Source organism: Protomyctophum bolini (genome assembly GCF_963924005.1).
Source record: "Protomyctophum bolini genome assembly, chromosome: 9".
NCBI classification, from domain to species: domain Eukaryota; kingdom Metazoa; phylum Chordata; class Actinopteri; order Myctophiformes; family Myctophidae; genus Protomyctophum; species Protomyctophum bolini.
The window spans coordinates 39,491,422-39,563,353 of NC_137870.1; the positions used below are offsets into that span (position 1 = coordinate 39,491,422).

Consider the following 71,932-nt stretch of genomic DNA (forward strand, 5'->3'; position numbering starts at 1 on the left):
TTAAGTTGTCCTGGAAGCAAGGCAAAATGAGATGGCAGTCAAATCTAATGATCTACACATTATATGTGGCCTATCCAGTTCAAATAAAAATCCACTACTCCCTAAAGTTAAATAAAAATTTTAGTTTTAATTCTTAAAGATAGAGTGCCATGATTTCCACTCTAAAACATGATCATGGGGTATTATTATATAAGGAGGAGCAAAATGTTAATTAAAAAAAAGATAAAAGTTTACAGTATTTGTTAAAAAATTACGTTTTTATGTTGACACCCCCACCATTAAGTTTGCCTGGTGGGTGCAGTGATTGGTGATCCACCTGAACTGAAGGGGATAGGGGAGGGGGTGATAATGTGATGTCACTATCACTGTTTTTTTCATTGGCACGTTTGACTGTCAGGGTTTCACAACAACCACACCAAGGGGTCTACTCTAACGAAGTACTGTCACCTCATAAACACATTGCTGTGTTCAACACAACACCTGCAACGCTCACCAAATCCCTAAATGGTGGTTTCACTACTACTAGTGCTTGTGCACTAGCCAAATGAACTCAAGTCATTTAGCCTACGAAAGTGCTTCGACCTGCAAAAAAACGGAGCACATTTCTCTCAGGTGGGTCATGCTGACCTTCTGAGACACAAAAGACAAGCATGTGTGTCCTGAAATGATGAGAGACAGACGCTTTGAGAATTGATGAGTCAGGCAATTCTGCACTTTATCCAGTGTTATTTACAACAGTAGCTACACCAGGCATCCTTTAATGCTGTATACAACAGCTCCTCTCTCTGTCTCAAGAGTGTAATTAGATGATAACAGCAGCTGTGCACTGTACGCCCACACACAATCATCACAAGATTAAACATTTTTAACTTGATGTCCCTACTTAGGGTACAATTTAAAAAATACTCCCCCAACCAAAGAATAGTGAAAATAACATCTATACAAGCTTGTACAAAAGCTATTTTAATATAATGTTGTAATATGGAAAAGTAAAGGGCAAGCCTAAAATAGGGACACCAGAGCTAAAGCTGCAATCCATAATGTTGATGTTTTGTTGATGCAGTACATCTTGTCAAACATTCTGCATCTTACCTCCAAAATTCAACAAAAAAATAAAATAAAATATGGATTGCAGTTTTAAAGAATGAACATCTGTCAGACAGATACCAGATTTTTGTGTCCAATGCTGGAGCATCCTGGACCATAGATTAGATGCTTTGACCCATATTTAAAGATGGAGTGCCACAATTTTTTTCCACCCTAAAACATGACCATCAGGTATTATTATAATATGAGGAAGAACTTTTTCCAAAAAGTGTACAGTATTTGTTAAAATCATGCTTTTATGTGGACACGCCCACCAGTTCATTAAGTATGCCTGGTTTGTCTGGCGGGTGGTGATGGGTGGTGATCCACCTGAACTGAAGCCGCACCCACAGCTTTAGTTGTATGATAAAGGGGGAGGGGCTGATAGTGTGATGTCACTATATTACTGTTTATTTCATTGGCCCGTTTGACTGTCAAGGGTTCAGCCTCCAGGAAGAAACCCTAAATACAAAATTGCACATAAAAACGACTCCAGGGTGTCTAATGAAGTACTGTCACCTCATAGTCACATGAAAAACTGGAAAAATACAAAAATTGTGGCACTCGACCTTCAAGTTTCTGAAACCCTTTTACCAAACCAAGACTCCTTTCCATATTTAACTTGTTTTTTATAGATTAGCGCCCTACTTGATCATACATACTACCTACAGCGTCACACGAAAGCATTAAAAGCAGCAGATCCACAAGCTCGTTCTGAGATTATAGTTCTGCTACTTTTGCCGCTTTTGAATTTGAACAGTTTTGGACTCGACCCGACAGAGACAATATACAGTACTAATGAGTATAATGATCATCATAGATCATGCTGTAAATCCCATCACAAACACAGGAAGAGAGGAGCTGCCATTTGAAGCATTAATAAATGTAACATTAAAAAAAAAGAATTAAAAATATATCATACACAACATACTATTAATAAACAGCAGCAGGATTTTTGAACATAAACAAAAACATAAACGACACCGCGATGACATCCTCCATTACATCGTCATCTTCAACCAATCAGGAGTGTCTATGTGGCACTTGTTAGATGCAGTAGTGTGTGTAATGGTGCGTTCACACCAAGCCCCCAGGGAGGTTCGCCAATGTTGAAGCACTCGGCTCTACTGGTTAGAGTGTGAACTGCAGGCGGACCCCGTGGATTTATGACGAGGAAACCCCGTGCAGCTGGGGTTTAACAACGAGCGCTCGTTTGCACTTCCGCATTTGCCAACCAAAATTTGGTTGGCAAACGCGGAAGTAGAGCGTGTTTCAAAACGATTTGCTTCGTAGCATCACGCTGCTGGCTTCCATTGACAATGAATGATAGACTCCGTCTTTGCGTCTGCCCGTGTGAACGGACTGAACGCAACATTAGGGTGTTGTGGGCTGGGCATGTTGGGTGGTTCTTCTGTCCGAAAAGTATGTTAACATGTTTTTTAATGAGAGATGTTTATTATCAGCAGTATTATTTGTATTATTACATGCCTCCTGTTTCAAAGACCGCGCCTGCCTTGATGAAACACAGGTAGATCTATGAGCATATCTGCATAGTGTGTGGGTGTGTGTGTGTTCACTAATTGCACTTGTGGACGAGGGTGTGGTGAATATCAGACGGTTCTCTGAAAGTATTTTGGCATTAGCTTTTTTTTTCTTTTTTACTTCTTCCAGGAACCGTTCTGGGATGAGTTAACTAACACAGGGGGGGTTCAATGTCAGCGAAACAACACAATACGTACAATGGAATCGCATTCATTCTGTTCCAGAGACTGCAACATTGAGACCGTCTTAAAACCAGAACAAACAATAAATAAGGTAACACCTGATTAAACCCAATGTTAACATCGCATAACGGCACACCTCCCAGATTACAGGTCTGCATTATGTACTTTGCCCTATTTGGGTTATTGTATTTATTGGTTGAATTATCCCTATATAGCCTTGTATGAATGAATTCATATAATTCCGTTCAAAACATCTTAAGACTTTGTAGACCTCTACAGACAAGTCATTGGCAAGCGGATGGTGGTCACATGACCACTGTACTAGCACCATGTGAACACTACTAGCCACCATTTTAAGCCTAATTTATATGCAATAGTGCAAGCGTGTTGCCTACAAGCCAACATAGCACGTCGACCTTGTTGGCTTGTAAATCTGTTGGGGAGAATAACTACTTATACTTGATTGTGCATCGTATAAATCAAGGACAGTGTTCATCCACATGCGTTATGCCCTCCCAGTGAAATAATCACTGTCAAGTGAGAAGAGGTTGACAACTTTACGAGTATTAGAGCAGAAATGTGTTCGTCTACACCCTTCCACACGGTCAGAATTGACAGAAACGACACAAGAGTGGGTGAACTGGCATAATGACTAAATTGGGGAAAAAAACATTACTTACCCAAGATTCATCAAGTTACAGTACACTGAAAAGCATAACTCTGCTAAAACATAAAATACAAACCAATGTAGCTCACTATAGAGAAACGTGGAAAGAGAAAAGGACAATGTAATTATCTTTGTGTGGGTCTAAAAGAAACATCTCCCTCTCACAGACATGACACATCTATAATTATGAATCATAGTTGCACGATTCTCCTCGGAAAACGGAGTGACCAGTATCGGAGAAAGAGAGGGATTGTTTTTTTGTGTACATCTTTTTTTTCTTTTTAACATTCTGTGCAAAATCAGACCTGAGTCGTCAGCCCCGATTCCTAATTCCATCATACGACGGTGTCACGTACTGAAAATAAGCCAATCTATAAGCTCACAGCGTGTCACATGACCCGTGGCGCGTTGTGAGCTTATAGATGGTCATTTCCGGCACGGGACACCGCCATACGTCAAAGTATGAACTGGGCTTAGCAGGTCTCTATCTACGTGTTCAAAGCACCATCTCTTCACTTCATTCTATGTATATATTTACAGTTCCATCTAGTGTTAGTACCAACCCTCCTCTAAACGGGTTTCAAAACATTCCCCAAACTGCTACAATTCAAACCCCCAAAACACAATCCACTTTCTTCTGGTGCTCCACAGAGTTCAATCTCAGAGTCCCTACTAATTCTACATCATTCAATGGCTGTGGGGATGTAATTAAAGCCTATTCTACAATTGCACTTGTTTCATTTCTCTAGATAAAAGTGTCAGTGGTTTAACGTATGAACATGAATCCGATCTGTGTGATATTTTTTTGTTATATGCAATGTCATTCTAACGATTTACATATTGTTTCGTTCTCTTCTGAAACAGCTAACACTATGTGAACAGCAGAGTTGAATGTTGCAGGTTTTTCTCCTGCAACTTGGGCTTTGTTCAGACTGTGGACAAATCAGTTTCGTTTCTCATCTTTAGGACTGACTGTCCGCACTGGACTGGAACACACCCCAGTGTCCAACTGTTAAAAGTATTCAATCAATCAATCAATCAATTAAGATTTGATTGTGTTTGGGTTTTTGCTTGTTCAGGCTGGATTAAAAAACAATCTGATTTGGACTGCCAGTGTGAACATAACCTTACAGATACCAGTCATGACCCCCTGTATGTTTGAAATATCTGAGTCCCTGAATTTCAGGTGAAAATAAATAATGAAATGCATTTTGGAACGTCATCATCTCGACTGAGCTGCGGATAAGGTGGAATGACGTGTGAACTGTATTTTAAGGTGGATTTTCTCCCTCCAACCTACAGTGTAAAAATGCACCTTGTTCATCACAGAAGGCCTTCAGCAGGTGAGGACACAGGGCACGCAGTGAGGAGGGGAGGAAGTCAGGAAAGAAGGCAAGAAGGGAGGATATAAAAAAGATAGAAAAATTAAGAAAAGTGGCAGACATAACTAGACGATTACCTCACTTGACTTCACTCAAATTAAACAAGGAGGAAGAGAGAGAGGACATCAAAAGAGGAGGGGACAATTTCAGTCCAGGAGAAACTCCTTTGAAGGACACCTCAAACAGGAATGGAGGAAGAGGACGTGTCCTTCCTCTCGACCGCAAATTCCTCTAAGAGGAAAACGGAGGGAAGGAGTAAGGACTTAATAAAACAAGAGAAGAGGAGCACAACCAAGAAGGAGAACCTCCTCCCTCTCTCCGTCTCTCGTCATGTCTTCAGGAGGAGAAGGAGGAAACAAGGGATCAAAAGAACTTGTCATCGATGCGGAAGTGAGGCCGCGTGACGTCGTCGGGGTTGATGAACACCGAGATGGACTTCCCGGGGTTCTCGGTGACCAGCTGCTGCAGCTTCTTGGCCAGCCGGTCGTCGGGCTGGCTGTCTCCGCCGGCGTCCGACTGGGGCGAGGGCAGCCCGTTGGCCCCGCCCCCTCCCCCCACGCCGCTCCCCCCGCCGCGCCACTGGGCGTCCGACGTCAGCCGGTTGGCCGCCTGGAAGCAGAATCAGCTTTGTCACATCGGTTTCATAGTTGAGAATAATTCATTCATTTATTAGCTTTTTATCACAAACTGTAAAGGTTTTTCCCCTGTGTGGGTGTGTATATTCCTGCACTATACCTGCATCGAGTGATCTTGGTACATAGAAGTTGATCTATTGAAGATTCTGACCTTCAAAGTACATCATTTTTGTTTTGATTGTATTGCTGTATTGTTCTTTCTGCTTTGGCAATGTAAACGTATGTTTTCTCATGCCAATAAAGCCCTTTGAATTGAATTGGGTCCTCGCGTGCTTTCTCACATGGGATATTGACAAGGCTTTGCTACAAGACAACTATAGGACTGAAAAACAAACCCCAACATATTTACACCTAAGCATATACAGTACCTTGGCGTGCTCGATGGTGGTGCGCAGGTGCTCGGTGGGGTCCGAGCGCACCGACGACAGCTTGCGGGCGTGGAGCAGCGCCGCCTCGTCCTCCAGGTGCTCCAGCATGTTGCACTGCGGGATGAAGTAGTTGGGACACATCCGGTTGACCAGGCAGTGCTGCAGGTCGTCGATGAGGCCCAGCAGGAAGTGCGCCGAGAAGTCCTCCTGGGACAGGTAGTTGGCCGGGAGGCGGTCGCACGCCCACAGCATCATGGAGCGCAGGTGGTACGGGCTGATGGCCTTGGGCCTCGAGAGCAGCTTGATGATGATGGCTTTACACGCCTGTCAGAGAGAGAGAGAGAGAGAGATGAGTTACTGTCCGCTCACTCTCTGCAAGGTCTGCGAGCGTCAATCATACAGACACCATGGAGGGCTGAGTGGATACCCAGCACCACCAACATCACTGATCAGATGACGTTATTGATTCGTTTTAGGGCTGCAGCTATCAATTATTTTCTTCATCATCATTTTTGTTTTCTTTTACATATCAACGAATCATAGAAAAAAAACGGGCCCGGGCCGCGAAACACTGTTTCCTCCGGAAGTGTTTTAAAATAGTAAAATAGAGCAACAAATGTGTGTTTTGGAAATAATGAGGACATGAACTGGATACAAGACATAATGGATTATACTGTTACAGTTGTGTTGGAGTTGTGGTGGTGTTTATGAACAGAGTTTTGATATCGTTTTGATGTTGTTCATCAAGTATTCCTATTTTTTTTCCAAAAACATGAATTCAAGACTAGAACAAAAAGTGCTTCCATGGAGGATAATGACAGTGAAGCCAGAGATTCAAATAAAGACAGATTTTAGTTTCATTGATATCGTTAATGTCATTTAGAGTTGGTCATTTCCAGGAAAATGGAAAATACACAAAGATGACACTGTAAACATCCGCATGGACATTTTTGATGGCTAAAAACAGCTGAACGTAATAACATTAATTGTGGGTGTGGTTTAGTTCAACTCAACTATGAGCAGAACAAGCTTGGGGCTATTATATGTTCAGCCCAAATTAGATTTATGACCAGATTGGTTTTGATCAAGTCTTATAGGACGACTTCACCGATCACTGATGCTCATGATAATAATATGGTACCATTATAGAGCGTCGCAGTCCCTCCCCCTTTCAGAACGGCGAGTGGCCCAGGAAATGAAAAGCAATGCATTTTTCCCATAGCCGTTTCTGAAAGTATTTATTTAAAGACGGTTACGCCGCGGACAAAGCCAACTCGGATCGTGACAAATCATGACAATGAACACAATATTTTGGGCCGATCAAATAATTTATAAGAAGAAAAACAAAACAAATAGTCTTGTCTCCTGCCTTTATTTTCTTCTTTCTAATGATTTGATCGGCCCAAAATATTGTGTTCATTGTCATGATTTGTCACGATCCGAGTTTGCTTTGTCCGCGGCGTAACAGTCTTTAAATAAATACTTTCAGAAACGGCTATGGGGAAAATGCATTGCTTTTCATTTCCTGGGCCACTCGCCGTTCTGATCAAAGTTTTTTTATTAATTTTTCACACATGAAAATATTATACAACATTTTTCAAACATAATTTTTTCCCCCTTTTTTTCCCCCCCATCCCCTCCTCCCAGAGTTCACGCTCTGAAAGAGCCACAACCCCGGTATCTTGCACCATATGAAATAAAAGGCACATACAAATATACATAGACATAATAGAATAATAGAACTATAGAAGTATGCAAAGAAATAATTAAAAAAAAAAATATATATATATAAAATAATAATAATAAAATAAAACGATTACAGTAGGGTCAGTGTAACAAGTTAAGGATTGTTTATGTCAGCCGCGTTCATCCTCTCAATGCATGTCAAAAAAGGTTGCCAAATGGTGTAGAATTTTAAGGCACCGGCGTACCCTCTTGTGTAGTAGCGAATCTTTTCCAATGTCAGATGATGTAAAACATCATTAACCCAAGATTTAAAGGTTGGTGGTATTTTCTCCTTCCATTTAAATAGTATTTTCCGCCTAGCCAAAAGAGATGCGAAGGCTATCATATTCTTGTTTTGCCGGCTAAGATGTAATCTTGGGAAATAACTCCAAACACTGCAATAGTGGCAGAGGGTTCTATGGGCACTTCTAATACATCTAAAAATGTTTTAAATATCGATTGCCAAAATGTATTTAGCTTTGGACAAAACCAAAAAGCATGTGCAAGGGTAGCTTGATCTTGATTGCAACGATCACATATAGGATCCATGGTAGGAACGAACTTAGATAGTTTTACTTTGGACCAGTGGAGGCGATGTGTAACCTTAAACTGAATAATAGTATGCCTTGGCTTAGACAGATTGAAGAGGAGTGTATCCTATCCAGCGCTTCCTTCCAAACATCATCAGACATTTCTGTCCCCAGGTCTCCCTCCCATTTATTATTTAGTGAGGTAAGTGGTTCCAGGTCAAATGAGTTTAATAAGGAGTAAACTAGCCCAATTACCCCTTTAGAATGTGGATTGAGCTTTAGAATTGAGTCTAAGAGGGAGTCTGGTCCACTCGCCGTTCTGAAAGGGGGAGGGACTGCGACGCTCTATTGTCACCTCGGTCAGTGTCTCAGAGGAGGGCTGTGGACAGTTCAGAATCCTGCCTACCAGTGACAAGCCAGTCTTTCTATTCCTGGAACGTTACAATGCTATATTATTATTCTGGCGTAATACAACAAAAAATAAATGTGAAAAATAAATCCTACCTAATGATCATGTCGCTGGTAGGCGGGACACAGACCAAGTAGCACAAATATGAATGAATAAATTAAGATAGGTTGAAAGTGGGTGAGGTTGTCCTTGTGTGTGATTCAAATCTACTGGAATTTCTAAAGACGTGTTTAAGTCTGGACACGCAAGACACTGCAGCCTGTTTGAAACCTGGTTGTATGACTGCATGTTATTACCACAGCACCCAATGCAAATATAGGAGAGCGATATTGGAATACACAAATCCAATCTGATCATATGCAAATAACAGTGTGGACAGTCATTCCTAAACCTGATTTGAGAAACAAATCAGGTTTTGCTGCAACCTGAACACTTTATTTATTTAGATGTTACTGTGTGCCAAGCATGGACAACTATACATTTCATTTTCTGCTGCCAGTGCCACACAGTAAAGCACCTAAAAGAAACCACATCCCACATTTAACTTTATCACCTTCAGCTGTTCACCTGTCAAGTTGTCAACATGCCTGAAAAGGTTCCATTCCATCCAATAAAACCATTTTTTATAGCAGTAGTAGGGGCAGGAAGGTGGATTGCCATTGTCAAGTGTATTTCCAGTTGTCAGTGCACATAAACATTTTTTTTTAAAGTGTCTTGGTTCAGGTCCAGTTGGCTGGCATTGACACATTCAGAAGAGACATGGGCCAATTCCAAACATTGTGGAAATCATTTTGCAGACACTATGGTTATGTAATTTGACCAACAGTGTTGGTTCTTGTAAACATACACGAGAAGGTAAGACATACGGCCATTTACTTTTAAAATGTTTATATTCTTTATCCCACGATTTTGTAACCCATTTTTCACCCCTGTGTCAATCGTCTAATGTGATCCTGGGCTCTACACACCCTCCACCAACCTAGTCCCCATATATGGGGGACAAGGGGAGAGCAACGGACTTGAACTCATGCTTCCTTCATGCCCGAGTGTCCAAGTTGCTCCTTTACACCTGACAGGGGGGAGTTTCCTTGGTTGGACGTTGCGTGTGGAAGGAACACGTTATTCCAACCAGTTCCTTTCCCCTCCATCAGGCGCCCCGGCTGGCCAGGGGGAGGCAGTTTAGTGACCAGGATTACTGCATGTTTTTTGTGAGGGTACCTACCCTCACAAACATACGGCCATTTACCTTGTCTTTAAATACATGGTATTTGGCGAGTATAACATTTTTGTATTTGTGACGCATTTTTAAAACATCAAACAAGGCAGTGCTGAACAATGTTTGTCACTGCATTGGACATAGTGTAGTGTTTTTAGAGTACCGTTTATCTTTAAATTAGATCACCCTCCATCCATCTTGGATAAGGCTACTTGTATACAGCACCCGGCACTGCCCTCTAGTGTTTGTAGAATGATGATGGATCACAGCTCTGTGTGGAAGCTTGTTTGACAGGCGTCAATATTATTGGTTGAAATGGGTTGGTTGGTACCTGCTGATGCTCTGTCGGGTGGAAACCTCATGTTCAAAACTGTTACTTTTCAGGATTCAAATTGAAAAACGGCTAAAAAAAAGCAGATCTACAAGCTCAAAAGGCATCGCTTTGTGCCACGTTTCGAGCTTGTAGATCTGCTACTTTTGACACGCTGTAGTATGATCAAGTAAGTCGTTACATTTACGGGGGAAAAAAAACAAAATGTGGAGATAGGATGGTTTCTGCCCAAGCCACTGTGCCTCTGTCCGTGGTGCTGAAATGGCCAAATCCTGTTTCTCTCCGTCTCTCATGCTGCCTTTCCGTTGGCATTTGCAGAAGCAGGCGGTACTTAAAACTTCGCTGCAGAGGGGAGCGGCCGGTTGAAAATAACCTGCGGGTGGGTACGGGATGAAATCATTGCTGGAATGGCCGGTAATGGTCCAGGAGGACTGAGTGGGCGGGGTGCCTAAACCCATCACAGACCAAACAATATGGGTTGGCAGAGACGGGGACTATAATACACACATGGGGGAATTGGCTCAATGGACACACGCCATTTTGGAAAGAACTTGGGCCGCTTCCCTACTTACCGATGATACTAATGAAGGAAGGCTCAAACAGAGCCAGGGTGCTGCTATTGTGGGTGGAAACTGGAAACACTCTGCTAAACCAGTGGGTCTCAAGTGTTCTTTAGTGGGTTCCAAATGGCCACGTATGTGCACTCAAAGTTAAGAACCACAGCACACTAAATGGAACAGAGCCTTAATTAGTATCATCAGTAAAACCTGTGAAGGAAGTAGGGAAGTGGCCCGGAAGTAGGAAGTGTTATTCTGTATGCATATAGCCCCTTTGGTGTAGAAATCCAACAAAAACTATTGATCCCCCCAAAAAACTAAACTTTGATCTGAACAGAGCTTAAATGAAGGGTTGGATTTTATTTCAAGAAATAAATCTAGCTTTACTTCCAATGCCAAGAAAAGGCTTGTGGAAGCTACTTTCCTGTCTGTGATTGATTGTGGTGACATATTGTGTACGTCTCTGATTGCTTATGTTGGTGACAGACAGTAAATTGCACATGCAGCCTCATCCATTTTACAAGGCCTTCATTCAGTGCACCATGCATCTCTTACGTTGTATTGCAAATCAAATGCAATGTCCCTCGCTCACCAGAGTAATTACAGTTCTTTCTTTTTTTTTTATCCCACGAGTTTTTTTCACCCCCGTGTCAATTATCTAATGTGATCCTGGGCTCTATACACCCTCCGCCAACCTGGGGAGAGCAACGGACTTGAACTTCCTTCTTGCATGAGTGTCCAAGTTGCTCCTTTACACCCGACAGAGGGGAGTTTCCCTGGTTGGACGTATAGCGCGTGGAAGGAACACGCTATTCCAACCAGTTCCTTTCCCCTCCATCAGCCGCCCCGGCTGGCCAGGGGGAGGCAATTTAGAGACCAGGATTACTGGTTTTTTACAGTTTTTAAATATTCATTCGTTTGATGCTGACATTAACTAGAATGTTAAATATGATGTTAAAAATATATAAATTTATTTTTGATTTTAGCATGATTTTAGCATGACTCAGTGTGGGCGATCAGAGCCTCCCATTCCATTAGAAAATCGGCACTGCGGTTCGCAGACACACACCCTCTTAGACGGCCGGACTCCTGCAGAGCAACACAAACTCACGGTCGAATTTCATGTGTTGAGGTGAGCATGAGCATCAGATTCTGGAAAACTTTTCCCCTACACATTCGTTCAGCTTGCTCTTTAATTTTTTGCTCAAAACAGGTTTTCTCCCTGGCTTTCAACACGGTTTGATCGTAATAGCCCTGACCCTTATTTTATTGCATATCTTAAAAAATGCTGTTTTTATTCCCATTTCTTATTTCCGTTTGCCTTTATTGATAGATACAAGTGAAGAATGACAGGAAAGAGGGAGAGAAAGACGGGGAGAGACATGCAGCAAAGGTAGTCATGAACGGGACTCGAACACGCAACGCGCTGTCAAGCCAGAGTTGGTTTTGTGTCGTTACGTTAAGTTGTTGTGCTAGAGCTAAGTTGACAGACAGATAGATACCCGCCAGAAGTGCTTGCCAGTTTACACCACTAGAGGGGGGAGTGGTCTATACCCAGCAGTATAAATAACCCATTAAGAGCTGAGACCAGATTCTACAAAACGTCTTCTAAATCATGATCATGACCTTCTATATCAGTGCTCAAACTATTTCATGTCAAGGACCCCGAATAATATATGTATCTGGCTGCCGACCCCCATCGGAAAATATGTTGTTCCAGGGACCACCCAGAAGCAAATATTTGAGTTAAAGACGTTCGCCGTGAAGGAATATACATTCAAAGATTTGCACACATTCACCTGGTAGGCTTGCATCAGACTGGACGAGATGCACTTCTTGAGCTGCACCTCGCTGCGGGCGAACGACAGGCGCCACTCGTTCTCCTTGCAGCCCTTGAAGGAGCAGGCGGGCACCAGGTAGAAGCCGGAGATCACCTCCTCCTCGGTGATCTTGCCGTCCCAGAAGTGGTTCTCCATCAGCCAGCTCTGGGCCACGGCGGGCCAGCCCTTGAAGGAGACCACGGGCACGATGTCGTACAGCATGCGGCTGCTGCCCACGCCCAGGATGACCGAGATCACCGTCCCGTTGCGCTCCACCTTCTCCACCCGCGGCATGCCTCTCTGCGGCTTCTTCTGGATCTATGCAACACACAGCACGAGAGCACAGTTCAATGTGTCTGTCTGTCTACTTATATAGGAAATATCTTCTGGATCTAAACACACAACACCACAAAACGTGTCTACCACTTCATGTCTGTCTGTAATAGGAAATTACTTCTGGATCTACAACACATTGCAATGTGTCTGTTTGAGTCCGTCTGTCTACATAGGAAATACTTCTGGATCTATAACACACAACACATTAAACTACAGATTTTGCAATTTGGGGAAATTGCAAGGGCGGTTGCACCGACTACAATGAAGAAACAGTGTGGCTTGAGTAGCTCACCATGTACAGTATGATGATGATGATGATGTCTGATGATGATGTATTGACCCACATGACGTCACAGGGGGCGGAATAATAAATACAAAACGTTTTTACACTATAAATAAAGTCGGACAATTACTTTAGTCTGGAACATATCTCTCTCTCTCTCTCTCTATCACAGGTAAACCAAGAACCTCGCATCAGTCTCAACAACAATGTATTATCAAAACATTATCTGTACAATGAAACTATAGGGATACCAGGTAAATATTGAACGTGGTATCTCTCTAAATAACTTGTTCTCTATGCGTTACCCGGCTATGAGCACTCATCCTGATTCCTGGCATGTGTTGTACCTCACTTCAAGACTTGGCATCGGAACTTACTATATGGACCAGACTAGAATTTGTTATGATATGATGGACAATTCAAGCATGTTCTGTTATCTGGCAGGCACTTTTCATAATTACACTCTTTAGCAGTGTAACTTATTGTAATGACGAGTTGTTTTTAAATTATTCCCCGTTTTTATTTTTATTTTTCTTTTAAATTCCTTTATGTCTGTCTTCTTTGGAAAGAAATATTAAAATATTAAACACGTAAAATAACATGGTATCAAGTTTGTTTTTTTAACATTTTGGTCAAGAAAAACAAGCATACATATTAACTAAAAACATGAGAACAAATGACTGCATGGTCATACATAATAGGTTAAGTGCTACAGGCTGAGGTGGAGTCTGAAAAGGGGAGTCGTCAGATTACGGCAGGACATTGGGAGTGAGTCTTGCTTTGTACCGTAGGTCAACATCAGTGTTTTGTACTGTTGTGCAGGCAGCAACACATTACAATTAGTGTCTGTCTGTGTCTATAGGAAATATGTCTATATTGCGTTTGCCTTCGATAATGGACATTAATTGCGAACGCAGTGAGCACTAACTATGAGACCTAGAAGATCATGTCTGTCTGTCTGTCTGTCTGTCTGTCCCGCTGTTACGTCACCATGACTCAGCCATAACCATATAAGGAGTCCCCAAAGCAGCTATACGTCCAAAACCCAAATATGTACGAGCTGCATTCGCTTCCCGCGTTTGCGCGTCTTACTTGTTATTATTATCCATTTGATTAACAGTTCCAGTGGAACATGAATAGACATTTCAGTGCTAGAACTATCACAGATCAGATGAAGCCATGAAATGTTGGGACCTTTATGCATACTACAGTACAGTCACTTCCGTTATCAGCCGCACACTGTAACCCAAAACTCATTCTGAATCCCATGTGTGTCCTTGTCAGCCGCAGCAAACAGGAGCCAGTCGCGTTCATTCCTAACTTATTTTAATCTCATTGACGATTAATTTACACGAGCACTGAATGAAATGACCAGATAGGATGTCCTTGATAAGACTGTATATGACATGCAAAAACAAAGCTAGACGTTTATCAGAAAATAAATACCCCTGCAGTTATGTAATCAATATGAGAGTCCAGGATGAACTTCACCTCCGTGGGGAGGTGGAGCTTGCCATTCAAATATATGCCGTTAAGAAATTATTCAATTAAAGGACAACTTTATTCATGGTTCATGTTTTAGGATGTTATTAGAGAAAGTAAAAGATGAGTGTTTTGCTGCTTTCTTTCATTTTAGGAATTTTAGCTGTTTTTGATAGGGGTGGCGGGGGCATTCGAGCATGGGGCTAAATATGTATTTTCTTTTTACAAAATATTATGGCGATTCATTTTTTTAATATTTACTATAGTCCTAATAATCCCCAGGAAATTACATCTGCCCACAAAAGAATCACAGGATCTACTGAATGTGAAGGTAGCCTACTGGGGGGAAGCCACACTGTGTGTCAATATGTCAGTTTGACACATTCAGTAGAACTCGTGATCTTTTGTGGCCAGATGAAATTTCCTGGGGTTTAGGACTATAGTAAATAATAAGGAAATAAATCGCTATAAAATGTTGTAAAAATGATTTAGCCCCATGCTCGAATGCCCCCGACCGCCTGTCAAAAACAGCTAAAATCCCTAAAATGAAAGAAAGCAGCAAATGAAAAAACAATAACAGTCATCTTTTACTTTCTCTAATAACATCCTAAAACATGAACGTTGGTTGAAAAAACCTAAAGTTGTCCTTTAAATTGAACAATTAATCAAAGATTCTGCGCTTCCATCATTGGCCGGTTTCCTGTGAATTTAATGCTGTCTGCACGCGTGGCTGAGGAACGCAACATGTGGGCCGGTTAAAAAGAAGTCGTAGGCACAGAAACGTCTCTGCTTTTGCATGTGATGTGACAGACAATACAGTGCACTTTTCATTTCATTTTATTCCACATACAAAGATGCCATTGCCTGGCCCTCAGTATCTCAAATGGTCCAAATATGCCTTTTGCATTATTTCTGTAGATCAGCAAATGTCATTTTTATGGTAGACATTGAGGGAAATTAAGATTCTCAGATAGATAAATAAATAAAACGCTGCTTATCTTACTAACCGGTTAATTGATCGATTATGTTATCAAAACGTATCAATTATCAATTAACAAATTGATCGATAATTCTCATCCATAATGCAAATTAATTATATCATAACCATTTCAGACCATGATAGAAGCTTCTTTGAAAATTGTAAATACGAGCTAGGATTATGGATATTATGATAGCACTGATCTGGCTCTAATAACGTGATGAGCTGATAATATACCTCCAATATTACCACAGATATGGACTGATAGAGAGATTGTGCCATCCATGTGTTTTTTATCAATTCTTTCTATGACCGCTAGGTGGTAGCATAAGCACAGCTAAGCCTTGCCACCATTCACTTCCCATTGTTAACGACCCGCCGTTTCATCTCTGGGTCATCAGTGAGGTGGGGGTACAAACATGTTCATAGATGGCTGATGCCGTACCCTAGCCTAGGGGGTACGATTATAATCATAGATAGCACAGAAAGAAGTAATGGAATAATCAAGAAGTGGCCCTGGCTACTACCTACTTTTAAATAGATCGACAAATTGATGACAAAATATTACAATATTCCTTCGTTAAAATAAGCAACCATTGCATTGCCTAGATCACTGTTGTTTCCCAAACAGTGAGTTGGGACCCATTTGTGGGTCGCGGACACATTTCTATGGGTCCCTTAATTTTTTTGTTTTCCCAACGTGGTGCGAAGCGACACATTGTAAGCTTGTAGATCTGCTATTTCAACTACGGTAGTTTGGGTCCCGGGGAGTCATAAAATGTCTCTTTTGGGTCACAGGCTAAAAGGTTTGGGAACCAGTGCGCTAGAGGCTCCCCGTAACGTAACTCTTGCAGGACCAGCGCTATGGACTGGTGGAAGCAGTGCCCTAGAGGCTCCCCATAACGTACCTCTTGCAGGACCAGTGATATGGACTGGTGGAAGCAGTGCCCTAGAGGCTCCCCATAACGTACCTCTTGCAGGACCAGCGCTATATGGACTGGTGGAACCAGTGCCCTAGAGGCTCCCCATAACGTACCTCTTGCAGGACCAGCGCTATGGACTGGTGGAACCAGTGCCCTAGAGGCTCCCCATAACGTACCTCTTGCAGGACCAGTGCTATGGACTGGTGGAAGCAGTGCCCTAGAGGCTCCCCGTAACCGTAACGTACCTCTTGCAGGACCAGCGCTATGGACTGGTGGAACCAGTCGGCCACCAGCGTGGGGGAGAAGAAGTAGTTGGTGGCTCCGTTGATGTGGTCCACCACGGTGCAGCAGTCCTTCCAGCGGGCGATGGTGGCCTCGTCGAACAGCCGCAGGCTCAGCCACGAGTGGCAGAGCGCCGAGTGGCGCATGTCCAGCGTCACCGGCTGGTTGCGGTCGTGCAGCTTGAGCGCCGGCACCAGCAGCGTGAAGTCCATGTCGTAGTCGGCGCCGCGCGCGTACGCCGTCAGCTCGTCCAGGTCCATGTCCACCACGCCCTCGCGCACGCCGCCCGACAGCAGCAGGTACTCGTTGGCCACCGGTAGCTTCTGGTCCAACTTCTGCACCATGCCTGAGAGAGAGAGAGAGAGAGAGAGAGAGCAGAGTTGATTTTGACAGCAATTTTTTTATTTGAACTTTTAGTCTTTTGAGTAAAATTGTATTTTTTGTTGTGTCCGTAGAGCTCTTGCCTTTGGACCACAAGGTCCAAAGGCTCGACTGAAATGTATTTGGCCGAGCATTGATGGCGACGTAACTCGTAATGGCTTATTTTACACTTACTGACCGGCGTATTGGTCCAAGCACTCTAGGCTGCTAACCCGACAGCATGTTGCTGGTTCGAATCCCGATAACCATTTCCTGTAATGTAATGTACTGTCCTATCAATAAAGGCATAAAAATTGTTCTTAAAGACTAGTGCCGTGATTTTTTAAATTTCATGTGTTCATGAGGCGACAGTACTTCATTAGACCCGTTGGTATTTAGGGTTTCTTCCTGGAGGCTGAAACCTTGACAGTCAAATGTGCCAATGAAAAAAACAGTGATATATTGACATCACAATATCATCCTAACCCCTCCCCCTTTATTATACAACAACAGCTGTGGGTGCGGCTTCACCACCCACCAGGCAACCCAGGCATACTACTTACTGAACTGGTAGGTGTACAGTATGTAAACATAAAATCGACATTTTAACAAATACTGTACACTTTTTTGAAAACATTATTCCTCCTTATATAGTAATAAATAATACCTGATGATTTTAGAGTGGAAACAAATTTGCAGGTGGTCTAAAAGATCTTTTTGAAAAAAAATTGAATGATAAAAAAATAACAATACCAATAATAGACGAGACTGTGTGACCAGAACACAGCAGATGCATGAAGCAAGATGTACCGTGATGTATGTTGTTGTTACTGGCCTCCATTTGGGTTTATTCTGTTCTGTTCTTATTATGTCAGGATGACATGATGAGAGAGGATGTTCTCTCTCTGCATATCGCACGTTACTTCCTCTCCACTGACTCCAGACTGTCTGTTCTCCCTCGCTCGCACACACACGCACGCACACGCACGCACACACAGCATGGTGACAAACAGGAGACTGGCAGCAACCCACAGCATTCCTGAGCTGAAACAGAGAGGCACTGATTGACTAACATACCGTATACTGAGGAGAGGAGAGGAGAGGAGAGGAGAGGAGAGGAGAGGAGAGGAGAGGAGAGGAGAGGAGAGGAGAGGAGAGATCGTCCATTTTAATGTTACATGATAGCGGAAAAAGATGATGACCATAATTACCGCTACATATTCTTGATCTTAGCTATCAATAACGATGACCTGTTTTATTAGATTTAGATATCATGCAGACAGGTGTATTCTGGGGAAATCTGTTTTACTGGGACCGTTACACATTCCGTTACTATATTAATACTAAATATATCTGATGACACTTTTACATCTTTCTTCCTAGCAGCTGCAATGAATAATAAACGTTTTTTCTGCACGGAATGAGTAGATTTATCTGCCGAATTAAGTAATAATAACTAAGGTGCCTCTGTGTGTGTGTGTGTGTGTGTGTGTGTGTGTGTGTGTGTGTGCGTGTGTGTGTGTGTGTGTGTGTGTTGCATTTAGGGGATTTGCTGACAGGGCCTAGTGGATTTATAATCCGGTTCTGGAGGAGATCCAATATGATAATGAAGGTTGTCCTCCACAAACAAAGGGCTGGGTGATATTGGCAACGGCAACCTCAACATAGAAAATGTAGAAAAATGTGACAGCATTTTGAGGCCGACTACTGGTTCTTTCAGACCAAATTCACACAGAAAAAGAACACTGGTTATTGCAGATATGATGTATACAGCCTTTAACCCATTTAGGCCTGACGTCAAATTTTAAAAAAAAAGAAGATATATTCAAACATTTGTGCTGCAATGTCACGATTTAAAAAAAATAGCAGACCTACAAGCTCGTAGCGCGCCACTCGGTGGCGTGCTATGAGCTTGTAGGTCTGCTATTTTTCAATAGTTAAAGTAGAACAAAATGCTTAGTTAAAACACCAATAGGTGTTCCTGCCTTTTAAGCTACATTGACAATATAATATTATAATGTATTGCCGTGTGTATGACAGTACTTTCTTTCCTTGCTCTTTACCTGTAACTCTGTAACTCTTCCAACATGATCTAGTCTGGGCTACTTTTGAACCAATTATTTCATCAATGGGGCGTGGCATGGAGGTGATCAGCCTCTGTCACTGTTGAGGTTTGCTTTGATAACAGCCGTAAATGCTTGTATGTATTGTTGAGTCTCATGTCTCACACCTTCCTCTTGACAATACAACCTAGATTCTCTGTGGGGTTCAGGTCATAAAGAAATTACGTCTTGGCACAGGGATTCCTGGCTTGGATTTGTGTTGTGTTTTTTTTTACATGTATATTACATATCATCTACAATCTGATACATGTCTTAGATTATATACTGTAGTATTTAGATCATACAGTATGTACAGTCAGTATTACAATGTAGGCATTTGGCAGACGCTCTTAATCTAGAGCAACATACAGTAAGCAAGATAAACACACAGGTAATGCATCATCAAATGCATATAAATAGTCATCTAGGATCATGGGTAAACCAAGAACAGATCAGTCTAAACAAATATCAAAAAATGTATAAAAAAATAATGTAAATTAATTTGAAAATAATATACAAAGTATAGGATGCCAGGTCAACAAGCTGGCATCTGTCTGCATAACATGCCATCTAAATTACATTTGCATAAACCTGCAAGGTCGTCAAGTGCTACTTATTATTATCCATCATCTGAGAGACACACAGTAGGTCTAGTAGTTGATCAAGTGGGCACACAGTGGGTTCATCTCCAGGCCAGCGGTGTCAGAGTGTATTGGAGATAAATGTGATTATGAAACACTTTTACCCCGACGTGTCTGAGGACAAACGACTGAGCTGAACTCGTGTGAACGCTTACTGTCTTTGCTCTAGAGTGAGTAGAGCTCACTGTGGTTCTCAAACGATTTGTGAGTGAGTGTACAAATGGAGCCTTACGCTTACGGGTCCATTTGGTTCCGACGGGTAACAGCAAGATTGAAAGGGAAGATGTATATAAGATGGTAGTGGGACCAGCCACACTGTATGGCTTGGAAATGGTGGCACTGACGAAAAGACAGACGGACACTGGGATTTGTGTTAGCAGTGACAAGGCAGGACACGATCAGAAGTGACCACATTACAGGATCAGCCCAGGTTAGCAGGTTTGGCGAAAAAAACAGATGGTTCGGACATGTGCAGAGGAGGGATGAGGGGCTACATTGGGAGAAGGATGCTGAAGATCATGGAACTGCCAGCCAAGACTCAAGAGGAGAAGAGGAAGGAAGGAAGGAGGTGGTTTCTGGATGCAGTGAGAGACAACATGCAGGTGGCTCTGTCTGTCTAGTGACCGAGGAAAACAGAACCAGATTTAAAGAGATGATCCGATGTGGAATTAGCCGAAAGAAGAAAACACAGCCCTCTGCAGAAAAGTCATTGTATATGAGACTCATCCACTGTTTATGCTGCGTGTTGAGAAGAAGAAGAAGCGCATCCAACAACACATTCTCACTCCCAACCTTGTCAGGCTTCAGACGTAAAACAGACTCATTGATCTTCTCTCTCCTTTAATGAAAGGGGAGAGGTTCAAAGAGCCCGAGCCCAACCTGAGGCCTGATCTATATATAGTGTCACACTGTAATGGAGGTGCTTTGCTGAGGGCCGATCCATGTCTGTATTTGATAGGAAACCATTTGTCTGGTTAAGCAGAACCTGAGCTAATTATTAGCCTGACAATTAAATAATATTCAGCTGAAAGCTATTTAGCCTATTTACGCTGTAATCATCCGTGCCACCAATCAAGATGCAACGACTATAGTCGGCTATGAATACATGTTTGTTGTTTTCTCTCCTCAACTGTCACCTAGACTACAGTTACTATGACGACTGTTTCAACTACTTCCACTGCAGCTTAAGGGCCACGGGCCCCTACTACTGTAGGCTGATTTTTGTCGTTTGTTTTCCAGTTCAGATTCAAAACTACAGCCATTAAAAACAACTAGAGCGGTGCCCGTGGGGCCTCTACAATGGTACCCGTTGGGCACTAGCCTACTTGGAATGATGCACATTGGAAATGCACGCCCCACCCAGAGAGTATGTGTTGGAGCCTCTACAGCGCTGCCTGTTGGGCACTGGCCTACATGGAACGATGCAAGTTGGAAATGAATGCCCCACCTAGATATTATGTCTGTGTCCCTTTTATGGAGTTCTTTGTCAGGCATGCCCAAATATGGAGTACATGCAGACGTCAGAATGATGGACAGGCCAGCTCCATATGGACCCTGGGCAGGGGCCCTGTCCAGACTCAGAGCCCAGGCAGAAAGAAGCCTTTTTGGGTAGGTACAGCACAACGGGTACTGCACCCCCTGCGGTGGTGTGGCACGCGTGTGTCAAATTTGAATAGATAGATGGCAGACTTAGTAAGCAACTCAGCTGCAGCTAATCAAATCAATACTCACAGTGACAGTAGTCAACACAGTATTGTCAACGCACATTGAAACAACTACATCTAGACTCCCATTATTAACTTGGGAGTAGAGTACTACAAGCCAAGGTCAGTCCTATGTGGTGGCTGGCCTGCCATATTTAGTCGTTTTTAACCTGAACCAGAAAACAAACTGCAAGATCGGCCTATAGGGTTTCAACCCTCTTTAACTCTGTTGTCGACTCCTATGCGTGTAGTTAGCAATGTGTCTATCTGCTCCTGCAACCTTCTCTCAAAACATTCACTTTCTGTCAACAACTTACTATGAAATAGGCCAATTTCACTCAAAGTAGATTAAAATCACCCTGCAGCTGAGTGCTGACATCAGTAAGGGGATCGTTTCAAGGTAAAGAAGACAACATGCGTATCATATCATGTATGACGGTTGGGGAAGCGTACTGTATGTGAAATTATTTGCAGATAATAACGAATGTGGCGGTTTAGAGACGTGTCCAGAACACTGGCCTACAGTACGTGCAGTGCATGGTGAGAAGCAGGCTCTACAGTTACCATGTACAACAGTGTTTAAACCATGGTGATTAAAAAGCACATTAACAACAGTTGACGTTACCCACAGGCTGCACGCACGCGCGCACACACACACACACACACACACACACACACACACACACACACACACACACACACACACACACACACACACACACACACACACACACACACACACACACACACACACACACACTAATCAATATATATTGACTCGAAAGCGCTGTGCAAGACATTTGAGTTCTCCTCCCTGCATTCTATCCATCTATCGATCTATCACACAGCGTTTCAGATCATAAATATATATTTTTTTAATAAAACATATACCGGTATGATATCCTCCACCAGTATAAGAAAATTATAGAGTGGAGTTGGTAATTGACCAGCATCATGGTCATATCACATCATAGTACACTCACCCAGGCTTGTATTGAGAAGATGATCATGATGTAAATCATATTAAATATATTCACCCAGCATTGAGAAGATGATCATACATTATATCATAATCAAATAAATAGATTGATGTACTAGTATTCACCCATCATTGAGAATATTAGTCACATGAATAATACGATGTACAGTACCTACAGTACCCATCTAATAACACCATAATAAACATATACCAGTACGCTCATAAAATAAAGTAAATTAATCTGACCCAGCATAGAATGTTCATAAATAAATTAATATAACATTACATCTATTCACCCAGCATTGGAGAATATGACTTAATAAAGCACAATACATATGTATTTATTATTTACCCATTACTGAGAATCACTCTCTCTCTCTCTCACTCACACACACACACACACACACACACACACACACACACACACACACACACACACACACACACACACACACACACACACACACACACTGTTTTAGTACGTCTGGACTCGAATATATGCTCATAAATAATATAACAAACATTATTATGTGTCACCCCTCCCATCTTATTGATCAGAGGATGATAAAAACACATGCAATAATAAACATAAGTCACCCAGCATAGAGAACATAAAAATAAAGATAATAAAACATAACCTGACCCAGCATAGAGAATCTAAAATAAAGACAGTATAGATAGAACATAACCTGACCCAGCATAGAGAAGATGAAGTCCTTGGCCGTGTGGATCTCCAGCGCCCGCTGGTCGTCATACTCCCGCTGGTCGTGTTTGCTGAATTCCTGGATGAGTCTGTTGAGCTCCTCCATCCTGGCGCCGGACCTGAAGTCCAGCTCGGGTACGCCGTGCTGCAGCACTTTGTTGTTGTTGGTGTTGGACGAGCTGGGAGTGGCGGTGGGACTGCTGCTGCTTCCCTGCAGGCTGCTCACAGAACCAGCCCGACTGGACAGAGTGGCCGCCATGTTGCTGCCTGCCAGAGTGGGACCGACTGTAGACGTGAACACAGTGCCAGTGAGCACCAGCCTGACGTCGTCAAGTCAACACTCGTATTCATCAGACTTGTGTTCTGAAGTATAGGGTTCCGGTTTACACAATAAAGGTTGTACATACAATAACAAAACACGACTGTATATATATAATTTCTATACAAATACATAGAAAATTAATTATAATTAATTATAAATAAGTATTATTGTTATGCAGTTACATAATGGTTATGATACTTTTGTAATTTAAGAAAGGGTACGTATTTGACTTTCATTTTGAAGGCCGAATGATGTAACTTTGTTCCTGATGACTTCATAGACTGAGGGTGGCGAGGCGTGGTAAATTATAATGAATTATTAATTATCATTTAATTAAATATAAATTATTAATATAAAATGTGTCTTGGTTACATTAAAAAGTACTTTTTCCTCTGTCTCGGTAGAACATGCGACAGACGCTCAGCACAGCTCCCCCCTTCCCCCCATATTATTATTATTATTATTATTATTATTATTATTATTATTATTATTATTATTATTATTATTATTATTATTATTATTATTGTTGTTGTTGTTGTTGTTGTTGTTGGTGTTGTTTCTGATATATTAATTTCTGTTGGTGCACTCCCTGTCTTTGTCCATTAGATGTCGTAGTCCCTCTGCGTCACGAGAAGCTCACCAGCAGCAGCGTGTTGTTGTCTGTTGAACTTGACCCGGATGTGAAGAGAGTGACAGTTTAAAGCAGGTCAGGACAACATGGCGTGGAGAGGCTGTGTTTTCAGGCTCAATTTGAAGCAGCAAACTCTCAATAACACCACGGGAACACAAGGGTAGGTGACGCAACGTTACATTTAATAGCGTTACTATCTTTACATTTAACCACCTCAACCCTGGCGTCGGCATGCCACTGCAGGGGGATATGTTGTGAAAATGTTTGAGAATAGCAGATCTACAAGATCACAACTCGTAGCATCGCGTCGCATTGTGAGCTTATAGATCTGCTCTTTTAGGGCTTAATCCTTAATCTATTAACTTTGTTCTCCCTATTTTGACTCTTTGACTTTTTATTTGACCATGTCAGTGAAAATGTCTGATCCAAAACAAAATCCCAGACTATAGACAGTTCGACATGGTGTAGTTTCTGGTATTTTCAGAATGTGATCTAACATTGTGATAAGTTAAAGACGAGAACTGAGATGTCTCATATGAAGCGTCTCATTAAAGTGTATGTAGAATAAGAATCATCCAGGAGAATGTGATATATTATGTCCTCCCCTCTATATTGTCTACAGCCACAGTAGGCTGGGTGCCAGCCAGTTGTTGTGTACCGGTATTTGAGTAAGGCGCTGCTGTCCTTAATGTCCTGACACGAACTATAGGATATACCCAGCTAGCAAGTTATGGCGCGCCGCCTGCGGGAGGCGGTCGCCGCGCGCCGCCGATCGTGTCCTCCGCCGGGCGCGTCGCACGATGTGGCCGCGTCGTTCTTGATCAGCGTGTGCCGTGCGCGCCGACGCGCGTGTAGCCGGCGCCCCGCTTCTCTGCCGCGACTCGAACGTCAGCTACGACGGCAGCAGCAGGACAGCGTGGAGCTGTCTTATGACACCCCCCCCCCCCCCCCCATATGACCCCGCACCCCTCGATCCTCCCCCATGCTCACCTCCCTCCCACATATTTATAGAAACATAATAAAGCAGCAAATGTATACTTAATTTTGTTTCTTTATTAGGAAAAAAAAAGGTTACAATGAAATCATTTAGGCACATAGAAAAAATATGTAAACAACCAAGTTTAGAATACAAGTGGTTGATTTTTATGTCATTTTGCTGAGAATGCACTTTAAGACCACTCTGAGAACCACTGGCTTCTAAAATCTATAAAACACCAACTTTCCTGAAACCACCAGAACATGTTGGATAAGATTGTGTCCACATTTCCACAGTTTTCTGAAAAACCTATGTTTCTATATTAGTGGTTCTCAAATTATGTTATGTCAAGGACCCCAGAAATATTATGAAATTGGCCGCAGACACCTACAGTATCTGAAAATATGTTGTTCCAGGGACTACCCAGAAGCAAAGATGAGTTTAAAAACGTTTGCTCTGAAACAATATATATTCAAAGATTTGCACATTTTCAGGATAAAACTAAATAGCAGACCTACAAGCTCGTAGCGCGGTCCCTGGAACAACATATTTTCAGATTGGAGTAAATCGTTTGAACACCAATGATACAGAAACATCTAGGCTTTTCAGAAAACAGTCATACCATTCAAACACTTTAACCATAATTTTAAAAGCTGTTAGATTGTTGGCAGATTTACAAGCTCACAAGCTTGTAGATTTGCTAATACTAAAATGTGGCCCAAACACAGTGAACGTTTTAACTAAAATCTGCGAGGATTTAGAAGACATTTTGTGGAATCAGTTCAAGTTTAATTTCTATAAAACACCAAGTCTATTCTGTGTGGAGTTAGTTATGTAGGCCCAGTAATGTTGCAATAACAGTTACACAGCAATAAACAGAACACACAATCGAGATTCACCTTTTGAGCAAGAAATCGTGCAGCATACATTCAAGAGTCCATTTGGAAACCCCTATAGCGGTGGGTTTGAACCCTTTTCATGCCAAAGTTATTCACCATTTGAGCCACGGACCACCATTTGATGAGCTGCCTGCCGTGCCTGTCCGTTTCCTTCCTTTATGAAGCCTGACTGGTGGTGGCCGCCAGCAGAAGTTCCAAAATGCACCCTGTCCAACGTCTCCGGCTCTCAGACCCCAGGTCCCTGTCACTGAAGTCCAAGATCCCCTGGTTTTAGCCACTTTAACCATTATTTAAAAAGCTGTAAGCTGTTGAAAACGAGTTTGTAGATTTGCTAATTTTGAAACATCGTGAAAATGTGGCACAAATCTGTAAATATATATTATTTTGCAGCAAATGTTTTAACTAAAATCTGTGAGGATTTAGAAGACATCAGTTCTCAAGTGTAAGTGCTTAAGTCTTTAAAACACCAATTCTCTTCTGAGTGGAGTCAGGAGTTTCTGAGCGTAGCAATGTATGTATGTCCCCATGTCTGTATGTCCGAGCACGGAAAGCTGGGTGCGTTCCTTGAGGTCTGGATGTTGCGTATAGTAGAGGGTCAGGGAAACCCGACTGGTGGTAGCCTTTCCAGCAGAGGTTGCATTTGAAGTCGATAGGTCTTCCTCCAGCGAAAGTTCGTCTGAAATCACAGAATTAATTAAATAAATTATTGTGGGATAACGTTTTGATGGCTGTGAGAACCACTGCCTTAACCCATTTAGACCTGAGGACGCATCTGTGTCGCCTCATAGGTTTTAAACATTATTTTAAAAGCTGTTATCTGTTGAAAAATAGCAGATCTACAAGCTCATAGTGTGGCACAGAGTGCCACAGTACTCATCATAATACACCTCAGTCATTTAAAATGTTATGATGGTAACAATGGTACACAGTTACACATTGTTGGGTGCCAATTTTCTGTCCTTGGTAAAATGAACAATTACCTTAAATTAAAGAACGATGTCTCAGCTCTGTACAGCATGTCACCTTGTCTGTAAAATGAAATCAAATTCAAGTCAAATTTCTTTCAAATGTAACAGCAAACTTGAGGCAAGAGAGCTTGTAGCATGCAACCTTAATTCAGTGGTAGAAATGTTCTTACCGTTTGTACGCCCAACAGATCCAAGTCCTGTGTCTGAAATCACAGTAACAACAAAATGGTAAACATTGTATGTACATAAAATCAATTTGATGAAAACAGAAGATCTACAAGCACACAATGTGCTGCGAGCTTGTAGACCAGCTATATTCAGCATGCAACCAAGTGTAAAAATCAGGCTTAGAATAAAACAACAAAATGACTAAAATGACTAAAATTAAATCAAAATGTGTTGTAATTAGACAAATCTTTATTTGCAATTGTGGCCTAGCAAAGTTCCTTTAGAGGAGACAACAGAGAGAAGAGTAAAAGAAATACCTGCATGGCAATGCTCATTTTGGTCACTGCATCTGCACCTATAATAGAATAACAAAAAAAGTCTGTTTTAAACATTAGCCTACTATGTGATATTTTTTACATTTGCAAGACAGACATTTGACGAAGATTTAGCCTTGCAGACCCCACATACACACAGACCCCATGCTGTATTGATGTGGTACCATAGGAGAAGTTCTAAAACAAAGAATGACAAAAAATGTGATTTACAGCTAAATGCTGTTTATGTAGTCTACACAAGCAACGTATCAAATCTTATCTAATTCGAATAATTGTGTTTAAGGACTTATCAACACAATAAGAAGTTACCTGTTAAAATAGCATGAGTTATACGTTTGCTAATGCTAACCTTATCCCCTCGTCCAAACAATAGATTGCCCAGGTAGCTAGGCTAGCTAGCTAGAGGGAAACATACACAGATAAAGATCGAAACGATTCTAACACGGGCAATTACACTACACACGGTAGATATCGGATATAAAAATACACTGACCTTTCAACTGAATTTCTCCGGAGAAAAACTGTGTAAGAACTAATATAAGCATTTGTTGGAGAGTCTTGTCTTCTGCGACTGCCTCCACCCCCGTACGTCGATTCAACAAAAACAACAACACTGCAATGCATGCCGGGTAAAGCCTCGGCTCTATTATTATTAATAACAACAACAATAATAATAATAATAAATATAACCGCAAGAAGAAGAAGTAGAAGAAGAATCCACTTAATTATATTCAATAGTTAAAAAATTATGTATTTTATACATATAATGCACATCCTTGTCTGAGAGAGAGAGAGAGACGGGCGGGGGAGGCAAGCCTTACGTCAGCGTGAGGAGGGACTGTAAATCGCTGTAAATTCACGATCGCATTAAAAAGTAACTGATCGCGATCGTTTGACGGGGGGACAGCGGGGGGAAGTCCAAGCCAGCCCGGGCGTGCTACGCTGTGAAGGCGACAGCGGGAGGCGGTAGCTAGCGGGGAAATGTTAGCTGGGTATGAACCTAGCCCTGGTGCAGTGCTTACAGCGAGTCTCTCACTGACCAGGGCTAATTAGCCCCGCAAGCAGAACCCGAATGTAGTAAAGTTTCTGACACTTTTATGACTTTACTGCATTGGGTCCTGCTTCACGCTGGGCTGTCGCCAGTTACGCACAAACAAATACAATGTAAACACGCCATGAGACGGACTTCTGCGCGCTTTTACCATGTTTATTCATGTATTGACATACGAATGTGCGAACTATAAGTACCTTACATACCATACCGACACATCTCCTGTGTCGCGGAAGCCGTTAAGTATTTTTAATCCATGATTGATTAAAAATGTTGCTTCTTCCTACCTTGTTTATTGACACCTCATTGTACCGCCTATCTGGCTAGCTAGTGGTGCTACAGCTATGACGGAGCAGATCAGAGGCAGGGACATAGCCCGCAAAGCCAACCGCACATCGGGAGGCGGTACAATAAACGGTAAATAAACAAGAAGAAATCAAAGCGACATTTTTAATCAAACATGGATTAAAAATACTTAACGGCTTCCGCGACACAGGAGATTTTATCAGAGGTATGTAAGGTACTTATAGTTCGCACATCCGTAAACAAACACAATAAAAAGCGTCGTAATACCGCGCCGATCGACTAAACGATGAGTTTGTGTATATCCGCGTCCCAACAATCGCATTGAAAAATCTTAGCGTGACCAGGAACCCTACGTATAAAGATTTCATAAAAGCTTTATGTAGGGTTCCGAGAGGGGCTAAGGGCTAATATGAACCCGTGATGACTGAGCAGGTGACATTCTCCACATATAGACAGTATACTGTATAAGCCACTGCTATATGATTATCTTCTAGTAGGGGGAGTTTTATAGCCTCAGAGTCAAAACTTTGGTTTATTTTTTTGTCCAATCTGTATGATAAGAGTATTAATTGGGGTCGTTGTATTTTGTCTCCCTGCTCTTCTATTGTGACATTTAGTGTCTCACCTGGACATAGCCCCTCTCGGAACCCTACATAAAGCTTTTATGAAATTTGATTGTCGCTTAAGTAATCAAAGTGTCAGAAACTTTACTACATTCGGGTTCTGCTTGCGGGGCTAACCTGGACAGTGGACACAGGATCTGACACGAAGTTTGACCTGATGGTCAAGATTAAATGTATCCCCTGAGCAAGCTATCATGTGTGGATCATCAACATTTTGAGCTGCTCAGATAATATGTAGCCTTTGTTTGCGTGGAATGTTAAATTCATTGTATTAAGTGATTTCATCGCGTAATTTATTAATTGTTCACATCCCTCCCTAAGTATAAAATGCCCTTTCACAATACATGTTCTTGATTTTGAAGTTTTATGCTGTGTAGTGGTGTGTATATATATTCTCCCCACACTGGGCATGACCTAGCTGCTTGAGTGTCTACATGGAAGTACAGGAATTTGACTGAAGTACCACCCAGTGAAATTACGTTGAGTCTTTACAAATATGTTTACATTCCCGTGAATGAAAGTGCTGAACTTGTGATTGGTCGTAAAAGATAGTTTCCGGGGGGAAATGCAGACATTAGGTTGTCACCAGGTCGTAAAAGCCTGGGGAAAAGGCTATTTTCACGCCAGGATCTGTAGTCTGGGTAATAGCCCCGGACGGACATTGTGTGAAAAATGAATATATACTATCATGGACTAGTATTTATAAAGATGTGGCCTATTTATTGAAATGCTGTTGTGTCTGTATGTCTCCAGGTGGGGACACTGTTTCCAGCAGAGATGTGGCTTCAAGAAAACAACCAAGAAGCCAGAAGTGAAGAAAGTGGAGGAGCCAGGCCCCTCCCAGACCCAGACACACTCTACCCAGGATCTGATCCACCACAAAGGGACCGCCGTCCCCCCTGTGGCCCCCCGGCCCCGTAGCTTCAACACCAGAGGCTTCGGTTCACTGGTCAAACCACTGGTCTTCACTGTAGGGGTAGGACATATCCAATACTTTGGTTTGTGCTCATCTGATTTAGAGCAGTAGTTATATTGGCCAGGGTGCATACGTTGGCTAGACATACTAACACAACACCGCCGCTCCCGACCTGCGCGGCAGGTTAAAACGAACCCGTGGATTCCTGTGAGGTTGGGTGTGTGTTTTGGGTAGTTTTTGGGTTCTGACGAAACGAAATAATTTCGGCACTACAGCGCCGAAACAGCGGTAAAATAGGAGTATGAATCAGCCGTCATGCCTGTTAGTGTCGGACTGTTAGTACGTCGAACCAATCGCATGTAACCATATTGGCCGTGGCGTGGACCCCCATCTGAAAATGTTTTGCGACAGGGGTGGCCCCCAGAAAAGAAGATTTGTGTTTTTAAAAAAAAAACACTTTCAAGATTGTAAATAAAAATAGCAGATGTACAAGATTGCGGCACGAAGTGACGCACTGTGAGCTTGTATAGTTCTATACTGTATTTAATGTATTTAATGTTTATTTAATGTGTACTGCCCAGCAGCCCAGCAGGCCTAACTCCAGGTCAGTTTACAGGGTGTTCATTCGGTGCAGCTGCCATCTGGCAGTACGAGTCGCTGAAGTCTCGGGTCCAGAGCTACTTTGACCAGTCCATGACAGACTGGCTGAACAAACGACGGCCGAGCAAGCAAGGAGACTTCCGCAAAGAGGTCAGTGAGACTCCAAACACCATGTCACCCTCGGTTTTACTTTTTACAATGATATAATGTCGTCCTGTTCCTGGGCTCACTGGCTGTTTATGTTTTAGGTCAACCAATGGTGGAATAGTTTGAGTGAAGGCCAGCGGACTGCTACTGGTAGGTCTCTGTCGGTGACTGACTTGACTGTCTGTCTGTCTGTGACGTTAACTGTCCGATGGTCCGTTAGAGGCCTCTTTAGGAGCTGCACCATAGAAATAATTTTGGATGGTGGTATGTGGCCTAATGCCTATCAAACTGGGGTTCTTTGAAATGAAAATGGTTTATAGAGTAATGTCTTGCAGAAAACAGCGAGTTGAGAAAACGGGCTTGAAAGGTTCACTTCTGTGGTCTCTAACATTACACCTACTGTAGCTACATGATAAGCATTTATTTCATATTTACATGTCGATTTCAGCTCTTGACACTTATTTCAGATATGCTCTAGTATGTGAAGAGTCTGCCTGTGCTATTAACTCATAAAAAGAAATAAAAAAGAAAAGAAAAGCTGGATTTTGTGCGATGGCAGGCTCTCAGTCAAATCGGGTCACAAATGACATTGTCGCTTTGGCAAAAAAGAATGGATCTACATGCTGCCGTCATGTGACGGATCATAAATTAAAATGTAAGTGCTTGTCTAGTGAGACTCTTAACGTATTCTACTGTAATCGATCATCTCAGAATCAGAATGAAGGACACAGTATGGTTCTGGACAATGAGAGAAAACTAGTTTTTAGATGAAAGGTGGTTCACTGAAATGTTCTTACAGTATAGTTTTGCATATTTCATTCGTTTTTAATTTAATGAATTAGTTTAGACTGCTTTCAATTTTAGTTTAGTTCTACCCAGGTGTGGGTTTGCTAGCTTACTTTTTTATTTATATATATTTCTTAATTCTTAGTTTAGTTTTAGTTTTTGATTATGATATGGTGTATTTGTCAGGGGCGATATTCAAAAACAAACTGGCACAGCCAAAATAAATATTACATAGATTCCATATCTACACCCCCCCCCCCCAAAAAAAACATATTTTCTTCGTGTTTTTATTTATTTGTATTTTTTATTATTATACACATATTGTGTACTTGCAAAAGAATAATAATAAAAAAAATATCGATTCAATGGAAAGTATCGTTTAGGTTGTACTGTAACCTTGGTTGACTGTTTTTTTAATGATTGAATGCGTTTGCTTTGTCTCTCTCTCAGGCATCATAGCAGCCAACATTCTGGTGTCACTCTTTTGGAGAATTCCTGCCCTACAACAAACCATGTTCAGATACTTCACATCCAACCCTGCTTCTAGTCAGTACACACACACACACACGCACGCACGCACACACACACACACACACACACACACGCATTCATCATTAACACGTTTTGTTTAATGCGTGTGTGTTACAGAGAAGGTGTGCAGTCCCATGGTGCTGTCGGCATTCAGTCACCACAGTGTCTTCCACCTGGCTGCTAACATGTATGTTCTGTGGAGCTTCTCCAACACTGCGGTCACCATGCTGGGCAGAGAGCAGTTCCTGGCTGTCTACATGTCTGCAGGTACACTTTACAATGTCGCCTATATTAACACCTGAGACCAGGTTCTACAATTGTCTTCTAAATCATGACAGTTTTCTAGGTTTCTCTCAAACTATTTCATGTCAAGGACCCCCAAAATTATATGTATTCGGCCGGCGACCCCCATCTGAAAATATGTTGTTTCAGGGGCACCCCCCCCCCCCCCCACACACACACACACACACCCAGAAGCAAACATTTGAGTTAAAAACTTTCGCTGTGAAATAATTCTGTATATACTTGAAGATTTGCTCCACATTTTCTCTATTTTTCAAAAATGGCAGATCTAGATCTGCTAGTTTTAAGTAATGGTGGTTAAAAGCTAAGGTGACGTGGATGCGTCCTCAGGTCTAAATGGGTTAGCAGAAGCTCTCATCTTATCCAGAAGCACTTGCATTAAACAGCAAGGCGTCCCAGTCCTACACAGAGATGAATGCATGTCCTCCACAGACCAGCGGACAGAGGGATACACTGCACACACCGCCGGGTCATATGACAGACAGACAGACACACACCAAGTTTCTTTTTGGAGTTAGCTGGTTTCTGCCTGACAGCGGCGATATTTATGTTCCATTCATTATTTTCTATTGTCATCAGGTGTGATCTCTTCGTTTGCCAGCTACATGAGTAAAACAGCGACGGGGAGGTTTGGTCCTTCACTAGGAGCGGTGAGTACACACAATACTACACCTGGTACACATACTACACCTGTTACCCTGGAAACACACCTGGTACACATACACCTGTTACCCTGGACACACACCTGGTACACATACACCTGTTACCCTGGACACACACCTGGTACACATACACCTGTTACCCTGGACACACACCTGGTACACATACACCTGTTACCCTGGACACACACCTGGTACACATACACCTGTTACCCTGGACACACACCTGGTACACATACACCTGTTACCCTGGACACACACCTGGTACACATACTTGGTGCACACTTGGTACAGACAGCTGGTAATTAACATGTGTGCGTGCGTGTGTGCGTGTGCGTGCGTGGCTGTGTGTGCGTGCAGTCAGGAGCCATCATGACCATCCTGGCTGCTGTTTGTACCAAGATGCCAGAATCCAAACTGGCTCTGATCTTCCTGCCTGACTTCACCTTCTCTGCTGGAAACGTTAGTACTCTGACTGTCTGTCTGACTGTCTGTCAGTAAGAAACAAACAAATGCAGATTAATTCATTCTGCTATTATGCCCTACCACCGGCCATCAAAAGGTGTGACTCCCCACTCCTACCCGCCCTCAAAACCGCCATGTCTGCAATTTGCAACTGGGCCTAGACAAGTCTTCTAGTGTGCCAAAAGAACCCCCCTTTTTATATTTTCTGTAAATATACTTTTAGCTCCTATATGATTTTTTTTGTATAGTATTGTCTTTATGTCTTGAATTGAATACACATTACACAGGACCACAGTGGAAACAAGTGCTCAGGGCTTTTTGTGTTATCCTTTTTGCATTATTGTATAACTGTTCCTCTGTAAGTTTTGCAAACTGTGTGTGTGTGTGTGTGTGTGTGTGTGTGTGTGTGTGTCCTCTCCTCCAGGCTCTGAAGGTCATGATGGCCGTTGATACAGTAGGGGTGGTGTTGGGCTGGAGGTTCTTTGATCACGCTGCTCATCTAGGAGGAGCGCTGTTTGGCATGTAAGACACACCTTTGTATTATTATTCTTGTGAGGACAAGACCATTTTCGGATGGCAATTTTATGACTGGCATTTTGTTCAAATGTTTTGCTATTTTTAAGTCGAACCCTAAAGCTGAAAATCTACAAGCTCACACTGTGTCGTGCTGCTAGACACTTTGTGAGATTTCATTTTAGAGCAGCTTTTTTGTGCCCGTCACTGACACACAACTATGTATACTGTAAGGGAGACATAGCCCTAATCCCAACCCTAATCATCTTTTTGTTAACAACCACTTCTCTTGTGAAAACCAGGAAAAGTGTCCTCACACCGTCTATTTCTCGAATTCTACTAATACTTTTGGACTAGACATTTGGCCCTCATGAGTAATATAGCAAATGAATACACACACACACACACACACACACTCACGCATTCACAGAAGACATTCTAGGTGACGTGTATTTAATGTGTGTCTGTGTCTGTGTGTCTCTCTAGTTGGTACATTATGTATGGTCATGAGTTGATCTGGAAGAACCGGGAGCCGTTCGTCAAGCTCTGGCATGACCTGCGAACACGGGGGTCAGGGGGCGGGGCCAACTGAGGACCAACCCATCTAGAGACATTTGACATTTGACCTCCGGCTCTACCAGCACCGATGAGAAAAGGACCAAGAAGGAGAGTGATGTCATCAAAAGGTGACATGTCCTTAGCTACAGTGGCGTCGAGGGAATACCAGTACTTGGCTATGATGTCATCAAAAGGTGACCCGTTCTTGGAGGGATGTTATGACTCAGCGCATTTATAAATGAGTGTTTTTGTTCTTTTTATCTGGAGCCACACCATGAAGGATAACGTGGACAGCAGGGTGTTTAACCTCAGCATATCAAAGTATAGGAATGGTTTGTCTGCACACGAGCTTCAGGTCTGGCTTCACACATACAGTACAGTCCCATTCGCACAACATTAGTTTAAAGGAAAAAATTGGCAGATGTTGAACCGAAAACAATTACCTTGTTCTGATGTGAGATCATACATGATATAGGATGGGAAATGATGTCCTATATGTCTAACCTGTGTGCGTCTGTGACGTCAAACACATGGTTTCCTATTCCCAATAACGCCAGATGCATTTCACAGGAGAAGTTTGTTTGGGGCTTGTTGTTCTCTTCACATTATGAACAGGATTCGGGGGGAAATCTGAAGATTCCTCTTCATTCGGAGACTGCACAAATGGAACCAAATGGACCTTTTAAGCCCGGCTTACGTATGTAACGATGAATTATCAAATGTACACTTTCACATACAAATCTAATTGTAACCAGTGTGGATGCTCATTACTCCAAAAAGTAGTAAATGACTGATCAGGGCTAGGAAATGAACACAGTGCTCCTCTTATCATCGTACATCACCATGACTAACATTTGCTCGTCCACATTATGATGTACAGTACATTCTCACACATGCACCCAAAGCTCTGTCCAGTGCAACTAAAATGTGCATTGGTTGCACCTAACATTCAGCAGGTCGGTATTGTGTGGGTCCACCTAAATGATATGGTGGTGCACCTACAGTATATGAAAAAGTTAGGCGTACCATTGCAACCAACTTAAGACGCTAGTCTGGAGCCCTGCATCTTGTTCATTTTCATACTTTTTATTACTCCTTATTACTTGGGTAGGGGAGTGCGTTAGACTGTGTGCGCTGTTGCCTGTCTGACTGATTGTAAATCCTATTAACCCGCCATTGCACGGTGCGTGAAAATTGTATTTGGTACAGACTAGAGACAAGAATACAGTCTCTTGTTAAAGTACTGGCCAGAGACTGATGAGATTCTGATGAGAACGGGTCCATTTGGTTCCATTTGTACTAGTTTCCATGGCTTAAAGTTCTCAGTCCTGGGGACGGATTTCAGTCCTGAGGATTTCATAGGGGTTATTTAATGATCAGTGCAGATTTGCAAAAAGTAATTTTCAGTCTTGGGATTCCTTTTGGCTTTAAGCCCTGAGTTTCATTAGTTCAATTTATACTGAGGCTTTTACTGTGGTTTACTAGGAGGGATCCCAAATAGTATCGGGTAGAAGCAGAGAAAAGAAAATGGCACTGTAAAGCTGCAGACTGTGTTAATGAGCAAGTAGTCTCTCGAGACAGACTGTTGACTCGCATCAACTAAAGGAGAAGAGGGCGCTGTTTCTCCTTTATTTGCTGATGGGTTCTCGAATTGATGAGCAAGTAACCTGGGACTCACTGAATCAGGGTCTTCTGTGTGGGCTGAGGATTTATTGCACTTATGAGGGTGAATCACTTGTCAACCAGTAGGTGTCCTACTTGACCACAGAATTTAAATGTCTCAATTGATGATCTGCACATGGCTGCCATCTTGCCAGCAAGGTAGGCCTACTACCTACCGAAAACTACCTACTTTCTATCAATTACACACCCCATGAAGAGTTTTCGTCACTGCTAACGTGCTTCAGCCAGTTGTGGATAGAAGTGCTCGGTCGGACAAATTGAATATATCGATATATATACCAAAGTAACTTTAGCCTAATGTGGACATTGATGCACATGCGTCATACTGTATAATGCACACAGGAAGCAAGCATCATATACTTGTTTCAAAATCTTCTAAAGTGGACAAATAATATATTTTGGACACCCTACATGGCAGAAGAATTAATTATGTAAATGTTCAGCCCAATTTATTTTATTTTTTTTGTTTTTGAAGCATAATGCAATCGTATTTCTCCAGAGCGGAGAAGTTTGTCTTTGTTATGCATTGATTTTCTTACGTTTGTCATAACTTTCAACACGTTTTCCAAATTATTTTGAGCTGAAAGATGAGAGCTGTTTGTAAAGTTTAATATAGAGCTAATGTAAAGTATGTTTCTTATTTGAACCAAATAAAAGCCTAATGTAAAGCCACTGCTCTCATACTATGTATAATACATGGATATCACTGGTTCTCAATGTGGAGTCTTTGAGTGGATTCTAATACAATACAACCAAATAAAGCAAACGAGGTCAGGAACAGCTGGAGAAGGAGCATTGAGACAGAAATGGCAGAGAGTGGGCTCAACTGGGGAGATCTCGAAAGAACGGCTAAAAGCCGAGTGAAATGGAGGACATTTGTCAATGGCACCTACAGTATGCACCCTAGAGGAGCAAAGGGCTTAAGTCCAAGTAGTACAACCACAGTCTTCTACTGTTGGTCACTGGGAGCTGACCAGTTCAACCACAATTCCCTTTATTTTTCATTTTAACATGTTGCTCTCACAATGTTCCTAAACTCCATAATGCTTACTTGGGGAGGGACAGCCGTACGTGTGCATCGTGTACCAATTCTCACGTAATGCACACTCCCCTGCCTTCTCCAAGGTCGTGACGTTTGCTACATCTATCAATGGACCAGTTTGCTACATCTGCTACATCTATCAATGCTAGATGTAGCTGCTACATCTAGCATTGATAGATGTAGCACAGGGGTGTCCAAAGTGTGGCCCGCGGGCCAAATGCGGCCCTGGGATAAATGTAATACGGCCCGCAGCCGGGCCGTATGACATTTTTACTTTTTTTTTTTCTCAACTCATGCTTCCTTCATGCCTGAGTGTCCAAGTTGCTCCTTTACACCTGACAGGGGTGTGGAAGGAAGTAAGGAATACGTTATTCCAACCAGTTCCTTTCCCCTCCATCAGGCTTTTTAACCTGGGCATTTCCCAGAATATAATTTGTCAGTGTTCCTTGTTCCTTCTTCCTTGTATTATTATTTTTACGTTGCTCCTCTGGTTACATTTGGTAATGTGAGATATGGCTTGAAAAAAGGCTGAGAGACACTTTTTGTTCACAGCACACACCCGACAAAAGACCATTGATATGAAATATTGTATGTGACTTTGTTATAGACTAGTCCGACGCTACATTATGTGACTTTGTTATATGTCACTACATTATGTCAGGAGATGTAGTAAGGTTGGCCCTTGGGTGTTTTAATATTTTCTAATATTGCCCTCTTTGAAAAAAGTTTGGACACCCCTGATGTAGCAGATGTCAATTGCTACATCTATCAATGGACCAGTCAAGCTCTGGTTTCGGCCGGTGCTTGAATGGCTCATTGCCCAGTTGTTGCCCAGTATCTCAGAACTTGTCATGTTAGGACACACCCCCTTTGCTGATTTTTTCTTTTTTTTGGTCTTCATATACTCAATGAATGTCCATTTATTTTTCATGTTCTCCCAAACACGCCTTGAGAGAACATCATTTGTATACATCTTAATTCTGGAATAAATTTGCCATCAGACCAGACTTTTCCTACAGTGCTTTTAATTTCTCATCTTGTGCTTAAAAAATCCTCAGTGTTGGTGAAGATTTTCCACGCCGCGCAAAACGGACATGCGTATCTGGATCCCCCCCCCCCCCCTTTTTTTATTGGATGATAAGAGCGCCCCTCACTTCACACAGTTGTGATTTTCTTTTTTTAACAAAAACCTGTGATGTCATTTCTGCATGACATCTATGACGTATGACTCCATATTTAAGCAAGATACTACAGACACATCCACCTCATTGGTTGTGGCTTTCCCCCAGTCTTTCTAACTTTGGGTGCTCTCTATACAGAGAGGGGGATGGATAGTGCCAATGCCATACACATTGCCATGCCGGATGATCTCGGCACCAACGACACAGCCGTGGAGCTGGCCAAACAGCCGTCTGGCTCCACTGTGAGCTTTCACAATATCCAGTACAAAGTGATGCTCAAGTCCGGCCTCCTCTGCAAGAACACCACAACCAGGAAAGTACTGGTGGACCTCAATGGAATCATGAGACCTGGTTTGCACGCAATTCTCGGACCGACTGGGAGCGGAAAGTCCTCTTTCCTGGATATTCTCGCGGCAAGGAAGGACCCGGCGGGTCTCTCCGGGGAGGTTCTCGTGGACGGAGCTCCACAGGCGGCGCTCAACTTCAAGTGCCTCTCGGGCTACGTGGTTCAAGACGACGTGGTGATGGGCACGCTGACGGTGCGGGAGAACCTCAGTTTCTCCGCGGCGCTGCGCCTCCCGTGCTCGGTGCCTCGGGGGGAGAAGGAGGCTCGCGTGAATCACCTGATCACAGAGCTGGGACTCACCAAGGTGGCCGACTCCAAGGTGGGCACGCCGCTGATCCGGGGGATCTCGGGCGGGGAGAGGAAGAGGACTAGCATCGGCATGGAGCTCATCACTGACCCCTCCGTTCTCTTCCTGGACGAGCCCACCACGGGCCTGGACGCCAGCACCGCCAACTCTGTCCTGTTACTGCTGAAAAAGATAGCCAGTCATGGACGCACCATCATCATGACCATCCACCAACCGCGCTATTCCATCTACAGACTTTTCGACAGCCTGACCTTGCTGGTTAGTGGCCAAATGGTCTACCACGGGCCTGCACTAAATGCTCTGGACTACTTCACCGATATCGGCTATGCCTGTGAACCTCACAATAACCCAGCAGACTTCTTTCTAGATGTCATCAATGGAGACTCTACTGGCACCGCTATCTCCAAGACGCAGGGCTCTGAAGAACTGGGCTTGGTTAAGGAGTCGAGCAGCCCCGCACAGAACATTGAAGAGTGCCTGGTGGAGCAGTACAGGAACAGTTGCTACTTTAGGGATACGCAGGCCGAGCTGGAGCGCATCAGCCAGTGTAAACAGTCCATCAGCCCAACAATGTCCCGCATCGTCCCCTACACCACCTCCTTCTTTCACCAGCTCCACTGGGTGCTCAAGAGAACCATAAAGGATCTTGTGCGGAATCCACAGGTCGCAGTGGCCCAGCTTGTAGTGAACATTTTCCTGGCTCTCGTTGTGGGTGCTATTTTCTTCAACGTCAAAGATGACCAGAGTGGGATCCAGAACAGGATGGGTGTCCTCTTCTTCATCTCCACCTTCCAGTGTTTCAACACTGTGACGGCAGCTGAACTCTTTATCACTGGGCGGAAGCTCTTCGTGCATGAATACATCAGTGGCTACTACAGAGTGTCTGTTTACTTCCTGTCTAGGATCCTGGCCGACGTCATCACTCTGCGCACCTTCCCCACCTTCATCTTCTGTTGCATCGTCTACTATATGATCGGTCTGAAAGCCACAGCTTCCGCCTTCATCATCTTCACACTGACAGTGATGGGGGTGGGGTACACTGCCGCAGCCATGACCATGGCCATGTCGGCAGACCTGAGCGTGATCACACTAGCAAACATTTTGATTATGATCACCTTCGCCTTCATGATGATCTTCTCTGGTCTGCTGGTGCACCTCCCCAGTGTCGAGCCGTGGCTGGCCTGGGCAAAGTACCTCAGTATTCCTCGCTATGGTCTGGCTGCCCTCAAGATCAACGAGTTTGTGGGTTTGAAGTTCTGCGAGGACCTTGTGATGCCCAACGGCACCATGTCGCCCGACGCCACCAACAGCAGTGTGAGCCCAGCTGGCCTAATATGCACGGGGGAACAGTACCTGGACTATCTAGGAGTCGAATACACCACATGGGATCTGTTGGCGAATCATGTGGCTCTGATTGTCATGGCTGGCGTCTTCCTCGTGATTGCCTACCTGAAATTACGTTTCATCAAGAAGTTTACGTAAGATGGCTCCCTTGTTCAGAAACAATGAATATTGTATACAAATAGATAGATAGATAGATATTTTGCCACTTGAGTGTTCTCTTCCCACCTATCTGGCCCACTTAACACATCAGCTGCCATGTTCTTTTTGAGAGGCGCTAGCCCCACCTCCTATGTACAGCTTTGTGTGTCTGTGTACCACAGAATGTGATGATTTGATTGGCTGAGCACGGAGTGTGATTTATGATGACGTATGATGATAAGAGCGCCCCTCACTTCACAGTGGGGTGAAGTGATTTTTTATAGGACTCAGAAGTGGTCACTTTTTTGATGAAATCAGATAACACCGGATATCACCCTGTAAAACATTGTAAGCTTGTAGATCAGTGCCTTTTTTGCCAATTCTACGCCGAAATTGCTCACCTGGCATTGTGGACTAATATAGTCCTCGTGAGGCATTGCGCTCTATGAATTACAGTAGAAGACAGACATGACTTCAAGATATTTAATGATAACGTTGTTATCCATTCCATAGAACCATAGAATCATGCCAACTGTACCTTCATTGAGAAGGTGACATATTAACATGTATGTATGTATTGTCCTTAATAAACACTGTCCCTTCCAAATGTCTATGTATTTGATGTATTGACCTTACGTATTATTCTTGCTTACTGTATGTCGCTCTGGATTAAGAGCACCTGCTAAATGACCACTGGGAAGCTCACTGCCTGCACTATATGACATCCATCAGATTTTGGGTTTTCTGTGACCTTGTGACATCCAGTGTTTTTTGGAGTGATGTTTTACATATGTTTTTGAGGGGCGCTAGCCCCTCATATGTCCAGCTTTGAGGGTTTGTGCACACAAACGTTGTGTTAACACAAACATTGAAGACAAAAGTGAGGATGCAAATTGTGATTGGCCAGAATGAGATGATATATGAGCGCCCCTCACTTCACAGTGTGATCTTTATAGCCCTGTCAGACAGTAGCAATTGTGGACTTTGTCCGTCTTTGTATCTGATGTGTGCCGGTTGACCATTAACCAGCTGTAAAAAACCACCAGCAGCACTTTATTGTTCCGTAACAGGAAACATACTTGAGCTCTCTCTGAACTCAAACCACATCAACAAAGATCTGAGTTTCATTTGTGGGATGAACATTTAGAACACACTGAACCACTATTAACCACATGACTCCTAGCGTCCCTATTATTAAGACTTTCTGAGGCGAACATTTGGCAAAAATAACAGATCTACAATCTCCTGTGAGCTTAATAGACGAGATTTGGTGTACAGGGGGATCATAATTGGGTGAGGCCCTGCAGGGGACTAAGATAGTTAGATAGTAGTTACATAAATGTCACGGTTGAAGACTATAAAGTGTATCAATCAAAATGATGAGCCATCATCAATGGATCTCAGCAGTCTACTCCAATTTTAAAGTTTCATCATTCAGATACTTAGCTATATAGCTTTTGTATGGAAGAGTTGCTTTTCCGTAATATTTACAGAAACTGTGTTATATCAGACAGATCTCTGACGGAAGTAAATTTCTACCATGTGATAGCAATGATCTAAAGTGGTTCTTGAGGGGTTCCCCGGAAAAAAAGGTGTTCATATAGCATCAAAATCTGTTTAACCACTTTTAACCTACTGTATACTGTACACCAGCTATTTGAAAATCGACGATCTACAAGTTTCCAAACATTTTAACAAACACAAATCTTTTATGGGGGTACCTGGTGCAAAATATTCTTTTCTGGCTAAATACGGATGAGGTTTGAAGAGCACTGAGACAGAAAGCGTTTCCCGCTGTTTGCCTGTATAGGACAGTATTGATTGTAGAACAGTGATACTGATCGACTGCTTGGAAACAAACATCTCTCTGTAGTTGGAGTGTAAAGTCCAGTAAGTGGTCACTGTCCCACACACACACACACACCAGGACACCTTCTATTTCAATCACCACATATTGTCCAGATAAAGGCGTCATTTCCCATCAGACTAGGGAGTTAAATACTACATAACCCATTTAGGCTTGACCTCAGAATTTAAAAAAAAAATCTTCTAAATCCTCCAGTTTTCTGAAGTAAATATTTTCTTGATTTTTCAAAAATAGCAGACCTACAAGCTCGTAGCACGCCACTCGGTGGCGCGCTATGAGCATGTAGATCTGCTATTTTTCAATAGCTAAATTATAACATAATGTTTAAAACACCAAAAGGGGTTCCCGCCCAAAATGGGTTTTAACAGTGGTGGAAAGTAACTATTAGCACATTTACTTAAAGTACCATACTTAAGTACAATTTTGAGGTAGGCTTTACTTTACTTGAATACTTTCCAGTACGTTTACTTTTACTCCACTACATCTCACATCTCAGAGGCAAATATTATACTTTTATTCCACTACAGGTTAAAAAGTATCTTGCCACTAAAAACGAATTGTATCATGGTTAAAAGATAATAAGTTGGAAAATTAATTCATGAAGACGTAGGTATATTCATTCTTTATTGGATGATGTATGACGACAAGAGCGCCCCTCACTTCACACGCGTGTGATTTTTAAATATAGGCCTAAATATGAACATGTAGATCTGGATCCACATGTTCATATTCAGGCCTATATTTAAAAACAACAAGTATCGTGATGCAGGTGTGACGCAAGGTGGTGTGACATCATCAAGTGTGACATCATCCTCCTCAGTTTCATCACAGCTTCCTGGATGTTAATTCTTTCCTCCTAACATCTGATAATGAACAGTTTTTATGACTTTATGTTGTTATCCATGCTGCCAGTATAGGCCACAGAATACCAGTACTATTTTGTCACGTGTTTTATACTTTGTGAAATAACTTTTTAAGTCATGGACGACTGACGTCATTGATTACTGATCTCATAGATGACTTTCAGCTAAAATAGGTGAACAATCAAAGTAGAATTGACGTTTTCATCTGCCGGCATCACGCGCTGATACTGCTTTTATAACACGCTGAAATCCCTTTTCAACCCTGAACATTTTGACGTGTGTATGTCAGAGAGTTTTGTCATTCCCCAGAGTTCGTTGACCCCCCCTGAATACCCCCCTCACAGAGTCAGTTTCACAGGAACCAACAGAGACACACATCTCTAATTCGGAAACCCAGTTCAGAGGAACGTAAAAACAATAAAACTAGGCGATAAGGAGGAGAACACATTAGAAAACACAAATTCAGCTTCAAAGATCCAGGCTGGTCCAGGAACGTTTGGTAAGATCTGCTATATGTTCAATGCTCCTAAAGAAATTATCACTCATCTGAGCAAATTTTTATTATTATTATTATTCTGTGATTTAACACTTAACCACTTTCACCTTGGCATACCTATAATGGGCATTTTCTCCCCAAAGAATTTGAATATTTCTGAAACTTTTAAAAACATAAAGTTAGCAAAAACACAGAAATTAGCAGATCTGCACCACATGTCACATGAAATTATAGATCTGACATTTTTGTTAGTTGCTGGACAAAAAAAGTAGGGCTTGAGTGCTTACATGTAATATTCCTTATCGTGTTTGAACCCCTCGATATAATTAACTCCCTATATGCCTTATTATGATCTAGTGTACAAGATCTGAATTTGTGTTGTTGGAAAATTAATCTTTAATCTTTACTTTAGTTTGTGTGCAGTGGCAGTGTTCAGTATACGTCTCGACAGGAACAAGAACAGACCACATGAGTTTTTACTCATTTACAATTTCCTCGCAGTTTTTACAATTTCCTCACAGCCCAAAACAAACAAATGTAAAATGTTGAACAATTTATCTTGGAAATGAGGGGATATTGCAGCTTACACTTACTTACTTACTTACTTACATTCTGAAACAAGGTGTTTTTACGGGGGGGGGGGTGGAGTTGTTAGCCCCATGCCCAACGCCCAACCTCGAGTTCCAGGTGCTGCGTTTCGTCGAGCCTCTCTACCCTGAGACCTGAACCTGCCAGCCAGGGGTATAACCCCCGCCACTATAGCCCTCAGAGTCACGGAGGCACACAAGCCTGCCCACCACGACATGGTATAGCAACACGCGGGTAGAAGGGACATTGCAGCAGCAGGGTGTTTGTTTTTGAAATTGAAGGAACCTGTACCTTTTTAATGTAGTGCAATTAGTTTGAGCACCTTAATTAAAGCAGCACTATGTAACTTTCCTTTTCCACCCCGGGGTTATATAGTGCTGCTTTTGCTCGAGTATTTACAATTTCCAATACTTTTACTTTTATTCTTCCAATACATCTCAGAGGCAAATATTGAGTAGAAAAGTACAAAATGTGAGTATTTCTCCACCACTGGTCTTCCTGTTCTCCTATAGGTCAAAGCCCAGTCCGGTTGGTAGCAGCAGCAGCCAGCAGCCAGCAGCATGTCTTTGGCCATCCAGGTTGTGGGTCTGGTTCTGGGCGTGCTGTCCTGGTGCCTCCAGTCCAGCTGCACCAGCTCTCAGGTGTGGAAGGTCCGGAGCCACGCGGAGTCGGTGACCACCAGCCAGTGGCAATTCGAGGGGCTGTGGATGAGCTGCGCCGCCACCTCCATGGGCGCCATTCAGTGCAACAAATACAAGACCATCCTGGGACTACCAGGTGAGATACTAATTGCCAAACAGTGCGTGCCACCATGATGTATAGATGTGTTTACCACTACATGGTCAAACTGTTTGTTTGACCCCGCAAACACTCGGTTGTGTATCTCAAAGAATATGGTTATTGGCAGAATTGCGGAAAGTTTAGAATATTTGTCGGCCGCGTTTAAAAACAATTCACTGCATTGGTGGTTGTCGCACTGCAATACTTCACCATATGTCGCGCTATGAGGTGGGGGGAAAAAAGTATAAAACAATATAGCTGCAAGCAGTGATAAGACGGGGCCAAGCAATAGAAAAAAAATCACACCAGTGTGTACTGAGCAGTGCAGGCTGCTCAACAACACTGCTGGCTGGAGGCAGTTATAGTAGTGCTCAGTGTGCATGGCTCAGTGCGCATGGCCCTTTTAGGCTGCTCAATAATGCCACTTTAGGTCACCCAGTGGTATTGCAGCTGTTCGTACCCCACAGACCCCACGTATACAGACCACAAACAAGTATTGTCAGGTATTGTGTGTATTGCATATAGTCTTTTTCTTATTGCTGCATTCCTTGGCCCCTCTTATCGCTGCTTGCAGCTATATTTCTTTACAAATTTCTTCACGTACAAAGTGACAGATGTGCTCCGCATGAGTCAAGACACATGTGTAAACAAGTTCCATGGCTTTTGGCCAGGCATGAGTTAAGTCCCCTCACATCTGTATGCAAATTACATCAAGCACATTGTTCTATACATTCATTCAAACTCTGATTGAGTCCAGGAGATATGGGTGGGAGTCTAATGGTCATTACATGGGGAAATAAAATTATTTCAAAGGAAGAAGAAATCAAAATAAGGTTGTTATATACACTTATATTATGAGAAATCTAAATCCGTTGGAAATATTTCATTTTGATGTGGTGTCATAATTAAATTGAATGTTGTTATGCCACACTGCACTGACTATCAACAAAATGGCAACATGGCACCACAGCATGACCATTGCTGTAGTATAAGTAGAGCATTGATTTACAAAAAGGAGATGTGGAGATATTTGAGGTCTCTGCCTCGTCAGTTACGTTCCACCACTGACATCTGACAGACACACCTGTGCAAATTGACATTGTTCGACAACGGTTTGTGTTTTGTGTGACATCTCGGCTCTCAGTCACCTATAAGGTCCCGGAAGGGTCCTCGAAGGCTGCCTACTCTTCCTCCGAGGACAGTGACATGTTGGGTGGTAAACCAGCCAGATATATCTAAAATTATAAACAGAGCAAAACCTGCGAAACGCACAGTTTATCCACGGCCATTATTGAGACATTATACTGTAATCAATCATATAATCCCGTTCAGTAGCTATAGAACAAGGGAACTCGTCGTGGAAGATGTCGGTGGTGGGAATCGACCTGGGCTACCAGCGCTCCTACGTGGCCATAGCGCGTTCTGGAGGGATCGAGACGGTCATCAATGACGTCAGCGAGCGCAGCACGCCTTCCTTCGTGGCCTTCGGACCGCGCAGCCGCACCATCGGGGTGTCCGCCAAGAGCCAGATCTCCTCGGGCAGCAACTGCAGGAACACGGCGCAGGGCTTCAAGAAGCTGCACGGCCGGCCGTTCTCCGACCCCCACGTCCAGCGGGCCAAGTCGGGCCTGGCCTGCGAGCTGGTGCAGATGCCCTCAGGCTCCACCGGCCTCAAGGTGGCGTACATGGGCAAGGACACGGTGTTCAGCGTGGAGCAGGTCAGCGGCATGCTGCTGTCCAAGCTGAAGGAGACGGCGGAGAGCGCGCTCGGCAAGCCCGTGGCCGACTGCGTCATCTCGGTGCCGGGGTACTTCACCGACGCCGAGAGGCGCTCCGTCATGGACGCGGCGCAGATCGCGGGCCTCAACTGCCTGAGGCTCATGAACGAGACGACCGCGGTGGCCCTGGTGTACGGCTTCTACAAGCAGGACCTCCCGAAGGCCGAGGAGAAGCCCCGCGCCGTGGTGTTCGTGGACCTGGGGCACTCGGGCTACCAGGTGTCGGCGTGCGCCTTCAGCGCCGGGAGGCTCCGGGTCCTCGCCACGGCCTTCGACGCGGAGCTCGGCGGGAAGGCCTTCGACGACGTCCTGGTGAGCCACTTCTGCCGGGAGTTCGGCGGCCGGTACAGGCTGGACGTGCGGTCGAACCCGCGGGCGCTGGCGCGCCTCGCCCAGGAGTGCGAGAGGCTGAAGCACCAGATGAGCACCACGGCGTCCGACCTGCAGCTCAACATCGAGTGCTTCATGAACGACGTGGACGTGTCGGCGAAGCTCAACCGGAGCCAGTTCGAGGAGATGTGCGCCGCCCTGCTGGCCAGGGTGGAGGGCCCGCTGCGCAGCGTGGTGGAACAGGCCAAGCTGAACGTGACGGAGGACGTCTACGCGGTGGAGATCGTGGGCGGCGCCTCCCGGATGCCGGCCGTGAGGGAGCGCATCGGCAGGTTCTTCGGCGCGGAGCGCGTGAGCGCCACGCTCAACGCCGACGAGGCCGTGGCCCGGGGCTGCGCCGTGCAGTGCGCCCTCCTGTCGCCCGCCGTCCGCGTCCGGGACTTCTCCGTCGCCGACGTCGTGCCGTACCCCATCTCCCTGCGCTGGAACTGCTCGGTCGGAGAGACGGAGCTGGAGGTGTTCCCCAAGAACCACGCCGCGCCCTTCTCCAGGGTCATCACCTTCTACCGGAGGGAGCCCTTCTCGGTGGAGGCGTACTACAACCAGCCCGAGGAGCTGCCTTACCCCACGGCCACCATCGGCCAGTTCCTCATCCAGAACGTGTCGCCCCCCGAGGCGTCCGGGGAGATCTCCAAGGTCAAGGTGAAGGTGCGCGTCACGGGCCACGGTGTGTTCAGCGTGACGGGCGCCTCACTGGACAGGGTCCTCAAGGTCTCGGAGGGCGAGGAGCCCTTCGAGGCGGAGCAAGCCGTGAAGGACGGCGAAGAGATGTGCACGGACCAGCCGGAGGACAACAGGACGACGGCGGGGTGCGACAACGTCGAAGAGAACAAGCCGGAGGAGACCTCGGAGGACGCGGAGGAGACGCCGGCGGAGGAGGACGGGGTCACGGTCAAGCAGCAGGAGAAGGCAAACCAGTCGCCGCCGCAGGCCAAGAAGCCCAAGGTGAAGACCCAGACGATAGAGCTGCCCGTGGAGAGCACGCCGCACTGGCAGCTGGACGGCCAGACGCTCAACCTGTTCGTGGAGGACGAGGCCAAGATGATCATGCAGGACAAGCTGGAGAAGGAGAAGAGGGACGCCAAGAACAACGTGGAGGAGTACATCTACGAGATGAGGCACGAGGTGCACGGCGTGCTGGAGAAGTTTGTGGGCGCGGCCGACAGAGACGCGCTGGTGCAGACGCTGGAGGCCGCCGAGACGTGGCTGTACGAGGACGGCGAGGACCAGCCCAAGGCCGCCTACGTCGATAAGCTGGCCGAGCTGAGGAAGCTGGGCCGGCCCGTCCGGGACAGGCACGCAGAGGCCGAGGGGAGAACGAAGGCGTTCGAGGAGCTCCGCAAGCAGGTCCAGCGCTACGCGGCGGTCGTCGAGGCGTACAGGGCGAAGGCGGACCCGCGCCACGAGCACCTGGACGAGGTGGAGGTGGGCCGGGCGGAGCAGCTGCTGAAGGAGGCCATGGCGTGGCTCAACGGCAAGGTGAGCCAGCAGAGCAAGCAGGACCTGTCGCTGGCGCCCGTCGTCAAGGTCCAGGAGATACAGGCCTTCACCAGGGAGCTCCACGCCTCATGTGTCCCCATGCTGCTCAAGGCCAAGCCCAAGCCCAAGGCGGAGCCTCTTCCCAAGGAAGAGAAGATGGAGGAGAGCAACGGGCCAGCCAGCGATGATCAGGAGGGGACAGAGGCCAGGCCCGGAAGCCTGGAAGATCTGGAAGACCAGACCACAGAGGAGCAGATGGATACGCAATAATGCATAATGGAAATATAGCAGTCTGTCTCAGCATGCTGTTCCTCTCCAGTTTTTCTTTGTCTTTTTATTTCTTGGTGACGAACATGTTTGTTTACGCACAGGTGTGTGTGTGTGTGTGTGTGTGTGTGTGTGTGTGTGTGTGTGTGTGTGTGTGTGTGTGTGTGTGTGTGTGTGTGTGTGTGTGTGTGGAAGAAGTAGAAGGAGAAGAAAAAAACAGACAAATACAATAAGGGACCAAAAGTCCCTTCGTGCTTGGTCCCTTACAAAAACAGACACATACTATAAGGGCCCAAAGTCCCTTCAGGCTTGGCCCCTTTAAAAAACATCAAATCAAACATAAAAAAGAGTGTGTGCAATTCCAATGGGGAAGCTGTGTTGTTTTTTTCAACCATGAATGAATGGCCGATTCGTGCCACACCCCTAAATACCCGTCTGTGTGAAGGGTCAAGGGTGTTTATGGGGGTTGTGGGAGTGGGGCGGAGTTGGGCGTAGAGGGTGCGGGGGGATTATGCTGGAAGAGGCCTGGGCCAGTGTGGGATTCATGTAGGATGGTCTTGTGAATGGTTAGCAGGAGGAAGAGTAAGGGATAATGCGGTTCTGAGAGGTAAGGTGTAGATAGGCCATGTAGTGATTTATAGGCTAACAGGAAGACATTAAAGTCAGGGGAGCCCGAGACACAGACGACCTGAGTGACATGATCAGGTACCCTCAAAGTATTCTGGCAGCAATCGGGGTAAGCAAGTTGGTCACACGGGCTATAGCACATTAGTCCCAAAGACACAAGTGAACACGTTTGGGTGAGAGGACGGAGGGATCGATTCTTTTCTCCCTGGCCTGAGCTGTCAGTCCTCCCCCGCTGTCAAGTCCAAGTGTGGACATATAGGGAACGGTGAGCGGCCCGTACTTCGGCCCCAGCCAACCCACATCGTCGGCGTCATTTGTAGCATTAGCGGAGACAGCCAACCAACATCAGAGACCAATTCCCCACAGGATCATCAGTCTGACATCTGGCAGAAACGCTGTCAGTGTCAATTTGGCAGTTAACCCTGTTTCCTCTCTCCACCTCATAGAATACAGAATACAACAAATATATAGAAATACTACAAAATAAATATGACTGGCTGTAACACATGGCCTGAGTCAAACTATAGTCAAACCTATAGTTGTGGTTAAATGTGAACGCAAGGGGATGGAAATTCCAATCCCCCAGCACCCCAAATGCCCCTGGCTGTACAGTTTCTTCCAACTAGTAGCACATGTAGGCAAGCAGCAAGCTGCAACTCTGTATACCTCACAGAATAAAGATCTTTGTGATCTCAAAACCTTGGCTTGCATGTCGTCTGTCCTACAATTGAGTCTGTTACAATAACATTCTAAAGACTAAAGCTGGCATAAACTCAGCCGGTTACTTAGGAACGGCAGTGAAGCAGGGCTGAGGGACGAACATGGCCAGTGTGTGTGTGTCAATTTATATTGTAGGTCCTGCACTGTATAGGTCACCAGCCAACACTTCCTGTGTCCTCATGATTATGATGACGCCTTCAGAGGAGGCGCGTTCGTTTTATGAGCCCTGAACAAAGAGTAAAGTTCCCCTACACCTGAAACTAGGTGTACTAACACAGAGTAGTATAGTGCAGTATAAAACAAACGAGGTGGGGGAAGTATCGAAATGCTGTTACTGCTGGAGACGGAGAGAGAGTGAGAGACAGAGAGTGGGAGAGAGAGAGAGAGAGAGAGAGAGAGAGAGAGAAGAAAGAAACTGTAGAAAGGGCTGAATGGTTTACTTTCCACACCAGGGCAGTGTCAGATAGAGAACACGTTAAGAGAGAGAGGTACCGTATCCTTGTAAGAGGAGACAGACAGACAGACAGACAGACAGACAGACAGAAGTATCTGTATACTATCCAATGACGACGTCGCTGGAGTTAACAGGCTTTCTGTTGGGCGTGGGGAGCTGGTTGCTAACGGGGATGAGCCTGACCAATGAGTACTGGAAACGGTCTTCTGTGTCGGGCAGCGTCATCATCTCCGTTCGACAGTTCCAGAACCTATGGCGGTCCTGCGCCGAAGACAGCACCGGTGTAAAGAACTGCCGCGACTTTGAATCCCTGCTGGCCTTACCCGGTATGTGACTTAACCATTATGGTTGAGTGGAGTCCCGCTTTCCTGTTTCCTGTTATTGTGGGGAAAGCTTTCGCGGGACAATAGCATCTTGTTGATCTGCTATTTGCCTGCGAAAGCTTTCCCCACTATGGATGTTGGAGGTTTAAGGGGTTAATGGATATTGTTTAGAAATCCACACACCAGTATTGCTGCTCCCATATGCAATTTTGCTGTTGAAACTTTTTTTTGATAGTATATCTGGGATGTGCATGTCTTTTAGCTATTCATCAGCTTCTCTCTCACGCAGGGAAGTTTAACTTTATGGCATCAGATTAGGGGACAATTTCAGTTGCATATTGTTGAGGGGAGCTAGCCCCTCCTATATACAGCTTTTGTCCCCACAAGATGTCCGCAACACAAACATTAGATGCCATTGACAGTGAAGGGAAAATTTACGTCATCTTCACTTCACACGGGTGTGACTTTTGAGTGGTGCAACCACTCCAAGGAACAGCTTTGTCCGTGTTCATGTATGTGACGCTGTTTCCTGCTAATGAGAGAGAGAGAGAGAGAGAGAGAGAGAGAGGGGGGAGGGGGAGAGAGAGGGGAGTTGCACCACTCGGTTCACACAGGTGTGATTTCATATAATTATATGGATATTACTTAAAATGAGAAAAGTTCTGATAATGCGGCTGTACGGGTATAGCATCACAGCCGTCACAGTAAATACATCATAAGTGGAGGAATTTGCTACATTAGTTGTACTGTAGGTCTATATTGGCCCATAAATGTACTTTGTAAATGCTATAGCATTCCAACGCTTTTCTTTGTTCTCTGTAAAGCACATTGAATTGCCTTGTTGTTGAATTATGCTATACAAGTGTCTTGCCTAAAGCCTCACTAAGGGATACTGCTAGGAAATATGCAGGTTTATAATGGCTATATGTATTTATATACTTATAATATACAAGGACATTGAGGAAGAGGCTTTATTTACTTAACATATAATATAGGTTTATAAGTACAAAGGTGCGCTCAGTCGAGTCCTTAGTATGCAGTGAACTGTACACTGTACCTACCTACACAGCCATGAAAGAAGTGTGTGAAGGTGTGTGACCTCTGACCTCTATCTTCCTCCTCTCTGTCATACACATTCATTGCCTTCCACATTTGTGTCATTTAGAAATCCGAACTTTTACTCGTAACAGGGTATTTACTTGCTCAAGCAGAGCACGCGAGTACTGCGATTGGCTGGGCATGTCGGTGTTGTCCACCGTATATACGTATATATGTTGGTGTCGTCCACCGTATGTCGGGGTACTGTATAGTATATGTCGGGGTAAGAATGGTGGTTCCTTATTGGCTGTTGATGGTGACATAACTAAGGTACGTTTCAAGGTTGGTATAAGGTCAATAACGGGTCTAAAGGATTTAGAACAGCAGTTGTAATAGACATTAGTTAGTAGCAGTACAAGTGTGTGCAAGGCAAAAGTCGGCACCTCGACAGAGTGCATTTCTAGTTCTACATTGCAGTATTGATACTTTTTTTTAACTTTTAATAAGTAAAAATTGTTAATACTTCTTCCACCACTGGATGTCCTGATCAAATGACCCAATATGTACACTAGAAATATCATCGATGGGGAATCCAAGCTAATACAAACGGGATATCTATTCCTCAAAAGTTGCATTGAGATAACGGAAGCCATATCATTCTCACGATAAAAAGTCTCTAATCGACCTCATTGCATATATGGGTCGAAAGGTTATTTCTCTGCAAATAGAGTGCACAAGACCAGTGTGCAGACTGCCTTCTTTTTAGATGTTGTTGTGTGTGTCCCGTGCAGGTCACATCCAGGCCTGCAGAGCTCTGATGATCCTGTCTCTCCTGGTGGGTCTGGCGTCCATCGTGGTCTCGGCTCTCGGACTCAAATGTACGAAGATTGGCAGAACGTCGGACGTCGCCAAGGGAAAGATAGCCCTCACTGGAGGCGTGCTGTTTATCCTGTCAGGTGAAGACAACTATAAGCAGCACTGTGCGATCATATCGTTTAAAATGCAGACGGTGCTTTGTTTGTAGTAACATACCGGTAGATACAGTTATGGTATATTGCTCGTGCGTGCGATGGTGCGTGCAACGGTGCGTGCGTCAATTTCCAAGTAAACCAGAGACCAACCAACCAAAAGTTACATGCTGATATTTCTGTTGACAATTTGTTTTTTTACAACAGGTCTGTGCACATTGATAGCAGTGTCGTGGTACGCAGCTCGAGTTGTCGAGGAATTCTATGATCCCTTCTATGGAGGAGTCAAGTAAGTATTTGGTTAATATTAAACTCAATCTACTTTATATAATACTTTTTCAGTACATATAATACATTTCAGTAAGACTTTTTTGTTGATACAGTATATGTTCAAAGAAATGTGACAAAGTTGTTCCTCATGAGGAGACACATACAGTAGGCTATATGTAGGCTATTGAAGTTGTATTGCTGACGGTCAAATGGTATGCAGACTGTAATTGAAGATTTCAAAAAATAGGAATTTAAAAAATTCCAAAAAGTTAGTGCAGTACTTAGTTTAGACAGTTTTTGGTTTAGACTAGTCATTGGTTAGACGAGTCATTAGTCCTACAATCTACAACCTATCTCAAACCCTCACCCTAAACCTAACCTCCCACGGGGCAGCACACCTAAACCTAACCTTAACCCATGTCTAACCACTGACTAGTCTAAACTAAGTATATGCACCCCAAATAAACGGTGGACAGAGTACTCACATTTCCATTTCTTTATTGGCACACTGCACCAAAAAGGAACAGTTGCGCGTTTCGGCTATGCAGCCTTCATCAGAGCATTCACATTAAGTGAATTCAAGTCAATTTATACACAAGGGTCAGAGTTCAATTGTAATTGAAGAGTGTGTGTGTGTGTGTGTGTGTGTGTGTGTGTGTGTGTGTGTGTGTGTGTGTGTGTGTGTGTGTGTGTGTGTGTGTGTGTGTGTGTGTGTGTGCGTGTGCGTGCGCGTGCGTGTGCGTGCATTCTTTAGGTTTGAGTTGGGAACAGGTCTGTATCTGGGCTGGGGAGCGTCTGGTCTGGCCATGCTGGGTGGTTCCATGCTGTGTTGCTCCTGTAAGAGAGACCCTCCAGCACCCCCAGCAGGGTAATGAACATACTGACATCACTCTTTTCAACTCCATGAAGAACAAATCTACAGGCTACAGTTTGTTTCAGTTCGTTTTACGTATAAGTGACACTTTGTACGATATAAATGAAGAATTTAGCCTGTACACGTTTAAAAGCAAGAACAAAATGGTACCACGAAAAGAAAAATAAATGTGTATGTATTTATATAAACTGTTATTTGTGTCGTTGTTTCCTGTCTCAGGAACTTCTCGTACAACTACAACACCACCGACCACAAGATCTACAGAGCAGCTCCGAGGTCAGAGACCGGCAGCTCCAAGGCTTACGTTTAAAAAACTTTATTGTGTCTCATTCAGTTCATTCTTCAACTGTTACTGTTCATTGGTTTTACTGTCTCTATTCTGGTGCTGTCACATTGTGTCTATAGGCTGCTCCTCTTGTCTCTATATTCTGTAATCCTGGCCCCTTGTACTATTGTTGGTTGATTGTAATGTTCCTTGTTCTATTAGTGCCATTGTAACACTCAGGGGATAAAACGTTGCTGTAGGTGTCAAAAATATTCAATTTGCGATTCGGCCATGCAGCAATGTTGCAATGCAATGCAGCAATGTGATATCGATAATCGTCATCGAAGCCTAAATATAATTATATTACTGTATATAATAATATTGTAATTCTAAATGAAATATGTTGTTATCAGTATATCTGACTGCTTGTATTGCTGTATGTGCCATGTTGTGTGCACTGAATGCATCATAGAATGACATTTCACTAGAGGATAATCCCTTGAGTTGCAGCAACTCGGTTTCAAGGGGGTCCTCACCTGGAGAATTGTAATCGAATTGAATAGTGAGGGCAGTGCCAATGCACACCTCTAACTAATTGAATTTACAAAGCAAATGTGTTTGTATTTTCCCTTTTTTTTTGTTGTTGTTGCAATGAAGCAATATTATATACTACAGCTTGTTGTCTTGACGACAAGTATTAAGAACCACCGCCTCAAATTTCTTTTTCTTATTATGTTTTGAAAAAGGAGTCCGACTGGCACTATATGCTATAATGCCCTCTGTAGACACAACCTGGGAAATAAGTGTTCTTAGCGTTGCATCCAAGATCAATTTTAAATGATAACCTCCCGGCATAAAAGTTAGCCCTCCCTACAAGCTATATACTGTGTGTGTGTGTGTGTGTGTGTGTGTGTGTGTGTGTGTGTGTGCGTGTGTGTGTGTGTGTGTGTGTGTGTGTGTGTGTGTGTGTGTGTGTGTGTGTGTGCGTGTGTGCGTGTGTGTGTGTGTGTGTCAATATGTTTCAGTCACACTGCTGTTATTTGCTGTTATGACACCTGCATTTTGCTATGGGGTTCAATACAGGTTTAGCTTATTCTCATTTTAGTGCTTTATATCTTTCTAATTCTATTTATTCTATTCTGGAACATCATTTTGTGCAGTAAAGAACGTATCCCCCTGGCACTCTATATGGAGATGTAACCCCAAAAATATTAATTACTTTGATTGATTGTTTGATTATTTGATTGATTGAGTGAGTGAGTGACATCTTTATTGACAAAAAACATATTTATAAATAAAAATATAAAATGTTTCCATTGTGGTCCTTTATTTTATCCTATTATTGTTCATTCATCATAAGTTTATATTCCACTCTTCAGTTTGTGATTCCCAGAACGTCATACAAGACATTATCTAGATCCCATAGTCTGTATATATGAGCCATGGTAGTTGGCTCTTCATATGCCATCTCCAACATAGGAGGGGCCCGGATAGGAGTCAACCCACAGAGCCTAGTAGTCCTTCCATGCGCCAGAAGCGTACCTCCCAGACCTGGCAGAGTAGTTCTGGAGTAGTTCCAACGGATTGTGTGGCCCTGGTTTTTCCCTAATGGGACTGATTGAGGGTAGCTACTGCATGGGACGTAAGTCGGGACCTGATCACCCCCGGCTGGGTCACCTGAGTGAGGGGTATGATGTTCGAGAGACCCGAAACCCCGTTGACCTTGGGATACATCACTGAGGATACATCCCAGGTGCATCCATGCGATGTTTTTTTGTTATAATTATTATTATAGGCAGATCTACAAGATCTATTGGGGGTACAATACGGTATGTACAATATACAATTGATATTGTAAAAACTTGTAAAAGCAATGCAAACCATATACACGAGCACGAGCAGCTAAGGTCAAACAGTGTGTTGTGAGCTTGTAGATCAGCTATTCTATGGTTTGCACATATACAGTACAAGGTTTCCACCTGTGGAAGGTTCAGTCAAGTGTTCTGCGTTGAAAGGGTCCAGGCTGGAAAGCCAATCGTTCCTAGCTGGAAATTACTATTGGTTACTATTGGGATATTTAGGGTTTATTTGAGTTTCAAAGAAACACTTTACTTTACTTACAGTAAGTCTGTTATGTTGCTGCCCCTGAGCCTCAGTTCTATACTCAAGAGGCTATGCAAGGTCTAGCAAACACCAACTCTGGACTCCTGAATCACTGCCCTCCACACCCTCCTGTCGAGCATCAGCATGCAAGGCCATAAAACATTCAAGAAGCACTTTTTATATCAATGAATGGACTATAATCGAAAACAACAATCTCAGCTTGTAGGTGCAGGCCAATATTAATTTGTTAATGTTTTTATCTTTTTTACTTTTTGCCTATAATATTCATATGATATACAAGTGCAAGCCAAGAATATGGATTACTAATCAATTATTTTATTAAAATAATGATTGATTATTTAGTATAATTTTTATTATTGTTTTGTTTTTGTTTTTGTTTTGTTTTGTTATATATTTTTTGAGGGGCGCTATAGTGTCTGCAGGCTTTCGGAATTATGTCATATAGCAGCCAAAGATATATGGACTTTTAATGTTTGTTTAGAGCACTAAACATCACTGCCTGCAGCACGCGGCCTTCAGCGTGCTCTAACACAGCTCTAAAGTATGTTACAGTTCAGGCAGTGCACCATACATATAAGTACATTGCATATTCACGTACAAGTACCAAGTATCAGTACACAGCATGTTGTATATCACAACAAACATGACTGTGGTAGCCAAGTCTGTGGACCTTTAATGTTTGTTTAGAGCACTAAACATGACATGTGGTAGCCAAGTCTGTGGACTTTTAATGTTTGTTTAGAGCACTAAACATGACATGTGGTAGCCAAGTCTGTGGACTTTTAATGTTTGTTTTGAGCAAGTCTATATGGAAGAGCACTTTAGAGCACTTTCAACAAACAGAGTAGCAGGGGCGGTGGTGGTTCAGGGGTAGAGTGGCTGGATGGTAACCACTAACCGTAATGTTGCCAGTTCAAACCCGGGCTCCCCCAGAGTTGGTGTCGAAGTGTCCTTGAGAAAGACACTGAACCCCTAATTGCTCCCGGAGTGCAGGTTGGTGCTTTGCATGGTTTCCGCCGCCATCGGTGTATAAATGTGTGCATGGGTGAATGTAATGCACAATCTATGTAGAGCACCTTGGATAAAGGCGCTATATAAATGCACCATTTACCAGCAAAGTATAATGGACTTTTAATGTATGTTTACAGCACTTTAAACAAATATTACCAGGCGCCCCTCACTTCACACAAATGTGATTTATTTATTTATAATTGATTAAATCGATTTGTTTGCACCCCGATATTAGACTGTGTGATTGACAGGAGAGATGATAAGAGGAGCAAAGTCTTTGCCGTGATCCTTAATAGCAGGACAGAATAATGGATATAGTTTCTCAGTGAATAATGGATATAGTTTCTCAGTGAAGTTGCAGCCAGTGAAAGAGTAGATATGATCTCTGGCCTCCACATCATAAAAGGAGACCAGGCCCTCCTCATAATCCACAAACACCCCCACTTTCTGGAGCTTCTCTCTTACAGGGACGACGACAGGAGGGTCGGTACCGGCCCAGTACACATGTTCATCCCTTAATGACACGGTCCAGTAACCGTTTTTGGGGTTGAGGCTGATGTCTCCCTTCCTGTTGATGGTCTCTCTGGCCACTCCTAGATGCCACCCATTCTTCCCTTTTACTTGGACCTCATAGTACAATCTTCCTGAGGAGACTCTTTGTTTACCTAAGACAAAGATGCACCTAGAGAATCTCTCTCTGTTGTCTGGCAGATTGTTCTCTGTGCCTCCATTGTTCACTTGTTTTCCATCTTCAGACAGGACAAGTTGACTGTGTGCTGTATCAGGGTTCAGAATTACATTCACTGCATCTTTCTGGATGCTACTCAGTTCAGCGTCATAAAGCTTCTTCATCTCTTGACTGATTGTCTTCTCCAACTGAGCCACAGCTGTCCTCACAATCCCAACATATGACGGATAGTCATTGACCTTTGTCCCGTCCTTGGTATGTAGAAGGGCTTTGATGGATGGGAACTTTTTGAGGAGGTGGAGGTGGTCTTCAGTGTTTGAGAGGTGCTTCAGCTCATAGCTCCTCTTCTCTAACTCAGTGATTTCATTTTCCAACTCTGTAATTAAGCCTTCCGACTGTTTTTCTGTTGCTTTATGTTTTTCAAAACAGCTCGTCAGAGCAGTGAAAAACTGCGTGCATGTGTCCGCTATCTTTTTATGTATGCCTTTGTTGCTGAGCTCTGCCGAGTGTTTGACCTCCTGGATCTTCTGTTTTTTCTCCTGGATCATCTGCTGAACTTCCGCATCTGTCTTTCTGAGCTCAGCCTTCTTTCCTTCACATTCTTCTTTCAGGGTTACAAGTTGATGTAACTTGTGGTCGGACTCACTGCAAAACTGACAAACACACATGTGGTCAGTCTTACAAAACATCTCCAGAGGCCTGTCATGTTTCTTACATATGAAGTCTTCCAGGTTCTTTACAGGGTTTATTAGTTTGTGACGTTGTAAGGCTGCGACCGTCTGGTGACGTTCCAGGTGAGTCTCGCAGTAGGAGGTGAGACACACCAGGCAGGACTTCAGGGCCTTGTGCTTGGTCTCTGTGCAGACGTCACACAAGACATCATCCGGTTCAGCAGGTTGCTGCTGAGACTTCCTGAACTGATCGTCCATCTCGGAAAGCAAAGTATGAACAGAGACCTCTGGGACAGAGACCTCTGGTACAGAGACTTCTGGTACAGAGACTTCTGGTCTCTTATAGATATTTTTTGCACATAGTGGACACCGAAACAAATTACTATTCGTATCCCAGTAATATGTAATACAGGTGTTACAGTAGTTGTGGGCACATGCAGGAGTGGCGATTTGATCAGTGAATACAGCCAGACAGATAGAACACCGTAACTGCTCTTCATGGGTGTAATTGCTCGTACAAGACATTCCCACACACTGAACACCAGAGTGTCAATTCAGGTTTATTTGTGAAGAGACTCCTTATTAGACCACGTCATACTGACAACATACAGTGCAACGTCATCACAGAGATTGACGTGGAACCATCTGAAAATGCTTTGTGCCAGGGACCACGTATACTGTTCTAAATTTTGAAAAGTGTATGTTGATATATATATAATTCCGAAAGACAGAAACTAGCGCCCTTCAAAAAAATAATATATATTATGTAATAATAATGATGATATTAATAATAATTATAGATATATATATATATATATATATATATATATATAGTTAAAATAACTTTTAAACCCATTTAGATGTGAGAACGATTCTACAAAATGTCTTCTAAATCATGACAGTTTTCTGAAAAACCCTATGTTTCTATGTCAGTGCATGGTTCTCAAACATTTTCAAGTCAAGGAACCCCAAAAATTATATGTAATTGGCCACCGACCCCCATCTGAAAATATGTTGTTCCAGGGACCCCCCCCGGCCCAGAAGCATAGATTTGAGTTAAAAACGTAATAAGGCAGACGCTCACTCTATTCTGTGATGCAGGTTATTGGCAGACACTCCCAAACGCCAGGGCTGCCTCCACTGGGCGCGTTGCGTCTCCGTCGCGTGCGTCAAAAAACGAACGGTTCAATTTTAATGGTGACGCACGCACGCGGCACGCACGCGCAACGCGGGCAGTGGAGCCACCCTTCATTGATTAAAAAGGGAACATTCTGTGACGGTGACGCTGACGCGACGCAGACGCGCCCCCAAGTGGAGCCCTGGCGGCAGGCTTCACGCGCGGGCTCTTTAAAAGGCTTTGGTCCGTCCGTCTCCCCCCCCCCCCCCCCCCCCCCCCCCCCCCCCCACACACACACACACACACACACACACACACACACACACACACCTGCTCTAAAGTCTAAACTGACGAGTGTTTGTCAACTCCTTCGTGTTTGTTAGTAAAACAGTGAAATAAACAAGTTAAAACGTACCAACTTCCACCTCATGGAAGATGAGGAGAGTTGTCAGTGTTGTCAGGGAGTGGAAACTACCCAGAGACATGAAGGTGACAGCAGGAGGAGAAGTTTAATTATCGTCCTTGGAATAAAAGGGAGTCCATTCCACAAGAGACCAGGTGCGTTAGCTTACCTAGCTAGCCTACTACCTACAGTTAATTATAGCTGCTTTAGCATTCATGGTTAATAGAGGTGAATTGTTTGTTTGTGTGTAATGTCATGTCACTAATTATATTTACAAAAAGTAAAATGAAAGAACTAGTCTGCAGGATATAAAGCATTGTTTGTGTGCTGTGCCTGTGAAGTGAATAATATTGTTTGTTTGCTGTTAGGCAGAAATATCATATCCCCCATTAATTTAGGCCTGAATTTTTTTTCTGGAAAAACCTCATGTTTCTACATCAGTGGTTCTCAATATTTCATGTCAAGGACCCCAAAAATGATATGTAATATGCCACCGACCCCCATTGAAAATATGTTGTTCCAGGGACCCCCCAGAAGCAAAGATTTGAACTGAAACTCTGAAAGAATATATATTCAAAGATTTGACAAGTTTCACAATTTCTTCAAAAATAGCAGCCCTACAAGTTCATAGCTATGAGCTTGTAGATCTGCTATTTTTCAATAGCTAAAGTATAACATAATGTTTAAAACACCAAAAGGGGTTCCCGCCCCAAAATGGCTTAATGCCCTATACTTCTTCATACAAGACTGTCACACTAAAGTATGAGAGAATAGGTATTTCTACAAGCTATGTGCAAATGTTTTTTTTAAATACTAAAATAACAATAACTGAACAAGTAGATTCAACTATAATTATTATTATAAGTCAATGTCAAACAATTTACAGTAATAATAAAACCATACAATGTAAAAAAATATACTCTACTATATTCATAGTATATTCATGAAAAAATAGCATGTTTTTGTTGATGTAAAGTGTCCTTGTTTTTTTAAGGTGCTATATAAATTCAAGTTATTATGATTTATGAACGCCTAATGGCTCCCGATGTGCAGGTTGGTGCCTTGCATGGTTTCCGCCGCCATCTGTGTATGAATGTATGTGTGAATGTGTGAATGTAATGCACAATCTATGTAAGGCGCCTTGGATAAAGGCGCTATATTTATAAATGCACCATTTACCATTCATGATGTCCGCTCTCCTATATAGCTGTGAATGCTGGACCCTGAAGCCTGCTCTACCGTCCCTGGCCCCACTGTGCTACACCAGAATGCTACGTGCAGTGCTAAACATCAACCAGGATGAACACGTTACCAACATGCATCTGTATGGAGTGATACCGAGGGTGGGTGAGAGAAGATGGCCTCCAGGAGGAGAATGAGGCTGGTCGGTGCCATTGACACTGGGATTAAATGGTAAAAGGTGCCATTTATATAGTCCCTTTATCCAAGTCGCTTTACATATGCATTACATTCACACACACACACACACACACACACACACATTCATACACTGATTGCGGCGGAAACCATGCAAGGTACCAACCTGCACATCGGGAGCAATTTTGCCCAAGGACCTGCTCTACCTCCTGAGCCACAGTCGCCACAGTCGGGATGTATGGAGGATGGAGAGGACTGGAGACCCCGCTGGAGGGCTCATCTGAGGACGAACTAAAAGAGGACTGCTCTATCTCTCTCTATCCATTGGTGGGTTCCAAACTTTGACCCTGCTGGCCGCCATCCGTTCTTCTACAACTGAAGTAGAAGACAGCTCAAGGTACGAACCCTTTTCCCCATCTTTGCTGCTGCTGCTGCTGCTGCTGCTGCTTGTGTTGTAAGCAAATTAAGCTGTGTGTACACTTCAAGCTGTTGCTGTCATTTTAGGACGCAATGATTGGGTGGCAATTAATGAAACATGTTCAGTCAGTGACTGTTTGTGTCTCTGGGATTGGATGCTGCAGTCTGTGTTGTGTTGTGTTTCTGCTCTGGGATTGGACGCTGCAGTTTGTGTTGTGTGACTTGTGTCTGCTCTGGGATTGGGTGGATGCTGCAGTCTGTGTTGTGTCTGCTCTGGGATTGGGTGGATGCTGCAGTCTGTGTTGTGTCTGCTCTGGGATTGGGTGGATGCTGCAGTCTGTCTTGTGTTGTGTTTGCCACTGAACAAACTGAGTTGTTGTAACAGAGAATAGTATTATCATGTGGATCTTGGCCACTTCAATTAGCCTTTTAAGTTCAAGCTAGAGGTTTTGGGCTTTCACATGACGACAGCCATCATTTAAAAATGAAGACTGATGTTCATCTACACTACAGTTAGTAGATAGTTAGTTAGTGTTACTAAGTGTGCGGCTGCTGTGTTGTGGGTGTGTTGAAGATTGTGTGTTGTGACGGCTATTGTTTAATGACTGGCTTGACGGCAAAACTTATCTCTATGTACTGGTCAATTCCTCATGGCCCGCCGTGGCCATAATTCTTTCTTTCTTTTCTTGCTCTCGCTCTCTCTCTGGTTGGTTCATATGACGCTGGCTTGTGTCAACACCTCTGTCAATGTAGGCCTTTTCTTAAGTCCTGCCAAGCATGTAGCCTCATCCTTTTTTCTCTCTCTCTCTCTCTCTCTCTCTCTCTCTCTCTCTCTCTCTCTCTCTCTCTCTCTCTCTCTCTCTCTCTCATATTTGTAATCGTTACAGGCCTACCATTTGGTGTAAGAGCGTGTGTCCTTATTATGGAGAGAAAGTATGGGTACCTGAGGAATAAAAAATAGCGGCAATACAAAATGCCATCCTACAATATTTAATACAACAATTACGTTTCGAAATACATTTTAAACCCATGTCCTGCTTTCCTTTTTAAATATTCTTTATTTAAATTATTCATGGCACTCATATTACATTGAGTTTGGCAGTACAGTAGTAAGGAATTGCAATACACACACACACACACACACACACACACACACACACAGAGTGTTGGTATCAGATTTTCTGTCTTGAGACTTTTCAGTTCAGTTACTATTTGTATGAAGACCACCTCTCCAGAGATGGCCCTCCTGATCACTCCTGTTGTTCCAGATCTTATTGACCACAGTGCTAACCACAGCCCAATAAAAGTCTTGTTCCATAGCAGACATGTTTTTCATCAAAGACTCCATACAATACTGCATTATAAGTAACGTTAATGTTAAAAACCGATCTGTGGCATTTTCCCACAGTCCACTAGCAGGTTCTCTATATGGTTTCATCTGGGTTACAGTTTGCATCCGGGCATTTAACAGTTTTTACAATTTTTACAAAACAACTCCAAAACAACTCCATTTGACCACCTCCCTTAATGACATCCCTCTTTTTTATGGATATACTTTTACTACCAATGTTCTTTAAACATACCTGTTTTTGTTTTTCATCAAGATTTCTTTTTTTTCTAACTTGTATATATATTGCCATTATAAGCTCATTTACAGGCAATTTGTTTAATTTTATAAGACATGTTCAATTTTCTCTCAGTTCATCATTTTGTTTTTCAGTGTGAAAGCAAAATAAGTGACATTACACTTTAACCCATTTTGTTATACGTTAGCTATTGAAAAATAGCAGATCTACAAGCTCATAGCTTGTAGAACTTGTAGCCAGCTCTGCTATTTTTGAAAATCGTAAAAATGCGGCACAAATCTTTGAATAGGTATATCTTTCAGAACGTTTTTTTCGACGTCAGGCCTGAATGGGTTAAATCTAAAATGACCCAGATGCTTTCACGGTCTGTATCTCTCTTATCTTGTATAGATTACCTTAGGCCAATACCGGTTGTACCCGTTGCCAGAGTAACCATTATCTAAGTAATAAGTACACTGATCAGTGTACTGTACTTACTAGTGCAGTAGTAGGCATACCTAAATTATCATAATAGAGTCCAGTTTCTGATGTCATATACACTGTAGGCTACTTATATGACATCAGGGTGTCTCCATATATGGCATAAAAGGGACAGACAGACAGATAGAATCCAACTGAAGTCCTACTCAACACATACTGTATGCTCAACATGCCCTTGGGTTTCTGTGGGGTACATATACTGTGGTTATGGTAGGTATACTTTAGTGTAGTGTAGTAACAAAAGTACCATCAATTACACTGATGATCACAAAAGTGAGAGTCTTATTTGTATAGACTCATATACAAATAAAACTTCAATGGGCCAGGTCTTACACACACACACACACACACACACACACACACACACACACACACACACACTCACTCACTCACTCACTCACTCACTCACTCACTCACTCACTCACTCACTCACTGTAGGTCTCTGTTTTATTAGTATAATAACTGAATGAACCACTAGAGGTCGTGGTTGACTGTAGATTTTAGAAGGGCTGTCTATAGTCCCAACACCAGAATGAATGGATTCAAAGGAAATATCATGGATTTATTTAGATTATTAGATATTAAATTATTATAAGCCCTATACAGTAGGTGTAACCACTGTTGTTTTTAAGACAGGCTTCTTGTGTTATCCTATTGGCAATCATTGTATAATTGTACCTAGCCATTTGAAACACTAGATTTATGTTTATTTTTATACTGTTGAATCTAGATTTGCAACACCAACCGTTGACAGCCCATACAGCAACAGAAATACAGAAATCTGATTGTATTAAACTCACCAATATTGCAGCTGTACGAAATGCTTGAATTATTACAACTTTGTTATCTTTGGAGGAATAGATGGCTATTCAAGGAAGGTAGGGTATTGTTGTGATTTTTTTTTACACAATAGGCATTTTAAGCTCCCCGTAGCCATTGTGATTCATCGTGAATTTAACCCCTTGTTTGAGCCGAATCTGGGTTTCACATAGTTTGTTGAACTCCCTCCGGTGTGGTGATTGTGGACTTTTGACATTGAGGAAGTATTTAGACAGGTGCATGGGTATCTTAGGGGTGTAGCGAATCTCGTAGACAAGGCCCATTGCTGCAAGACGCTGTACTCTGTCGTCAACCCTAAGCCATTCCAGCCTATCAAAAGGGGCAGGGTGAGGTGGGTTCTGGGAGTCAGGCCAAGTAGTAGCCTGACCAGTTTGTTTTAGGATGTCTGGAGCCTTGTTTTCAGAGCCTTTGAGGTGCTGTGGTATCATGAGGTGCATGCGTAGTCAAAGAAACCTTATACAAGGGCTCCTGTTAGGGCCTTCAAGGTGTTTTTGTTGACCAGTGAGGAGATCCTGTGTACAGGAATCTTGTTCTTTGGTTGACTATTTTGATTACATTGGTGGCCATTGTATCACAGGAATGTGATTTGCATGCAGGATGGAACCTAGGCAGGTAATTTAATCTTTTCTTATAATATTTCTCATAATATTGTCACCCACTTGAACTGAGAAGCTGTGGGCCTAGCTGAGATTACTATTTGATCCAAAGAGAATGGCTTTTCCCAGGTGGAAAGATAGTTTTTGTTATCAGCGAGCCCGGTGCAGATTCTACCGAGTTCAGAGCTGAGGGCCTTTTCCAACCTGCAGTTTGCTCCTGTCTGAGACCAGCAGTGCCGAGTCATACGCGAACAGGAACAGATTGTAGTCACAAGCTGATGTCATGACTCATGTCGTTTACATATATTAGGAATAGTAAAGGATTGAAGATGGATAAGTAAGTAAGTAGCCTTGCAGAGCCATGAGGCCCATAGGGCAGGAGCCTATCTCCTGTTTCTGTAGCATGAGGCAGCTTGATGTACAAGTACACCCCCTGGACATGACGCTAGTATGTCACAGGGACTTACCCCCAATCCAACCCTTGATGCCGAGTGTCAAGCAGGGAGGCACTGGGTCCCATTTTCTGAGTCTCAGTATGACCCGGCCGGGGATCGAACCCCGACACTCAAACCACAAGGCCACTGAGCTGGATGGATAACACTATATTAATAAAAAAGGAAAAACAAAACCATGGTAACTTTCTTTGGTTAAATGTCTGAAAATACACATTAATGTAAAAATACAACATCAAAGTATTAGTAGATTAGTAAAGTAAAGTAGTAATGTATGTAACATTATATAATCATCCGCTTATCAAGACGGACAAGTCAGATGTAAAGCAAATACGATAAGTTACAATGTAAAGGAATTTAGCAGACAGAGTGACGGCAAAGTGCCAAGTAAAACAGAGCGGCTGAGTGAGTCATGACGAGTCCAACTCCCGTCCAACTCCCGTTTTAGAACAGCACACGTCAGTTTTGTTTTTGTATTACAGTCTGTTCTTCCAGTTGTAAAGGATGTATTTTCTCTGCTGGAGGTGGCTTCCATTCCTATGTTTTGGCCGGCTCATACAGTATATGCAGATGATGATCTAGTGCGTCAAACCATGCATGGCTATATCCTCAGGGTTTGATGAGATCCAGGTGATGATAGTCAGATCCACATAATTATGGAGATCCTGTGTTGTACCAACTTGGTTCATTTGCAATGTGACTCGCGTCGTGGCATTGTCTGGGAATGCCCATATATGGACCTTTTTTCTTTTCTTTTTTTTAATTGACGTTTTCAGGCATGAAACAAGTTAAACAACAGAGCTTCTTAATACAGCACAGTTGAGAAGCAGGAATTAAAACTGCAGGTGTCAGTGAGGATGTAGATTTGCTGGCCGGGTCCATATATGCAGATGTAGGTGACAGTCGTCACCGCTTGGGTGACGGCACACACACACACACACGCAAGCACACACATGCGCGCACGCACGCAAGCACGCGCACACACACACACACGCACACACACACACACACACACACACGCACACACACACACACACACACACACACACACACACACACACACACACACACACACACACACACACACAGTCATGGGTCTCATTGCCTTGACTTACCATGCACTGCATGCTCCCATGAAAGCAGAGGAAGTTTTCATAAGCAGGGGAAGTTTTCATAATGTTTGAGATTCCTCAAACTTTCTCACACAATGTTCTTACACAAACCTTTATGGCTTTATTTAGACACGGGAAAGGTGACTGAGCAAAGTGTGTTCGATACACCGTAAATCAATAAATCATTATATCCTTTGGATAGCTTTGGGTTTAAAATGTATACTGTGATATATTTTGGTTAAAACAAAAGGTGTTTTGTTAAAAAGGTTTAACACTATAGTTTATTTATTTTGTTGCGACCATAGGTCACAGTTTACTATGAAAACCTGCATTTCGCATCCGTCACGCCGTGACACGCTCCATATGTGGCCAATACAGAATTAATTCCGATTTTTTCTTGTCTTTCTTTTTCTTTTGCAGAGAGAGATTGGTCTCATAAAAAGACTTGTGTTTGTGCATGCTCTAAAAACATTCACACACTCAAAAAATGGGAAAACATGCAGGGCTTTCCCCTTGTTTATTGCTGCCTAACCCTGACGTCAAAAACCTGGCTCAGTGACAGTCACAGTGATTTGTTTGTTTAAGCTGCATGAATGCATGTCCTTGTTAAAATGTTATATAATATGTCATAATATTTTCTTTTTGCATATGTGTAGGATTTGCTTCATAAATGAAGATGTATTTGATAGATAGATACAGTATAGAGCAACAAAAAGGTAGTCATATACTGTATACTGTAATAGCACAACTACTGTCAACTGTAATGGAAATTAAAATACTACACTGTTGAGCCATAGTAAATTAGGTAGACGTCTTAAAAGCACAGCTCAAAACCCACCTTTTCACTATTTCTTTTAGTTGAGCTTTTAAAACCTCTGTGTTCTTATTCATATAGTATACTCTGCATTTGCTGCTGTTTTTATGTTCTTGTTTTTGTTTTATTGTCTTATTGTTCTGCCTGATTTGCTGCCCGGTTTTATGCTCTTTGCTATTGTTTTTTTTGTCTTAACATTATTTTTGATCATTTTAAATGACATTTTACGTTTTTCCTCTTTCCTCTTTTCTTCCCTGTAAAGTAGCCTACTTTGCGCTGCATTTCTATGTGATGAAAGGTGCTTGTAGTCCTTCAGCCGACAGGCTTCTTTTGTTTAAAGTGGGAAATTTGGTATAGTCTTTTTTATTGGCCTAAAATATTGTCTATATACTGTCGTACATTGATCACAAAACCAAGACACAAAGGCAATGCTACTGGGTATAGCCTTGATTTATTTAGAAGTGAGTTGACAACGACACTCAACAAACTGACCACATTCCCGGTGCGCATTTCCGAACACACCCCTTGACTGGGAGGGAGGCTGCAATATTTGTAGGCTGTAGGTGAGAGACGCAGGTGGGAAGCAATCGCTCTGATAGAGGATGACAGCTGGTATGTACCGCCCCTCTATGATGCGCTCGAGAAGCTGACGCAGCGCTCCACCTCCCTCTGCCTGTCTCTTCCCCGGCGTGGAGGCGCCTACCTGGCCGGCGGTCCCTTAGCGAGACACCACAATACATACATTCATGAATCCACTTGCTGACCGGTTGTTCACTATTGGGCAATTTCCTTTTCATTAACATCCTCTGACAGGCAAAAATGTCAAACTTTCCTTATGTTTTCAGTAGCATGTCAAACTACCCAGCTAACATGTCCATCTGGGCCCAATTGGGTTTTGACATGGGCTATGGGCATGGGTTCCAAGTGGTTCCGTGCACCCAGTTTTCACAAAGGGCCCACCCGTGTTAGCCCATATGGGCTTATGCGGGTTTCTAACTGGATCTTAGGTGGTATCCAAATGGGCCATTTTATTTCAGAACCATGTGTGCGCCACCTGTGTTTGCCTATATAGGTTTGAACTGGGATCTGATTGGGCCTTAAGTGGGTACCAGCTGGGCGAATTATATGTGACCCATGTAGGCCACACTTGTGTCCGCCCTCATTGTCTTCCGTCCTGTTTCTGTTGTCACCTGCTGTCGATTGTTCATTCCTACGGATAGGATGCAGTGCGCCACATTGGCGGTGTTTCCAGTTTTCTGTAGTAGTTACTTCAAGTGTTCAAACTTTATGACTGGATAGCACTCGATCTGTAGAGTCCTACTTTACTATCTCCTACGATCAAGGGTTAGGGTTAGGTTACTTTAGCATGCTGTTTTTCATAATTTTTGAGGACGAAAATCACTCCGACACCATGGACTGTAGCCCATGGTCTGGAAGTGATTTTGTCTTTTTTCAAATCCTCGTTTTTGACCATGGATTATAGCCGGGCTAGGGTTAGGTTCCACGGGCTAATTTTTTTTTAATTTGGGGGTCCTTGACAAGAAAAGGTTTGGGAACCACTGTTGTAGCCTGGTTAATAAACCAGACTAATATCGCACGGACCGAGGGATATTAGTCTGGGGAGGCTCAGCTTGGATTTCATTCTAGTAGGCTAGAATGGGGTTGGTAGGTTTAAGTATGTAGGACTAGTAGCATGCCAAAGTTTGTACGATTGCCATAGAGAATGCATTGGGTGTTTAAGTTAAATAACTCAGAAACTACAAAACATTTCAAAGTAAAACGTTCCAGCATGTGTCTCCACAGTAAGCTGAATAATAAAAAGTGTGAATGGAGTTTCTAGGTGAAAGTGATTTTTTACTCTCCTCGTGCCTGGGGCCCTCTCGCCTACTCTCCTCCTGCCTGGGGCCCCTTCGCCTACTCTCCTCCTGCCTGGGGCCCCCTCGCCTACTCTCCTCCTGCCTGGGGCCACCTTGCCTACTCTCCTCCTGCCTGGGGCCCCTTCGCCTACTCTTCTCCTGCCTGGGGCCACCTTGCCTACTCTCCTCCTGCCTGACCCCCCCCTCACCTACTCTCATCCTGCCTGGGGCCCCTTCGCCTACTCTCCTCCTGCCTGGGGCCCCCTCGCCTACTCTCCTCCTGCCTGACCCCCCCTCACCTACTCTCCTCCTGCCTGGGGCCACCTTGCCTACTCTCCTCCTGCCTGACCCCCCCTCACCTACTCTCCTCCTGCATGACCCCCCCTCGCCTACTCTCCTCCTGCCTGACCCCCCCCCCTCGCCTACTCTCCTCCTGCCTGACCCCCCCCTCGCCTACTCTCCTCCTGCCTTTGTTCTTCTGGAAATCGGTCTTGAAAGTAAAGAATTGAGTGGGGCTTGAACTCACCATCTCTCGATCATGTGGCAAATGTTCTAATACACTGAGCCACTGGTTCCGGACAAATCTAGTTTTGTTTTGTTCTTCTGAAATTGGTCTTGTTCATCTAGTTTTCACCCAGTGAGATCAGCCTAAGAGTCATAGGATTTTCTGTAGCTCATTTCAACTGCCGAAAGCCTGGATTGAACCAGGGACCTTTAGATATTCAGTCTAATGCTCTACCAACTGCGCTATTTCGGCTTGTAAGTGTCACATCCAGAATATATTTTTCAATGTATTGTTAGTTCTTAAACAAATAAACTCATCATACAGTTTTCCCCCAGTGAGATCAGCCTGGGAGTCATACGGTTTTCTGTACCTCATTTGACCTGCTGAAAACCGGTTCCATTTGTACACTGTCAAAGTCACTAACTTAATACTATCAACATGTATCTATTCTATAGACCAGTGATACTCAACCTCAGGCCCGCGGGCCACATCAGGCCCGCGGGACCATTATGACTGGCCCACCAATGAAAATCTTTAGAAGAAGAAAAAATAAATCTGGAAAATGAAATAAAAATTAATAAATCTGAATGAAGTTATCTTTAATTACATTATTATAAGTAATACTATTAGAGAACGAAAATAAAAGCTTGTGGGGGGGGGGGGGGGGGATGCAATGCAAATGAAAGACATATACTGTGTATCCCTATTCCCTGACATAATTTTAAGGCTAAACGGACAGAATTCTATTTTATTTGAATGATGAAACCCAGCTGCCATTAATAGTTGGAAATGGAAATGGAAATTGCGGAAATGGT

General features: G+C 43.4%; 6 protein-coding genes and 1 long non-coding RNA gene across 7 annotated transcripts; 4 read left to right on the forward strand and 3 right to left on the reverse strand.

The window, feature by feature from the left end:
* Nucleotides 1–706: 706 nt before the first annotated feature.
* LOC308321936 (nucleotidyltransferase MB21D2) lies at nucleotides 707–23,493 on the reverse strand. Its single transcript, XM_080773051.1, has 5 exons — nucleotides 23,215–23,493; nucleotides 16,699–17,081; nucleotides 12,430–12,768; nucleotides 5,863–6,186; nucleotides 707–5,468 (listed from the first exon to the last, which is right to left on the reverse strand). Exons 1-5 carry the CDS (start codon nucleotides 23,480–23,482, stop codon nucleotides 5,223–5,225), a joined length of 1,560 nt encoding a protein of 519 aa, XP_080629177.1. The 5' UTR covers nucleotides 23,483–23,493; the 3' UTR covers nucleotides 707–5,222.
* A 749-nt stretch (nucleotides 23,494–24,242) lies between these two features.
* On the forward strand, nucleotides 24,243–35,748 carry LOC308321988 (presenilin-associated rhomboid-like protein, mitochondrial). The gene is made up of 10 exons (XM_080773150.1): nucleotides 24,243–24,336; nucleotides 30,256–30,478; nucleotides 31,028–31,168; nucleotides 31,267–31,315; nucleotides 32,402–32,497; nucleotides 32,600–32,749; nucleotides 33,365–33,435; nucleotides 33,805–33,906; nucleotides 34,334–34,431; nucleotides 34,909–35,748. Exons 1-10 carry the CDS (start codon nucleotides 24,263–24,265, stop codon nucleotides 35,012–35,014), a joined length of 1,110 nt encoding a protein of 369 aa, XP_080629276.1. The 5' UTR covers nucleotides 24,243–24,262; the 3' UTR covers nucleotides 35,015–35,748.
* On the reverse strand, nucleotides 25,335–27,542 carry LOC308321014. Its single transcript, XR_013964580.1, has 4 exons — nucleotides 27,505–27,542; nucleotides 27,190–27,222; nucleotides 27,032–27,079; nucleotides 25,335–26,727 (listed from the first exon to the last, which is right to left on the reverse strand). It is a non-coding gene; the product is annotated as an uncharacterized lncRNA (long non-coding RNA).
* Nucleotides 35,749–38,886: 3,138 nt separating the features above from the next.
* On the forward strand, nucleotides 38,887–41,334 carry LOC308320823 (broad substrate specificity ATP-binding cassette transporter ABCG2-like). The gene has a single exon (XM_080771505.1). The coding sequence runs from the start codon at nucleotides 39,033–39,035 to the stop codon at nucleotides 41,019–41,021; it is 1,989 nt and encodes a 662-aa protein (XP_080627631.1). The 5' UTR covers nucleotides 38,887–39,032; the 3' UTR covers nucleotides 41,022–41,334.
* A 4,061-nt stretch (nucleotides 41,335–45,395) lies between these two features.
* Nucleotides 45,396–55,135, forward strand: cldn15lb (claudin 15-like b; the record flags this gene model as incomplete). The annotated part of the gene is made up of 5 exons (XM_080772186.1): nucleotides 45,396–45,612; nucleotides 53,483–53,647; nucleotides 53,867–53,948; nucleotides 54,684–54,797; nucleotides 55,023–55,135. The coding sequence occupies 5 exons, from the start codon at nucleotides 45,396–45,398 to the stop codon at nucleotides 55,111–55,113; spliced, it is 669 nt and encodes a 222-aa protein (XP_080628312.1). The 3' UTR covers nucleotides 55,114–55,135.
* Nucleotides 46,980–49,532, forward strand: LOC308321228 (heat shock 70 kDa protein 4-like; the record flags this gene model as incomplete). Its single annotated transcript, XM_080772067.1, has 1 exon — nucleotides 46,980–49,532. The coding sequence occupies one exon, from the start codon at nucleotides 46,980–46,982 to the stop codon at nucleotides 49,530–49,532; it is 2,553 nt and encodes an 850-aa protein (XP_080628193.1).
* A 3,299-nt stretch (nucleotides 55,136–58,434) lies between the features above and the next one.
* Nucleotides 58,435–59,820, reverse strand: LOC308321229 (zinc-binding protein A33-like; the record flags this gene model as incomplete). The annotated part of the gene is made up of 1 exon (XM_080772068.1): nucleotides 58,435–59,820. The coding sequence occupies one exon, from the start codon at nucleotides 59,818–59,820 to the stop codon at nucleotides 58,435–58,437; it is 1,386 nt and encodes a 461-aa protein (XP_080628194.1).
* Between the last annotated feature and the right edge of the window lie 12,112 nt (nucleotides 59,821–71,932).

Coding starts and splice junctions, on each gene's coding strand:
- LOC308320823 (XM_080771505.1), top strand. CDS start 39,033: ATGGATAGTGCCAATGCCATACACATTGCCATGCCGGATGATCTCGGC.
- LOC308321988 (XM_080773150.1), top strand. CDS start 24,263: ATGGCGTGGAGAGGCTGTGTTTTCAGGCTCAATTTGAAGCAGCAAACT. Junction 32,498..32,599: donor CACATCCAACCCTGCTTCTA/GTCAGTACACAC, acceptor TGTGTGTTACAG/AGAAGGTGTGCAGTCCCATG. Junction 34,432..34,908: donor GGAGGAGCGCTGTTTGGCAT/GTAAGACACACC, acceptor GTGTCTCTCTAG/TTGGTACATTATGTATGGTC.
- LOC308321936 (XM_080773051.1), bottom strand. CDS start 23,482: ATGGCGGCCACTCTGTCCAGTCGGGCTGGTTCTGTGAGCAGCCTGCAG. Junction 12,769..16,698: donor TAGCGCTGGTCCTGCAAGAG/GTACGTTACGGT, acceptor TGTGTTGCATAG/ATCCAGAAGAAGCCGCAGAG. Junction 5,469..5,862: donor CCACCATCGAGCACGCCAAG/GTACTGTATATG, acceptor TTCTGCTTCCAG/GCGGCCAACCGGCTGACGTC.